Source organism: Anabrus simplex, chromosome 1 (assembly GCF_040414725.1).
Source record: "Anabrus simplex isolate iqAnaSimp1 chromosome 1, ASM4041472v1, whole genome shotgun sequence".
NCBI lineage: Eukaryota > Metazoa > Arthropoda > Insecta > Orthoptera > Tettigoniidae > Anabrus > Anabrus simplex.
Window position 1 is genome coordinate 1,787,634,170 of NC_090265.1, and position 72,089 is coordinate 1,787,706,258.

Consider the following 72,089-nt stretch of genomic DNA (forward strand, 5'->3'; position numbering starts at 1 on the left):
GAGTGGGAAGGAAGCAGCCGTGCCATAATTAACGTACTGCCGCCTGGTGTAGAAACTGGAAATCATGGAAAACCATCTCCAGGGCTGCCGACAGTGGGTATCGAACCCATTATCTGGCGGATGCAAGCTCACATCTGCGCTCCCCTAACCACACGGCCAAATCACCCAGTGGTATTTAAAAGTATACCTTTTTGTACTGTTTGAGTCATCAGTCCGTAGACTGGTTTGATACGGCTCTCCATGCCACCCTATCCTGTGCTAAACTTCTCATTTCTACATGCTGCTGCATCCTACATTTGCTCTAATCTGCTAGTAATATTCAAACCTTAGTCTACCCCTACCGTTCTTACCACATATACTTCCCTCAAAAACAAACTGAACAAGTCCTGGGTGTATTAAGATGTGTTCTATCATTCTATTTCTTCTTCTCGTGGGATGTAGCCAAATCGATTTTTTCTCAACTAAACGATTCAGTATCTCTTCATTTGTGATTCGATCTATCCATCATACCTTCAGCATTCTTCTCTAACACATTTCAAAAGCTTCTATTCTCTTTCTTTGTGAGCTAGTTATCGTCTATGTTACCCTCCCATGCAATGCCACGCTCCAGACGAACGTCTTAAAAATCATCTTTCTAATTCCTACATCAAAGTTCGATGTGAGCAAATTTCTATTCTTGTGCTAGTCTGTATTTTATGTCCTCCTTACTTCTGCTATCGTTAGTTATTTCACTACCCAAGTAACAAGATGTATCTACTCCTTTTAAGACTTCATTTCCCAATCTAAAATTTCCTGTAATTTCTAACTTCGTTGGACTGCGTTCAGTCACTTTTGTTTTGGACTTATTTATTTTCATCTTTGACTCCTTACCCAAGACTCTGTCCATACCATTCAGCAATATCTCCAGATCTCAGATAAAATAACAATATCATCGGCAAATCATAGGGTTGTGTTTTCCTCTCCTTGTATTGTCATTTCTTTTTGAAGTTCCTTATATCTTGTATACATAAATTCCTTGGATATGTACGCACATCACGAGAAAACAGCTGAACAAAATTAAATGAAAACCGGTATTTCAGATCAGGGACGAGAGTAATGCAGTCTAGGCTATAACTAATTTTATTCAAGCTGAGTTACATAGTAACTTTGGGGAAGTTGTCTAATAAAAATTGCTAATATCTCCTTTAGTGATGGTCCCGTCGATAAATAGTACATAACAAAAGTTATAGAAAATGAAAGGTCTGAATTTATCCGTTATATAAATTGACTTTACGACGAATAATAACGGAAGTATTGAGATTCGCTACTTTTTAACTGCGTCGTACCGTTGTTTATCTTAACACTAGCAAATGTACCCGTGCTTCGCAACGATATTCTACAATGTATACGGATATCGAAGTAAATTTCTGTACATGAAGTGAATAAAAAAATTTAATTGCATGTCTCTTGGCGTTATTCAAAAAAAGCATAGGGAGGTCCGCAGACGTTGTTTCCAATGTAAAGTGCGAGTTGCAGAGTTGTGATGATAACGACAGGTCCACTTGTCCCCCGCAATTCACTATGCGTAACGTCAGTCACATTTTTGTGGGTAAATTTGTTTATAATCGGGGGCACCTATACCTAATGATAAAGAGAATCAGGTAAAAGAGTTTTAAAAATGCACGCTTCCTTGCCTTCTGCTAGTCAAATCAAGAAGGGTATTATACATTACAATGGTACACAGGCGTTGGAGAGCTACCCCATTCCTATTGCTAGTTAAGGTCGATGTGGGGAGTACTGATTACAACAGCAGACGCCCTCCTGCTGAGAGTCACTATTGATTTTTAAAGTATTAATTACAATGTAAGACACACCTATTTCTAGATCGCTACAAATCGACTTAAATTATTAAATGTAGATCGACATACGGAAGTATATGCATGTTCACCTTCGTTTACAGAATAACTGCTGCTGAACGGTGCATTCATATTGAAAAACGGATTGTATAAAAAGACGACTCTGGCCTCATTTAGCTATCTAAATGGCTAGCCCTATGGTATTTCCTCGTATCTCATCTACTTAAGGCAAGATTATTTTAGAATCGTTGAATAGGGTGAAATTAGTGTAAGATTTTCACACAGTGAATTAATTTTCAGATACTTATGCGACAGTTTCAAACATAGAATTTGGTTGGGTGGGCCAATATTCGTGTAGAATTTGATGATCCCATCTTTCCTATAAGTGAATCAAACCATCAGTTTACGTGTACAAAGTGCAAAATTTAGGTAAATCCAGAAATAGAGCCAAATTCAACATAAGGGACAGAGATACAACAAAAAGTCATAGGATCAAAGTTGTAGATCACTCTAAATTGAACGGAGATTGTGACATCCGTTTTGTGATACGACTTACCGTCTAGCCACCAAATACCTCGAAAGGAAAGTCTGCACCGTCATTAAAATTGCCTCCATATTTCGATATTTTTTGGGGGTAAAAAATTATTTTTTAAACATCTCGTAAATCTGCCATCGATTACAGGCAAAAAGCTATAATTTTGCCAAATTTCTATTTTCTAACTCGTCTGGGAGATTGTGCTGCCATCTTGATATGGGGGAGGGGGTTCAAAATTAGGACTTTCAGGAAACTTTTAAGCCCGTGAAACGTATAGGTCATTCTTCAGGATAAATATCACCGACTGTGTTCTTATGCAGATTTGAAACTCCCAACGTGTCCCTCTTAGAGAATTTTGAGAATTTTAGATTTTTCTGGGGATCCTGAAGTCATCAGGTTGTCTGGTACCACGTTTTAAGTTTCTAGGATGCCTAGAATGGTCTCATTAATTCACGTCTGTTTTCATTTTTATGCCTTAATTTATATAAGTATAGTACAGTATATATAGATCGCGCCAAACTGACTTCTATTTATTAATATGGATTATATATTTCACCCGCTTCCGAAGTGGTTCTAGGGGCGTCTAACTCCCACATTGTGTTTTCCAGGTAGTAAGTCATACTTGAAAGTCATACTGGAACATACATACGTCTATTACCTTGGGCATATTTGACAATTTATTTTTTCACCCTTTTTCACCCTCTATGCCAAAGAGGGGCATTTTTGACAATTTATTTTTTCACCCTTTCTCACCCTCTATACCAAAGGGGGGTGAAGATGGATTTTAAAAGTCCGGAATGTTACTATTCATCTCAGCGACTCCGAAAACTATGGCTTCGACGCTATTTTCGATTATTTTTAAATCTGAATCCCCCTCAACCCCACCAGAAAGGGGGATGAACTTGGACTTGTAAAATATCCGGGGTCTCGCCATTCATTTCAGCGACCCCGACAACTATGGATTCAACATAATTTTTATATATCACTCTCAAATTGCCACCCACCCGGAAGGGGGCTGAACTTTAAAAAATTCCGGAATGCCATTATTCATCTCAGCGACCCCGAAAAGTATGGATTCGACACTACTTTCGATTATTTTTGTATCTCAGCCCCTCGCTCCCCGGCGCCTAAGGGTTCCTGTGGTGTTCTACCCCCACGTGGTTTGTCTCCTGATACTAAAATTTCGAAGTCTACAATTCACCTCGGCGAAATCGAAAACTATGTATCCGACACTATTTTCGATTATATATCAATCCCCCCTCGCCCCCGATCCCAAAGGGGGATAAACTTGGACTTATAAAATAACCGGAGTTTCACTATTAATCTCAGCGACCCCGACAAATATGGATTCGCTACTATTTTCGATTAATTTTATATATCATTCTCCCATCTCCACCACCACGATGGGGGCTGAAATTGGACTTTAAAAAATTCCGGAGTGTCACTATTCATCTCAGCGACCCCAAAAAATATGGAATCGACACTACATTCGATGATTTGTATATCTCAGCCACTCGCCCCCCACCCCTATTGTTTCCCGGTGTGTATTACCCCCACGTGGTTTGTCTCCTGATATTAAAATTCCGGAGTGTCACTATTCATTTCAGCGACCCCGAAGACTACGTATTCGACAGTATTTTCTATTATTTCTATATATAAATCCCCCATCCCCCTCCCCAACGAAGAGGGCGGAACTTGGACATTAAAATATTATGGAGTTTTGCTATTCATTTCAGGGAGCCCGAAAAGTATTGATTCAACACTACTTTCGATGATATATATGTCTCATCCCCTCGCCCCCCCCCCGCCACTAAGCGTTCCTGGGGTGTCCTACCCAAACGTGTTTTTGTCTCCTGATACCAAAAATGCGAAACGTACCATTCACCTCGGCGACCCCGAAAACTATATATTCGACACTATTTCCGATTAATTTTATATATCACTCCCCCCTCGCACACCACCCCAAAGGGGTATAAATTTAGACTTATAAAATATCCGGAGTCTCACTATTCATCTCAGCGACCCCGACAACTATGGATTCGACACTCGTTTCGATTATTTTTATATATCACTCTCCCATCGCCCGCTACCACGAAGGAGGCTGAACTTGGACTTAAAAAAAAATCCGGAGTGTGACTATTCATCTCAGCGACCACGAATATGGATTCAACACTACTTTTGATGATTTTTGTATCTGAGCCCCTTTGCCCTCTGCCCCTAGGGTTTCTTGGGGTGTATTACCCCCACGTGGTTTGTATCCTGATACTAAAAATCCGGACTGTACAATTCACCTCGGAGACCCCAAAAACTATATATTCGACACTATTTTCGTTTACTTTTATATATTACTCCCCCTTTGCCCCCACCCGAAAGTGGACTGAACTTGGACTTTAAAAAAATCCAGAGTGTCACTATTCATCCCCGCGACCCCGAAAAGTATGGATTCGACACTATTTTCGTTAATTTTTATATCTGGCCCCCTTGCTCCCATCGCTCCTAAGGTTTCAATGGCTGTCTTATCCCCAAGTGGTTTGTCTCCTGATACTAAAAATCCGGAGTGTACAATTCACCTCGAGTAACCCGAAAACTATGTATTCGACACCATTTTCGTTTATTTATATATATTACTCCCCCCTCACCACCACCCCAAAGGGGGCCCAACTTGGACTTTTAAAACCCCGACTGTCATTATTCATCTCAGTGACCCTGAAAAGTATGGATACGGCACTATTTTCGTTAATTTTTATATCAGGCACCCTTGCCCCCCTCGCCCCTAAGGTTTCAATGGCTGTCTTATCCCCACGTGGTTTGTCTCCTGATACTAAAAATTAGGAGTGTACAATTCACCTCGACAACCCCGAAAACTATGTATTCGACACTATTTTCGTTTAATTTTATATATCAGTCCCCCCTCGCCCCCCAGCCAAATGGGAGCAGAAATTTTACTTTTAAAAAATCGGGAGTGTCACTATTCACCTCAGCGACCCCAAATCTATGGATTCGACACTATTTTCGATTATGTTTTTACCTGACCTCCCTAACCCCCCACCCCTAACGGGGGTAGTGGTGGCCTACCCCCACAGTGCTCGTCTCCAGATAGCAAATAATATATGTTCAAAATTTGATTGAAATTGCTCCAGTTGTTTCGGAGGAGATGTGTCATTTACACATATACATTCATCATCAGTCCCCCCTCGCCCCCACCCAAATGGGAGCAGAATTACTGACTTTTAAAAAATCGGGAGTGTCACTATTCACCTCAGCGACCCCCAAAACTATGGATTCGACACTATTTTCGATAATTTTTTTACCTGACCCCCTAACCCCCCACTCGTAAGGGGGCTAGAGGTAGCATACACCCACAGTGCTCGTCTCCGGATAGCAAATAAGTAGTGTTCAAAATTTGATTGAAATTGCTCCAGTGGTTTAGGAGGAGATGTGTCATTTACACACATACATCCATTTTTATATATAGTAAGTTTACCTAAGAATACTTCGTGATAAAGAGAGGGGAAAGAGTAGATTCTGATGTTCCATACAGCAGAGAGGTTACCGATTCCGATACTTAAATGTGTTGTCTAGCTGAATGCGGGCCTTAGTCGGACGCGCGCAATATCTTGCCATCTAGAGGAGCACGAGGGCGATTGGAACAGCCTCTACCTGGTGGTGGGGGTGGTGGTGGTGGTGGTGGTTATTGTTTTAAGAGGAAGTACTACTAGGCAACCATCCTCTATATAACACTAATCAGAGAGGAAAAAATGGAAGGGGTCCGACACTTCGAAAAATGAAAGTATCGGCCAAAGGAAGACAAGGGCCACGAAGGGCGTGAAAATGAAAGACTCCCTAGCCCTCGCAAACCTAATAGCGTCGGGTTCGGAAAAGAACAAGAGTTGACCAAGGGAGGTCGCATAGGATAGATCAAAGTGAGGAGCCTGGGACAAGTAAGTGGAAGCCGTGCCAGGACTCAGTTGAGGGCCCCGTGGTCGCTAACCCACACTCCAAAGTTCAGAGTCCCTGGGGCCCCTTTTAGTCGCCTCGTATGACAGGCAGGGGACACCGTGGGTGTTATTCTACCGCCCCCACCCACAGGGGGATACCTGGTGGTGAAGAATTGGGAGTGCGGGAGACATTCGTCAAAACTTGCCGGTGCCAGCTATATTAGGTGGGACGTGAGCGGACGAAGTTGAAGCGTGATGGAGGAAATCCTATTTCTGTCTATTGAGAGGCCTTCAATCAATCAATCAATCAATCAATCAATCAATCAATCAATCAATCAATCAATCAATCAATCAATCAATCAATCAATCAATCAATCAATCAATCAATCAATCAATCAATCAATCAATCAATCAATCAATCAATCAATCAATCAATCAATCAATCAATCAATCAATCAATCAATCAATCAATCAATCAATCAATCAATCAATCAATCAATCAATTAATCAATCAATCAATCAATCAATCACCATTGATCTGCATTTAGGGCAGTCATTCCCTATCACTTGTTTACGTTCCGTTTTCTTAAATTATTTTAAAGTAGCTGGAAAATGATCAAATGCATCCCTTGATAAAACATTCCGGAATAATACTTCCTTTTCGAATAAAGTATATGTAGCCAATTGGTCCTCTTGATTTCCAGCTTTATCTTCATATTATGATCTTTCCTACTATTAAAACTCCACTCAATCTTATTCATCTACTGCTGTTTTTCCAACAACCAACGCGCGTATGCACCGTGGCCTTCAGGCCACTACCATTCCTGTGTCATCGATCAGATTGTCTGTCTCTTTGGCGGAATGTTCAACGTGGTGGTCTTGGGTTCAGATGTCTTCGGATTCCATTCCTGAGCGGGCCGAAAATTTCAACCTTAACGGTTAATTCACTTGGCTCGGAGAGTGGGTGTTCGTACCGTCTCCCAACACACTGTTACACACACCACACTCAACACAATTCTGCACTACAATAACACGTACATTCCTACACATGTCAGATGCTACCCAAACTCGTCGCAGGGTCTATCTTCGAAGGGCTGCACCAGGGTAGAAAGATCCCTCAAACGTATTTCCTATATATATAAAGCTAACGTGTATATTTCACAAACATCTTAAAGCTGAGGGATTTAAAAGGTGCAATTTATACCTAAATTATCCAAATCGTCTCAATGGTACAGGAAAAATCTAGCATTTCTTAAGAAAGTCAACGGAAATCTATATACACTGACTGACAGAGCAAATGCAACACCAAGAAGGAGTGGTTCGAAAGGGATGAAAGTTGGGGAAAAAACAGAGACGGCACGGACGAATAATTGATGTTCATTTCAAACCGACATGCAGGTTACACAATGCGCACGGCATCGACTCAGTAGGATGTAGGACCACCGCGAGCGGCGATGCACGCAGAAACACGTCGAGGTACAGAGTCAATAAGAGTGCGGATGGTGTCCTGAGGGATGGTTCTGAATTCTCTGTCAACCATTTGCCACAGTTGGTCGTCCGTACAAGGCTGGGGCAGAGTTTGCAAACGGCGTCCAATGAGATCCCACACGTGTTCGATTGGTGAGAGATCCGGGGAGTACGCTGGCCACGGAAGCATCTGTACACCTCGTAGAGCCTGTTGGGAGATGCGAGCAGTGTGTGGGCGGGCATTATCCTGCTGAAACAGAGCATTGGGCAGCCCCTGAAGGTACGGGAGTGCCACCGGCCGCAGCACATGCTGCACGTAGCGGTGGGCATTTAACGTGCCTTGAATACGCACTAGAGGTGACGTGGAATCATACGCAATAGCGTCCCAAACCATGATGCCGCGTTGTCTAGCGGTAGGGCGCTCCACAATTACTGCCGGATTTGACCTTTCTCCACGCCGACGCCACACTCGTCTGCGGTGACTATCACTGACAGAACAGAAGCGTGACTCATCGGAGAACACGACGCACAGTGTGCCGAATCCCCGATCTAGGTGGAAAAAATTAATAACGTCGTTAATAGTCCTGGGATCCTATTAAAAGTTGGCACTATACCGTTTTCGAGGTCGCTGAATTCATATCTGGCATCGTCTAAAGTGTACGATGTTCGGGGGTAAATATATAAGGGGTGAGGGGCAAGGGGAGGTTTAAAAAATGACCGAAAGCAACAAAAGAATCGTCCATTTACGGGAGTAAAAACACGATTTGGATGTGTATATTATAGTTTATAACAGTGGTAAACATACAATTTAAAACTGGATAAAATATGAATAACAATGAGAATTTCAGTCCAGTATTCTTGTTACACCTTATTTGAGGGAATAGACGAAGGCATTGTATGTAAATTCTTCCAGATTGAAAACGTATTTTAAATACGTAGTTTTAGTAAAACACACCTTACACACGAAAACAATATTATATATATTATATTTCCATATAAAAAAGGTTAAGATTACACTCAGAAACATTTCATAAAAAACGTGAAAGGATCATATTACAGTATTTGCAAGTAATTGTCTCATCAATCTCACCCTGTTCATAATAACAACATGTCCAATGTTCAATCGTCCCCTGATTTGTCTGTAGAGTCCAGAGAATCGTAGTCGTTGCTATACTGGTCTTCTTCATTTGATGTGAAAGGATCTTGGGAGTCAGTAAGTAACTCAATTGCTTCCATAGGTAGATTACCATGAGTTTTACGTGGCATTGTTCGGTACTTGTTTATTAAGGGATTTGATGTAATCAACAACATCTTAAGCTGCTACATTTTCGAGTATGAAGTTCACGAAACCTCCGACAATCTTTATTTCTAGCTTCTTGAGCTTCTTCAGATAAAGTTCTTATTGGCACAAGAAAATGTTTAATTACTTGAGTAATGTGTACTAATATGGTATGCACAGTTACGGGCATATAATTCCATGGATATAGTTTGACATACAAAGCCGCAGTTTGCGCACGAAATTCTTTGAACTTATTCACATTTATTTCAGAGCCAGAAGAAAGAGCAGCTAGTAATACACGATATCGTTTTATTAAGCCTTCATTTTTTCCCGCTTGATCGAAAAGAATCTTCAGCAGCAAACGCGACTTCCTCCAAATTACGCGATTCGGTAATATCACAAACATTTTGCTTCTTCGTCTTTATGGAAGAGTCCTTAAATTCCTTAGGGTGACGGCCGGCTTTGTTAGGTACACAACTTGTTTTTGGATCATACGCTGGATCAATGTCGTCTTGTTCACTTAACACGATGAAATCCGTCACATTTCCCTAATCACCGAATTTTTCTCGGAATCGTTGTTCTCTTCTTCCTGCACTCTCCCATTTTTGTTGATATTACGGGATATCAATTTAATTTTGTTTCTTAGCTCCAGAAATTGTGTGTCAGTAAGATTTGTAGGCTCTAATTTATCCATAACATATTGAAATATGATTTCTAAATGCCCCTTTTTACGACAGGACCGCCACGCGTTGAAATATTCTTCTCGCGGTAACGCCCACATAGGCACTGAAAATAAGAAAATAAACCATCATGCACATTCGTGCGCAACCAAACCAGTACAGATCCTGAATCTACATTAAATTTCCCATCGAATGACGTTTAAAGTAAAGTGGCACTATGAGGCACTCATAAAGTTTTTTTCGAGCAAATCGTAAAAACAATCTAATTTTCTACAACTGCTTCCTTTTACAACGCACTGTAAATAACTTGTTTACTGCAGAACGCTTGTATTATGCTTAAAATGAGAACACATACCTCTTTTCACTATTCCATGAACCACAGAATACAACACCTCGTTGAACTTACTAGAAACACAACGTTCGGTTCTCTCCGACACCTCCTATCAACTGAGTTGATAACTGCAAGGAAGATGTTTCAGCACCTGTCCCCTCCATCCTACGTACCAGAAAGCGAAAAGAAAGACTGAACGTCAACATTTGGTTTGTTTACTATCGAATGAGCCAGGTTGCGCTTTGATTGGCGACAGTGAATTGTTTCCACCTAGATATGGGATTCGACACACTGTGCGACGTTCCGCCATTCCCTCATCCAAGTCGCTCTAGCCCGGCACCATGCCAGGCGTGCACGTCTATGCTGTGGAGTCAATGGTAGTCTTCTGAGCGGACGCCGGGAGTGCAGGCCTCCTTCAACCAATCGACGGGAAATTGTTCTGGTCGATATTGGAACAGCCAGGGTGTCTTGCACATGCTGAAGAATGGCGGTTGACGTGGCGTGCGGGGCTGCCACCGCTTGGCGGCGGATGCGCCGATCCTCGCGTGCTGACGTCACTCGGGCTGCGCCTGGACCCCTCGCACGTGCCACATGTCCCTGCGCCAACCATCTTCGCCACAGGCGCTGCACCGTGGACACATCCCTATGGGTATCGGCTGCGATTTGACGAAGCGACTAACCTGCCCTTCTCAGCCCGATCACGATACCCCTCGTAAAGTCGTCTGTCTGCTGGAAATGCCTCCGTTGACGGCGGCCTGGTATTCTTAGCTATACACATGTCCTGTGGCACACGGCAACACGTTCTACAATGACTGTCGGCTGAGAAATCACGGTACGAAGTGGGCCATTCGCCAACGCCGTGTCCCATTAATCGTTCGCTACGTGCGCAGCACAGCGGCGCATTTCACATCATGAGCATACTTCAGTGACGTCAGTCTACCCTGCAATTGGCATAAAGTTCTGACCACTCCTTCTTGGTGTTGCATTTGCTCTGTCAGTCAGTGTATATAAAATTGGGTGTTGGTATATTTGACGTTAATAGACTCAAAAACTACTGGACCGATTTCGCTGAAATTTTCACAATTTGTTCTTATTTCATCTGAAAGGGATTATGAAGTGGTTTGAAGGAAATCTGTAAGGTAGTTTTATTATTATGAGTAATTTTATGTAATTTTATTAAACTGCAAAGCCGCACCAAGATTGGATCGACTTGATGGACAGATTGTCGTTAGGCGACAACAGCTTACGTTATACCAAAATAGTCCGCTAAATGAAATGGCGTATGGTTTTTAGTGCCGGGAGTGCCCGAGTTCATGTTCGGCTCGCCACGTACAGGTCTTGTGATTTGACTCCTGTAGGGCGACCTGCACGTCCTGATGAGGATAATATTTGCTGTATATAGGAGGATGAAAACACGCCGCATTGATTTACAAAGTACCTTTCTTGATAGGAGGTGCATTCTTATGTCTATTATTTTGAAATAGCAATCCAACATGCCGTGATCGAGATGTACTTTCATGTCATAGTACCAACATTGATCGGTCTGCCCATTTTGAAGAATGTGCCTGTGTATTAGACGTGTAAAATATTTAAGAAACTTTTAAAAATATAGAATATCAACATTGGAATGACAAGAGTTATCACCCCCCCTCCTAACGAAGAGCAACTGGGGGTTCCCAATGAGCAAAGGCGAGTCTATGTAATCTATAGGTCTATAGGTGGGTATGTAGGTATGTATGTATTGCATCTCCTCCTATACCACTCGAGCGATTTCAACCAAACTTGGTACACTTATGACTTAGTATCAGGAAAAAATACGTCGTGGGGGAAAGACCCACAAGCACCCTTAAAGGGGGGACCTTGGGGAACGAGTTAAAAAAATAATCTAGAATAATGTTGAATTCATGGTTTTCGGGGTCGCTGAGATAAATAGTGACACTCTGGAATTTTTAAAAGTCCAAGTTCATCACCCTTTGGGGTAGGGGGCGATGGGTAATGAGATATTAAAATAATCGGTAACAGTGCCAAATCTACAATTTTCGGTGTCGCTGAAATGTATAGTGACGCTCCGGATTTTTAAAAGTCCATGTTCAGCATTAAGATATAAGAATTTCGTAGTGTTCCCTATTGAAGTGTGTTCAGCGACCTTGGGGTTGGGGGGTGGGGGGGTGAGTGAGACAAAAATTAATCGAAAATAGTGTCGAATCCATACTTTTCGGGATAGCTGAAATGAATAGTAACACTCCGGATGTCGTTTAAGTCCAAGTTGAGCCCCAGTAAGCAGGGTTGTGAGAAGGGGTGAAGAAAAGAAAATGTGCAAATGACCGAGATTTTGGGTGTTTGGATGCATGTTCCAGCATAGGTGTCAACTAAACTTGGTACAATACTAAATTTATTTAATAAATTCACACTATCTGTAAAAAATACTGCAGGGGCAAGACACACCTAGAAGCCCTAGGGAAGGGGGCGAAATATAATTATAACTAAAAACGACCGATATTAGTGTTGAATCCATAGTTTTCTGGACTACGGGAGAGATTTCAGCCAAACTTGGTACATTTATGACTTACTATCATGATGATATATATGTTGATTCCCACAGGGAATCTGAAACATTTGTCCCGAATGAGTAAATTTATAATACCAATATAAATGGTCCGTTATTGGACATTATCAATTTTCCAGCTAACTCATTCTTGGTTGCCAGCGTTTCGCCCTCGTGTGCTAGGGTGGGTTCATCAGTTGGTACCTAGCACACCTACCAATACGCTGGCTAGTGCATACTGTGGAGGCCACTGCGTAGGCTACTTGCATCCACCGGCAGTGCCAATGCACTAAGAGACGTTGTCTCATTATCAAAAATTTATGCCTGCTTGGCCATCAGATGATATATATGTTGATTGCTATAGGGAATCTGAAACAGTTGTCCCGAATGAGTAAATTTATAATACCAATATAAATGGTCCGTTATTGGACATTATAAATTTTCCAGCTAACTCATTCTTGGTTGCCAGCGCTTCGCCCTCGTGTGCTAGGGTGGGCTCATCAGTTGGTACCTAGCACACCTGGTATTATAAATTTACTCATTCGGGACAAATGTTTCAGATTCCCTATGGGAATCAACATATATATCATCTGATGGCCAAGCAGGCATCAATTTTCAATTTTTGGTAATGAGACAAAGTCTCTTAGTGCATTGGCACTGCCGGTGGCTGCAAGTAGCCTACCCAGTGGCCTCCACAGTATGCACTAGCCAGCGTATTGGTAGGTGTGCTAGGTACCAACTGATGAGCCTAACTTAGCGAAACGCTGGCAACCAAGAATGAGTTAGCTGGAAAATTTATAATGTCCAATAACGGACCATTTATATTGGTATTACTATCATGAGACAAACTGCGAGAAGATATGGTAGACCTGGAACGCTAGGGGTGGGGTGGGAAGGCCTGAGATGTAAAAATAATCGAAAATAGTGTGGAGTAGTGAGACGAATATTGATACTCCGGGCGTCGTTCTGTGTATGTTTCTTTCAGCATAGCCCTCATAAAAAAATTGGTACACATATGACTTACTACCTGAAAAGAAAATACTATTGGGTAAAACAACAGTAGCACTCCTCGCGGAGGTGGTGAAATATAAAAATAAACGAAAATGACTGATATTAATGTTTACGAGTTCACTGAGTTGAACTGTAACACTCTGGATGGATAAGTCATACTTCACCGCAATTGGTATGGAGGTTGAGAAGGGGTGAAAATGAATGTAAAAATAACAGTCAAAAATTTAAAAATAATAGAAAATAACCGATATTAACGTCGAATTCATTGTTGTGACTCCCTGAATATCGTTTATGTCGACGTTCAACCTCCATTGGGACGGTGCACTGAAAGGGGTTTTGTAGTGTATAGTATAAAATGACCGAGATTAGTGTTGAATCCACTGCGTTTGGGGTCTCAAGGCTGATTGGTGCGAGTCTCAATGACAGTTGAAATCGTGTAGATCATATCTATACCGTGACTGATAAATACATGAAGTTATCACTTATTATCTTTTTGAAAGGATCAAATACCTCCCAGTCAATTCGAGCTTCCACAAGGATAAAATTTTACCCAAAAAAGAAATCATTTAAAACTTGAAATCAAACACATCTGAATAACTGTAAAACTGTATAATAGATGGTAAAAATCCATATCCCAGAAAGGAATTCTATAAAAATTCACTTTAACATAACTAACTGGTGATACTAATCTTAAAAGTAAACATCCTAAACCAACCGGGATACGCCGGGTAGTCAGCTAGTATAGTATAGAGTTCAATTCGGAGTTTTTTCGAGAGGAGAGGTGAAAAGAAAAGATAGGATAAGGAAATAAAGGAGGAGGATTAGTAGATAAGAGAAGATTAAAAGAACTTGACGTTAAAAGAAAATGGGAAAGGATAGGATAGGGAAATAAAGGAGGGGTAGTTTAGAGTGGGTTAGGAGGATGGATTCTTGGAGGTGGGAAACGTGGGTAGGAACTGTGTAAGGCATGGGAAATTGAATTCGTGTTTAGAAATTTATCATTTTTGAGAAGAAGGATTAGGAAGTCGAAAAGAATATTGGGTTTTTCAGATATGTCGTTTAAATTGAAATTAGGGTTGAAGTATTGGTCAAGGTGAATAAAACGATTTTCAGAAGTGTTTAGAAGGGGGCGTTTGTTAATGATTTTAAGTATTTTTCTGTCTTTTTCAATATTGGTGAAATTATGTTTGAAGTCTCGTATGTGTTGTCCTATAACAGAGAATCTGTTTTATTTAATGGCATTGATGTGTTCGGAGTATCTGATATTAAAGTTGCGTCCAGTTTGACTGGTGTACGAGGAACTGCAGTTGTTACATATACTCCAGATTTAGAAAAAGCACTAGATTTATTTTGTGATTTAGAGTTGTGTAATATATCAAAAGGCCCTCTAGTCGCCAACCCACGCTTCCAAGTTAAGAGCCCTGGGGCTTTCATGTTCTTGTATAAGCTTCACAGAAATTGTGAAAGTATGTGATGGAGACTTAGAAAAGGTTAACTGTTATATTAATGTGAGATGTAGCTCGTGGGGGAAGATTTTATATAGCAATGTAAGGTAGTATTTAGAATTTATGGGACATGCATATGGACTCTCGAATGGATGAAAGCCTCGATACGGCCTGTATATCACGAAGGAAGTTCTCTGGATAACTGGGAATGATATTACGGTTCAGTTTTTGGAAGCTTGACATGCCGGATTTGTTTCTAAGGAAACGTATAATCTCATTATTGTCACAAAAACGTATTAATATATGAGAAAGTGGCAGCTTCTCATACATGCGACACATAGTAATCACTGATCATTGAGCGTGATGCACCATCTCCAGGACTGAGGTAGAAACATTACTACAGTATTTGATAGCCTTAAACGAAAAAGTGTCCAGAACAGAATGCGAGGGCAGAAGTTTCACAGCCCAATTCAACAATCCTCTGGAAGGAAACAATATAATACACGAGAGAAACTGAGTTCTATTTTCTTACGACCTTATTCTTTAGTGTAATATACCTATAATTTTAAGTTCTGGTAGGAAATAATGGAATTGGGAGAAGCCTTCATTCTGCACCATAATCGCAACACATTCGGTGCACAGTCAACAATAAGACACGACAGAAACATACTATTGTTGAACAGATCGCTTACTGTGCAGTCCGATTTCAGTTAATATAAGAAGGCTAAGAAAGGTTTTCGCTATTCCCCGTTCACCCAGCACGCGTCCGTAAGGATTCCGGGGGCAATCAAGCGTGCTGATTCTCTGGATGGTTGCCACGGGTGATGGCGGGGAGGGGCCATCACTACGGGGAAGCCTGCTGCGATCGCAGTTGGTACTACCCCACTGTACTTGTTAATATCGTCGGGGTGACAGTCGAACTCGACACGAGGTACTGTTCCTCAGAACAGGGGTTTTCTCTGTTTGGGGATTCAGTCCCGAGTGTCGGAAACGACTGAAACTTCGGAGATATTAACAAATACGTGGGATGAGGTGCGCGTCCGAAAGGATTCCGGGGGCGACAAAGCGCATCGACTTACTGGATGGTCGCCACGGGTGATGGCGGGGAGGAGCCATCACCTCTACGAAAGCTTTATGCATTAGGTCAAGGAGGCATGGTGGAGAAGTTCTACCCACTATCTGACAAGAAAGAAGAAACCTGCGGTGAATCGACAAAATGACTCATGTTCAGTTGATGTGAAGAGTTTCAATTGTAAAATGTTGGTATCAATGGATGGTAATAAAATCTATGTATGGATAATTTTGTATATCCCTATGATATTCGCGAAATAAAATTCATCATCACTGTTCTTAACTGCAGTATTGTTTAATATTCAATCAAATAAAGAAGGTTAAATGTATTTACACTGATGGGTTATTGAAAAGTTCACAACCATAGTGTTAACAGGAGATTTAAGATAAAATAATACACACCTTCCATAATTTCGGAAATCATAGAGCCGGGAGATGGTATTGATTATTTTAATCTTAATTTTCGATACATGCAGTTTACAAATATGATTATAGTATAATTGAAAACCGTGCACTAAAAGCACAAATAAAGAATAACCTGTCCGGAAATATGACGAATGAAAATTTAATACAAGTATTTGTGAGTAATTTAGAAGTTGAACAGAAAAAGGAATGGCCTGAAAAGTGTGTTAGAAGTATTATTGTAAGAAATGGAACTTCTCGGACATGCTATCGAGGAAACATGGCACCCGCCCCAAAGAGGTCAGCACAGTAGTTATTCTCAGTCCCTCCATATGTCCGACTCCTGAAATGAATATTAATATTGACTCTCGAAAGAAAAACAAAAACGTGCAGAGTAATAGAACTATTACGATAAAATTATTATATGCTATATCTATAATCTACGTACCTAACTGCTCTACTCTTCAACGGAGTTCTATTTTCTAGTATATACATATAAATGAATGTTTGTTTGTATGTCACAAATGGACTCAAAACCTACTAGACCGAAATGTCACCATGTTTTCTTATTACTCTTGGGAGGGTTTAGGAATTCATTTGAACGAAATCCGATGGGTAGTATTTTTGTAATGAGTAATTTTATGTAACTAATTTAATTGCAAACCCGCACCAAGATCGGATCGACTTGATCGACAGACTGTCGCCAGGCGACAGCAGTTTACACTAAATGAAATGAAATGGTGTATGGCTTATAGTGCCGGGAGTGTCCGAAGACATATTTGGCTCGCCAGGTGCAGGTCTTATGATTTGGCTCCCGTAGGCGACCTGCGCGTCGTGATGAGGATGAAATGATGATGAGGACAACACATACACCCAGCTCCAGTGCCAGCGAAATTAACCAATGATGGTTAAAATTCCCGACCCTGCCGGGTATCGAACCCGGGACCCCTGTGATAAAATGGCTAATCATTTAAGCCATGGAGCCGGACAGTTTACGCTATATCATGATAGTTTGGTGAGAAATGTTGTACATAGGAGGATGGTAACACGCCACCAAGCTTTATAAAGTACATTTCTTGCTAGGAGGATCATAACCGTGCCTGTTATTTGGAAATAGCAACCCAATATGCGGCGATGGAGATGTACTGTACTTTCATGTCATAAGACCAACTTTTTATAGGTCTGCCCAGTTTGAAGAATATAGCTGCGTATTAGATGTGAAAAAGTTAGGGTAACTGTAGTTTATCTCAAAACTGAAGGTCACAGGCGTGAAAATTGGTACTTGGAATCTCCGTTAGAAAACGAAAGATGTATTCTTTTGTTTCAGGAAAATATTCTTTTTTTTTGGAAGATCCACTTAAGGAATTGGGGAGGGGTGTGAAGAAAATGAAGACTGGGTTGAATTATTTTTATGGGGAAACTTATAAAACTGATGTTACAGATATGGAAATTGTTATTTGGAATTTCCTAAAATAATGTACAATTTTTCGACTTGAGAGTGGGCTGTTTCTCACATGGACAGTTCCATGTCACAAGATCCAATGCCACACGCGGTTTTCTAAACGTTACTGGGGTAAAAGAACCTCACTTTTCCGGTAAGTTTTTGTGCCTTAGGAAGTTTCAGAAAATCTCTTTGTGCAGTAGCGAGGAATGATTACTTTTATCAAAGTACGAAATCCACGCTAGCAAAGCCGCGGGTAACAGCTAGTATATTTATATTCAAGATCAAATCATTAAATGATCACTCCAATAATTTCAGGCGAAGGCTTACACTAACCCGCAATACATTCTGCACTGAGCAGGTTGCTAAGCGACTAACACTTTCATAGATTCTGATACATCAAGTCGACCAGCCTCCTGTATGACCATATGCAGGGATAAACTCTTGAAAACTTGCGTGTCGACTTACCCGAATCAGTATTCAATCACGGCAAAATTGTATGTTGCAGTATATCGGGCAAGATCGTTTGAAAATGTTAAGATCCACATAGGCGGAATTGTCGAAGCACAGAGAATGTTGTATGGAGGGTACTGTCATAAACTAAATTACGAATGAATCAGTTTATATGTTCTGGTATTACATGTTCATAAACCTATTGAAAAGGGTAGGCAAAGCAATATGACGGCGACAGACATAACAGGACGGGTTTTCTGACCCGTTTATAAGTAATTCAGCGGAGCAGCCACTAGTTATTATTATTCGACTTCTATTTATTAGCGTAATAAATCGCTAAACTTCAGTTATTTAGTTATTGACCATTAAGTGGTATGATTACGGCCAAACGTTCAAACGTTCAAAAACTAAAGAGACCTACTTTACCAATAGTCTTGAAACCTCAGTTCCAGACAGATATCTCTCTTTTGATTTTATAAACACGTCAGCCAACATTTAGTACGTAATAAAAATAATAAAAATTGTAAACCAAAGCAAAGCAAAGTCATCTCCGTACAGGCCATGCAGGCCCTTGGAGTGGTGGAACGTAAAGGCTTCCACTATCCCTAACCTCATCACTTCATGGGGTTGAGTGGTTAGCTTTACGCCCGGCCGCCTTTGTCCCCAGGAATTAACCTGGTACTCATTTTTGGTGCAGTCTGAGTGAACGTCAAGACCATGTGCTCCTCCGGAAGTGGAAATCTCGTTTCTTAAATTTTACGACTCGCTGACGGGGATTCGAACCCACGTCCTCCCGGGCGAACCGAGCACGCCTTTACAGCCTCGGTCAGGCAGCCCCTAATAAAAATATATGGCCTAAAATACTGTGTGCAGGTATGTTGATCTGACGTCATCATACTGCCTGGTCGTAAATTTCGACGTTTCGTTTTACTCTAGACCTACTACATGGCAGACCGAGTAAACAATGACTCACTTGGGCATCTGTGCTGAGTTCCTAATGAATTTTGTCGGTTAAACACCAAATGTGTCAGCAGAGATCTTTTACATGCCAACATCGTACGACATGAGGTGTCGAATGGACTTTCTTTAAAAATCCGACTACCTCTGCCGGGTTTGAACCAACTATCCTGGGATCCTGAGGCCGACACTCTACCAGTGATCCACAGAAGCAGCTCTTTAGTACATTAATACTAGATTTACCCCCTATGGGTGGGGGCCGCACATGTAGAATACACCCGCGGTATCCCCTGTCTGTTGTAAGAGGCGACTAACAGGGGCCCAAGGGGCCCTCAACTTGGGAGTGTGGTTTAGCGACCACGAGGCCCTTAGCTGAGTTTTTGCATTGCTTCCACTTACTTGTGCTAGGCTCCTCACTTTCGTCTATCCTATCCGACTCTTGTTCTTTTCCGATCCCGACGGTATTAGAGCATTCGAGGCCCAGGGAGTCTTTCATTTGTCACGCCCTTCGTGGCCCTAGCCTTTCTTCGTCCGTTACTTCATTTTTCGAAGTGACGGATCCCTTCTTTCTTCTTCTTTTTTTCTCTCTTTACCACCTGTGGGTGCGGGACGCAGACGAAAAATTCACCCACGGTATCCCCTGCCTGTCGTGAGAGGCGACTAAAAGGGGCGACCAAGGGAAGATTGAGTTAGAACCATGAAACTACTTTTGATTCGTACCAACACGTGGGGAACACCATGGGTTGCCTATACTTGCGAGTAGTACCACTATATTAGGTATGAAATAGGTTTGTGATTAGTAGCAGCAAGAGGGGGTTCTCCTGTGGGTTTCCAGTACCCATGTGAGCAACACCGCGGGTCTGGGCGTTGCCTGTGAGTTGTACCGCTATATGAGCGACACCGTGGGTCTGCGTTGCCTGTCATTAGTACCCACTATGTGAGGAAAACTACGGTATGTGTGGTTAGTACACCTAGGTGAGGAACCTTATCGGTTTGCGTTGACTATGAGTGGCGCCATTGTGTGAGAAACACCATAGGCCTGCGTTACCTGTACGAAGTGCAATACTTGAGTAGTACCATCTTGCGTGGAACACCGTGAGTCTTCGCTACTTTTGATTAGTACCCTGACGTGACAAATGTCATGGTTCTACTTTACTCGCGACATGTACCATTCTGTGGGGCCTTAGATGTGGATTTTGCACCCCTTTAGACATCAAGCATCATTGTGCTTTATAAGTAGTCCCTTGGTCAGTAATACTATTATTTACGATCTTTTTTTGAGTCAGATCCTCTGTTACTTGTTCGTTTGTTTGGTTGTTTTTTGTTTTTTTGTTGGGTTCATCTCCATCCTATCATTCTTCATGACATTTTTTATTTTATTTTGATCAATGGATGCATTTGACCTTTTTGTTATTTCATTTCGTACCATTAGGGGCCGATGACCTCGATGTTAGGCCCCTTTAAACAACAAGCATCAACTTCATCTTCAATACTAGCTTTTGACCGCATTTACTCCAGTTAATTGAAATTCATATTCTTAAATTTACTGTATTACATGTTATCAATGTCGGCCTCTGCGTGTAATGGGTTAATGTCATTAGCTGCCACACCGGGAGGCGCGGGTTCGATTCCCGAAGCTGCCAGGAAATTTTAAACGTTGTACAAGGGCTTGAACGGGTCCACTCAGCCTCTGGATGTCATCTGAGTGGAGGGGGTTTGATTTCCACCTCCACAATCCTCGAAGTGGTTTCCCGTGGTTTCATACTTCTCCGCCAGGCAAATGCCAGGATAGTATCTAACTTAAGGCCACAGCCATTTCCTTCACTCTTCTTTTTCCATCTCTTCTAAACTTCCCCTTCCGCCACAAAGCCCCTGTTCAGCATAGGAGGTGATGCAACCTGGGCGAGGTACTGGTCCTCCTTCCCAATTGTATCCCCGACTCAAATTCTCACGATTCAGAACATTTCCCTTGAGGCGGTAGAGGTGGGATTCCTCGCTGATTCCGAGGGAAAGCCAACCCGTGAGGGAAAACACATTAAGTAAGAAAGACATGTTTTCAATATTGGAACAGTAGTGAACATTTTGGTTGTGGAATCCTGCAACGTTCACATATCTACACCTTATTCCCGTCTCTTGATACCGGTCGAAAATTTTAAAAAAATAACAGCAGAAAATTAAATAAAATAAGTAATAACTGTCTGCCTCTGTGGTGTAGTGGTTAGCGTGATTAGTTGCCACCCCCGGAGGTGCGGGTTCGATTCCCGCCTCTGCTACGAAATTTGAAAAGTGATACGAGGGTTGGAACGGGGTCCACTCAACCTCGGGAGGTCAACTAAGTAGAGGTGGGTTCGATTCTCACCTCAGCCATCCTGGAAGTGGTTATCCTTGGTTTCCCACTTCTCCTCCAGGCAAATGCCGGGATGGTACCTAACTTAAGACCACGGCCAATTCTTTCCCTCTTCCTTGCCTGTCCCATCCAATCTTGCATTCTCTCCACAAGGCCCCTGTACAGCATAGCAGGTGAGGCCGCCTGGGCGAGGTACTGGTCTTTCTCCCCAGTTGTATCCCCCCGACCCAAACTCTGAAAGTTCCAGGACACTGCCATTGAGGCGGTAGAGGTGGGATCCCTCGCTGAGTCCGGGGGAAAAACCGACCCTGGAGGGTAAACAGATTAAGAAGAAGAAGTAATAACTCCGAACTGTATAGGATAACTTAACGTAAGGCGATGCAATGTAACGTCACGTATGGATTAAAACGGTGAACTTGTATGAGAAGAAATAATTGGAAACACTGGTGAGCAGGAGTGAGCTGACGCTATGAATCTCAGTTCAGCGAGAAGGAAGCAATAGCTCCCCTTTCAGCCTAAGAAGTCTCAGCAACTTTCAGAGGAATTAATTAGGTGCAAGAGAGAGCTGCAAGGGTTTCATTCAACTTTACTCTCGAGCTATTACCAGTACAATAGCTGGCGCTGATGCCCTCATTACTCGGATCATTTAACACTTACACGAATGTAACCGGATGGTCTGTTCGCCAGCTAACCATTTACTGTATTTAATTCATACTGGGACACATTATTTTAGCCACTCAGATCGAAATCCGAGTGGCGTGAGTTTAATACCCGCTGACATCGTATAAGATTTTCGAGAGAGATGGCATCCTGAACGTGGTATCGAAATTCGAATACTTCAAAAAATACTTTCGGAGAGCGAAACCGTAATTTAATTTCATCGATTTTAAATGTTAAAACTATTAAAGCCCTTTGAGTCTTTCCAATCGTTATAAAGCCAGCGTTTCGCCTCAGTGTGGCAGCGATCTCGTTCAGTAATATTATATCTTGACAAGGAGAGAAGTATGCCTGGTCATTAGTTCGCTGTTGCTCGCTTAGCACCACGTGTAGGTTACCTTAAGATTAAACCTACGGATGTAAGCAACTTGTATTCCCGACTACCGAGTGCTGTGCTCCTCACAACAACCTCATGGATACGCAGCTCAACACCACGATGCGTCTCATCACTGGCACAATCCTCAACAGTATCTCCCCACCAGATCATCGACATTAAAACGCTCTCCTTGGGGAGTTCAAGAAAGTAATAATAATCACCAGTTACCAATACATGGCAATATATCTGATGTCCATATGAATCATCTAAAATCTCGAAATCCACCAATAAGAACTGTAATGGAATTGAAGAATACTACCTTCAGTATAACTAAAGAATGGCAGGGAAGACAATATACTAGGCCTGAGTCAACTCTGCCACAAATTGGTTCGTCGTTGCCACCTGGATTTGAGCTTCTTTGAGAACCATGGTCTGCTCTTAACAGGATACAATCGGGCCATGGTAAATGAGCAGATTTCCACTACAAATGGAAAATAATTCCTAAACCTAACTGCAATTCTGATGCCTCTAAGCAGACCTTCAAACATATTATCACCTGGTGTCCAAAAAAAAGTACAGTGGTGACATCAGTGACTTTACTAATGCGTTCCGAGATACAATTAGTTGCATAAACAATATGGATATAAATCTATAGTTTGCTTTCCAAAATCATGTGCGCATGTATTGAACCGATAAAGCGGTACGCTAAATAAGTGGGCTCTTTAGTTGGACTGTCACACCTTTCCAAGACGCTGGTGGGTAGTGCACCGTTAAAACACCAATGAAGGAACACATACATTGCTTTCATTCCAAACCTTCAACGGACACAGTGGGGTTCTTCTCTAAGCCCAGGAAGAATTGAATAATTGTTGAAGGAGGTGTTTGGAGAAGGTGAAGGGTGTGCGGCCGTGACCCTGTCCCGGTATTCGGCATAGTTCAATGGAGAATAGAGTCCGCCGGCGTTTCGTAAATGTTAGGGTTATTAGTTGCCGTCCTTTGAGGCCCGAGTTCAATTCCCAGTACTGCCTGAGGTTTATGAATGATAGGACGGTTGGGTGGTTAAAATGGTACATGCAGCTACCTCCATTAGATGCGTGGCTCAGGACGAGGATACGAGTTTATCCGATTCCTTGTCTGAATTGTCAGCGTAATCGTATTCGGTTCAGAGGTTCCCCTCTTCAATTCCCGGCCGGGTTTCAAATTTTATTCTTAAACTGTTAATTCTTCTGGCTCGGGTGGCAGGGTGTTTGTACCGCCCTCAACATCTCTGCAACCCACACACACCCCTATAACACGCGGTTTCCCATACATGGCAGATGCCAACCACACTGGCACGAGGGTCTGGCCTGCAGGGGCCGCACCAGGCTGGAAATAGGACTGTGAATATTCTAATACATACGTATATATTCATAACATACTGTCATGCTTTTTAACATTCATCTGTGCATTTACTAACCTATATTCGCAACTAGTTTTGTGGACTTGTTTAGTTCTTCAAATCGTTAGAAACCGAGCCTGACCATCGTCGTCTTTGCGTCCCTCTACTTCTCTTACCCTGCAACACAGAATCCACTAGTCTCCTACATAACCTATCCTCCTCCATTCATCTCGCATGACCCCGCCACCGAAACCGGATTGTTATTAATATTATATGAGAGTGGAAAACTTTGGAAACCCATTATCGGGTCTTCCGATGGTGCGGACCATCCTCTCTTCGTCTCCGGAGTGCAGAGGTATCACTGTCAATCTCCTACGTACGACAATGCGCTGACTGTGCACTGGTGGTTGAATATAAGTCCACTTGTCTATATCTTCTTCTTATTCTTCCTCTTCTACTTCTGCCACTTTTTCTCACATGTATGGGGTCGCAGGTGCGACCTATCGCATGAGAATTTAACCCTGTTTTACGACCGGATACTCTTCCTGTCGCCAAATCTATGTGGAGGGATGTAATCACTATTGCCTGTTTTTATGGTGGTTGCCTGAATATGAAGAGGAGAGTGTTTGGAGAAATACAAACAACCAGTCTCCGAGCCAGAAGGATTGATAAGACGCGATTAAAGGCCCGATCCGACCGGAATCGAACCAGCGACCCTCTGAACTGAAGGTCTCAACGCTGACCATTCAGCCCACGCTTTTTTAAATTTGCTTTACGTCGCATCGACACAGATAGGTCTTATGGTGACGATGGGATAGGGAGGAGGTAGGAGTGGGAAGGAAGTGGCCGTGGCCTTAATTAAGGTACAACCCCAGCATTTGCCTGGTGTGAAAATGGGAAACCACGGAAAACCATCTTAAGGGTGCCGACAGTGGGGTTCGAACCCACTATCTCCCGAATACTGAATACTGGCCGCAATTAAGCGACTGCAGCTATCGAGCTCGGTAGCCCATGAATTCGCCACCTCCAATTGTCTAAATGCCCGCTGTTATACGAGTAATGCGGCATCAGTCAGAGCAACTAATTTTCCTCGCATTTTCACGCCTGTACCATACAATGATCATATCTCCTGAAAAACCTGACATTCACAGCACATGGATACAGCACGAAAATGGTGGTGTATTGGACAAGTACACGCAGAGGGCGATGGAACTGCAGTAGAGATTCAGGCTCCGTGCAGAATGGATATGACGGGACAAGAACAGCGTGGGAAGTACCGAAAAACCCCACATGCTTACCGGAATTATCTGTATGCGAATTTGATCTCATACCCGAAGTGAAAGAATCATTGCGTGGGAGACGATGTGTGACCCGATAGGACATTGCCAACTCTATGAAGTATGAGACTGCAAATTTCAGATATGCCGAGGCGAATTTTATTCGACCTATCTCGCAACGAGTTGTGGACAATGTACATGAGTACCTTGAGGGTAAACCTACTCGGTATGTCTCATACATACCCCTGCACCGTTCACTCCGCACTCTCATCTGTATATTTCCATTTGTCTGGTAGGTCCCTCATGGCTTATGCCTCGGCACTCGAATCAAAAATTAAGCTCCCGGAAGAAAACTGTAACTTAATTTCTTCGATTGCAAAGGTTAAAATCTTTCTAGCTCTTTAGGACTTATCAATATGAAATAATATTTTCATCACTATACGCATTACGAAAAATATTATCATTAAGGGAGTATTATCAGTTTTAAAAATACTAATGTTAGGTAAGACCTTCGCGGTCAGAAATCACGGCAATTTAGTGATGATGATGATGATGATGATGATGATGATGATGATGATTGCCATTAACCCCTAATAGTAGGAGGTGGAATGAAATGAAATGATAATGTTGGGTGTTCAGCCCGAAGGTTGGTTTTATCCTGCCCAGCTCCGCCAACAGCTGTGATACATAGCCTATCTTTTACTCAAGGGACATACTAGGGAAATGAGGAGTGAGGTGGTTTTCCGTTGCTTTCCTCACTGAGCCAGAAGTTCTATTACATATCATTCCTGTATGCACCAACAGTCCCTATGAGCGATATTTTCACACCATTCATATCAGAGACTGGCTTCATAAGGAATGATATTACCAGCATCACTCATACCTCAGTCACTTTTATATTGTTAAAGCCAAGCATGAGACTGAGACAGGCAATGACAGTAACACATAACAGAAGACTTAGACATTAGGTCTCGCGAGCAAAGGCATAACATTTTAAAATGTATCCACTGAACATAATTTAAAACAAATGATGTTGAGATGGAATTTGAATTTCAATTAATTACTAGATCTCATTCGCAATTATTTTTTCTGATAAAGTCATAGGAAAAATAAATTAAGGTAGAATAAGGTGTCGCCTTGAATTGAAGTAATATATATATATATATATCATTCAACTTAAAAATTTAAAAAGAAATATTACAATACACACAAACAAACTAAAACAGAGTCAAAAGAAAAAAATAGAATTAACATATAATAGTTCGCCTCTGCGGTGCAGTGGTTAGTGTGATTATCTGCAAACCCCACAGGCTCGGGTTCGATTCCCGGCTCTGCCACAAAATTTGAAAAGTGGTACGAGGGCTTGGGAGATCGCCTGAGTGGAGGGGGGTTCGATTCCCTCCTCAGCCATCTTGGATGTGGTTTTCCGTGGTTTCCCACTTCCCCTCCGGGCAAATGCCCGGATGGTACCTAACTTAAGGCCATGGCCGCTCCCTTCCCTCTTCCTTGTCTATCCCTTCCAAACTTCCCATCCCCCTACAAGGCCCCTGTTCAGCATAGCAGGTGAGGCCGCCTGAGCGAGGTACTGGTCATCCTCCCCAGTTTTTCCCCGAACCCAGAGTCTGAAGCTCCAGGACACTGCCCTTGAGGCGGTAGAGGTGGAATCCCTCCCTGAGTCCGAGGGAAAAACCAACCCTGGAGGGTTAGCAGATTACAAACGAACGAACGAAAGTATAATATAGAACAAAAACAGATAGAAATGGCGCTATTATACACGATAAAATAGGCCAATATCCCTCATAAAGCGGATGAAGAAGTTTTCTGACAGCTCGTCATATCGTAGGATGAGGGAGATTGTAGGCTACTCGGAAGTTTTCAGTCTTCGGCGCAGATCGGCCAGGTCCACGCAAAGATGTGTACCACTGCAAGATGACCGCCCGAAGTACACGACGGGGATTTCACCCGTCGATCCTAAGACGACATAATACCCCTGCTTCCCTCCGAGACACACCTTCGTAGTTCCTATAATAGTTCTAGGCTTATTTGGGAGAGAGATGGTCTGCCACTCCATCCCCCAACGCACAGCAATTTAATTATGGATGTGAAAGGAGTAAAATATTTTGATAATGGACAATATTTCCTCCCCATGCAGTGTAGCAAGATTTATTACTAACCAACTCTCAGATATTGTGTCACTACTAGATGGAATCTTGGAAGGGCCTGCAACTCCAACTGATGAGCCCAATGGCACGCTGTGGTTGAAACGTTGCGCGCGCGCACTCACGCAAAACATTATCCGCCGAACTGATGTCACTTTTAATATAATAACGTTATTAGTTTTACTTCCCACTCAGTATATTTATGGCGTTGTTACAACTAAGATGGGGCAATCTATATATTAGAAGATTTTAATAAAACAGCTTCGGTAATTCAGTCCGCCCGTTCTATTGGACCGATTTGCATCATTTCTGTCTTATTCTCTCCGGAATTACTGCCAGTAAATCGCGAGACATTGATAAGTGTCTGAATTCAGCCAACTTCGAGTAATCATAAAATCAAATCATTAAATGACCACTGCAATAATTGCAGGTGAAGGCTTACCCTAATCCGCAATACATTCTGTACTTAGGTTGCCAGGCGACTAATATTTTCATTAATATACTGACAAGGACTATATGTGTTCTTAGTAATGTCATTGCAAGCAGCCATATTGAAACAGGAGCGCCCGTACTTCAGACAAGGCGTGTACGGTTAGAGAGTACGAGGGAAGGGTAGTGAAATGAGTTCATATTTAAAGTGGAAATTGCAGTTTATTAAAAAAATGCATAGAAATTACATCACCTTTTACAGACGAATAGTTTGAATGTCCTTGAAGATGTGGAGAAGGCGTCGTTCTGAGGCGTCGGCGTCGTCTCCCGTCGTCGGCGCCGGCGTCGTCCCACGTCGTCGAAGTCGTCCCGCGTTGTCGGTGTCGACCCACGGCTGTTGTCAACCCTTGATGTTGAAGGAGACTCGAACCTGGGGTGGTCGTCTGATGATAGTGCAGCGTGGAATACTTGTTGAGTTTTGTATTCCACTAAGTCCCATGAAAGGAGCAGAGAAATGTAAAACATTCGCACAGAATGTCAATAGAATCTGATACGACACTTCTCTACCGCACTGCACTGCAAATTAATGCGAGACACTGTTTACTGGTCGAATAGCTTCCACTATAAATGGTGTTGGACGCACATTTGAAAAAAGAGATGAATTCAAAATTACAGTTCTGTGAGAATAATGCAATAGTCACTATCGAACTTGAAGTGAAAAATAATCTGGAAGTTGCTGAGATGCGATGTTTTACCGCTTCACTCAATCTCAGTGCAAAAGAAAACAAATTAAGTCCTTCGGACACAGTCTCTGCACTGTTTGTAATGAGTACATGCAATGTCCTAGCACGCACACATGTAGAAATAAATTAAAGTTTCTGCGAAGGCAGGAGGAAACAGTTTATGACACAGTCTTGTGAAAGAGAACCAAATTCTGTTACGACTCAGTCTTAACAAAAATCACGTGATTTCTCAGAGGTTAAATTTTCACTGAGGCACAATATTACACGCAAATTTAGACACAGTCTTGATGAGGGGAATTAACATCGTCCCTTGAAAAGAAATAAAGGTACCGTATTGCACGAATCAGCACTGTCCTTGAAAGGAAATATCGGCACAGTTTTATGGAAGTAAATGTTAGCACAGTTCTGTGAAATGGATTGACACAGTCTTTTAAAAATGAAGGTTGGCACAGTTTTATGAAAAGAAAATGACGACACTGTCTTTCTCACGGAGTGATTGACCCAGCCTTTAAAAGAAAAGTACGCACTGTCCTTTACGAAACAAAGTGACACTGTCCATAAAAGAATTGTTCTTTCACTAGGGCACAATTTTACGAAATAGCCGAACACAGTCTCTTGTAGAGGAAACAACTAAAGCACAGTCTTTATGCCCTAAGACCTTTAAGCACAGCTTCAGAATATCAAGTGATTACTGTACAGTCCCTTCAATTACACAATTCAAAAAATGAAATGATGTTACTCGGCTCGACAGAGCGATGTTATCCTTGAATAAGCTTTCACTCACACGCGAAGTTAGAGTCCACAGAGAAGGCTTTCAACACCAATATTACGTACTTTCGAACCCCGGTCCTTAGCCGGACAGAGTTACGAACTGTATCACATAGCGAGGCGACTGGTTCACGACGATGTGCTCGCTCGCAAACACACTGACACACTCTAGGCTGGCGACCTCCTTTTTTTGCCCAAGGTCGGACGGCGAGACTGAAAATGTGAGCATCTTAAAAAATTCATATCTCGGCCATCCTTCCGCCGATTTTAATGAAATTTTGGGTAGTAGCATTTGTTGTCCAGGCCTACAAGGCGACGTTCTCGGAATTACAATTTAACCTTCTGTTCGTGATGAAATACCATAGAATCGAACAGAACTTTCGATGTGACGTCACTTGACCTTGGCTGGCACTCTGTAGCAGCGCCTGCTTGCATGCTGTCCCCCACAATACCTGCGCGCTCGGCGCTCGTTTTGAATCCATACAGCCGGGTGTTAGCGAGTTCTCCTCAAGAAATACATGAACGCTAATGCTCGCAGGGCATTCCCGTTTCTATATCAAGCCAGAGAGTATACACTTCCTCTAATCACGGAAGAATAATATTCCCTGCTAGATACTCTTTGAGTCTCTAAACTTTCCCAGCTTCCAAATATATTCAACGGATGGCAGAGCATTGCTAATACCTTAAACGCTGCTAAGAGAAAAAAGTCTACGTACAAACGGATCCCATGATGAAATACGACTCAGACATTATCTGGGAACACCTATCGAAGGATAACCTAGCCATATATCTTAAAACCGTTCTGAGCTCACAGGACAGAAGAACTACGATGAAAAGTACCATTGCCTTCTATGACACAATACCAAGCTTTACACCGAGAACTTCAGAATAAGAAACAAATATATGGATAAATTTTTTACAAAAAGACGGTATGATGACGTCAGAATGGATGAATTCTGGCTATGAACATACGGCATATCATAACGTGCTTCTTATTAAATGTTCGTAAAACCATTTTAAAATGTACGTAAAACAATGTGACTACGGCAGGCGTATCAAGACGAGTCATGTGACCAGTATACACTGACTTAGTAAATGTCATGTGGAAGTGTGTCGACAAGTCCCTGGTAGTCCTCTGGACGCATTTGACACCAAATCGTTTGCAGAGCGGCCACCAATGCTGGTCTGTTCGCGGGTGCAGGATCAATGGCACGGAGCCTCCGTTTCGGGACATCCCAGATATGCCCGATAAGGTTCATATCGGGGCTCCTGCGTGGCCATGGCAGTCGTTGGACACCCGCTGCATGTTCCTCGAACCATTCCCGGGCGACGAGGGAGCGATGTGGCGGCGCGTTATCATCTTGAAACACCGCAGAGCCGTCTGGGCGCTGGAAGGCCAAAAATCGGTGGAGATGGTCTCTTTCAGCTCAACATACCGCGTACCATTCAAAGTCTCTTCCAGAATAACCTTTTTTTTCTAGGGGCTTTACGTCGCCCCGACACAGATAGGTCTTATGGCGACGATGGGATAGGAAAGGCCTAGGAGTTGGAAGGAAGCGACCGTGGCCTTAATTAAGGCATTTGCCTGGTGTGAAAATGGAAAACCACGGAAAACCATCTTCAGGGATGCCGATAGTGGGATACGAACCTACTATCTCCCGGATGCAAGCTCACAGCCGCGCGCCTCTACGCCCACGGCGAACTCGCCCGGTTCCAGAACAACTAGGGGGCCCATTCCATACCAGGAAAATGCACTCCACACTACAACGGAGACACTAACGCCCTGGACCACACCTTCGAGGCGGGCGGGATCCATCGCTTTATGTGGTCTGCGCCATACACGGTGCCTCCCATAGGCACGGTGCAGTTGAAGTCGTAATTCGTACGACCATATCACGTTACGCCATTGTTCCAGTGTCCATCCGTGGTGACTGACGACAAATGCGCGTCGTTGTGCTCGATGACGTTGGGTTAACAGTGGCACCCGTGTGGGGCGCCGGCTCCCATACCCCATAGAACCCATGTTCCTACGGATTGTCCACTGGGAGACGTGCCTAGCACGGCCTGTGTTGAATTGTGCCGTGATTTGTTGCACGGTTGCCTGTCTGGCACTATTGACAATCCGTCTCAGATGTTGCCGGTCACGGTCATCGAGGGTGGCTGGACGGCCGGTCGTTCGTCTGTTGTGGACGGTGACACTCGTATTCAACCATTGACGATACACCCTGGACACGGTTGATCGTGTGAAGCGGAATTCCCACACCACTTCCGAAATCGCACTTCCCATCCGTCGGGCACCGACCAACATACCCCGTTCGAAACGTGTTACCTCATGACGACGTTCCATGTTACACCTGTCACATGCACAGCCACTGCTCACAAGGTCTCGTATACAACTGCCGCTGGCACAGGATGCGTCTGGTGAAGACAACACATCTGCGCATCACTGCTCCGCTACCCCATGACATTTGCTCAGTTAGTGTATAAGGAATGCTGCCGGTCCTCTATTGTAATTTGAAGACGTCATGCTATTTACACCGGTTTGATAAAGGTGACGTAATGTGAACCTGTTACATCACTTCGGATTTTCATTAAATTAGAGACGCGTGAAACAGAATATAACTTGCTACATCCAACATCTGAAGACAAACACGACGTGTTCTAAAGTACGCCGGGAGTGATTAAAAGGATGAATACGCAATATAATCCCCCATCAATCATGCACGCGAATAAGGATTAGTAGACGCTATAAACTGCCGTGAGTTTAAGCTGTGTCAATGGATTTAAAATCCTCATCCCCGCACGTAATTGCTAGTGAAGGTGATTAAAGTTAGTACGTGCACAACCATTTCACCTCAATGTTCAACTGAATGCGTGGAGATACAAGGAACAAATGTTCTATTTGTCAGAAAGCTAGTGTTTTACTTTCTAATACTGAACAGCTTATCTTCGCAGAAGAAATCAAACCTCGTATTTCACAACGCTCTTCCTATACATTATGTCCCTTAAGACTGGTCGCGCCTCCCAGCCACATATCGATATGCAGTCTATCAGAACAAATTCCGTGAGATCATTTTCCTATGCCACAGTGCAAATAGTTTATATATAAACTAAAGTTTAAATAGTTCATCATCATCATCATCATCTGTTTACCCTCCAGGTTCGGTTTTTCCCTCGGACGTAGCGAGGGATCCCACCTCTACCGCCTCAAGGGCAGTGTCCTGGAGCTTCAGACTCTTGGTCGGGGGATACAACTGGGGAGTATGACCAGTACCTCGCCCAGGCGGCCTCACCTGCTATGCTGAACAGGGGCCTTGTGGAGGGATGGGAAGATTGGAAGGGATAGGCAAGGAAGAGGGAAGGAAGCGGCCGTGGCCTTAAGTTAGGTACCATCCCGGCATTCGCCTGGAGGAGAAGTGGGAAACCACGGAAAACCACTTCCAGGATGGCTGAGGTGGGAATCGAACCCACCTCTACTCAGTTGACCTCCCGAGGCTGAGTGGACCCCGTTCCAGCCCTCGTACCACTTTTTCAAATTTCGTGGCAGAGCCGGGAATCGAACCCAGGCCTCCGGGGGTGGCAGCTAATCACGCTAACCACTACACCACAGAGGCGGACAGTTTAAATAGTTACCAAATAATATTGTTTCTTAATTTATACTTCCATCATCATCTTCCACAGACTGCCTGACCTAGAATTTCTTCTTCCGCCACTTTCCCCACATGCTAGTGAGGTAGTGGTTCCAATCAGTTTCGCACATGTTTTACGACAGAATGCCCTTCTTGACGATCTGTTCAATACTATAATTTTCTGTGGTGTATTTGATCAAATTGAAGAGGATGCGAACATATACAAAAACCATTTCTCGGGTAAGAAGAATTATCTAGATCCAGTTAAAATTCCAACCAGCGATCGAACCCATGTCCTCCAGAATCGAAGGCCTGGACGCTTATTATTCAGCCAACAAGCCGTGATTTCCCACTATATGTCGATTAAGCCTACTTTTACGGCTAGATGTCCTTACTGACAACTACACTATATGTATTCAGTTTTATGTTTCTATAATGGTTGTTGTGCATTGTGTGTACATGATCATATGTATTATTAATACTAACACAAGAAGCTAGCCAAGGGAATTAAACTGGATTGGTTGAAATCCTTGTCCCAGGCCGTTTCACTGAAAATTTTCCCAAGGATATGTATTACTTTACGAACTTCTCTCTTCGAATTGTGTTTATTGTGCAAAGGAAATGGACAGGCTTCGGCTGCAGGCACAGTTCCTATCCTCGCCCCTAGATGGGGCTTCATTCATTCCAACAGTGACTCGGTCGAACGACTGGAAACAGACTCAGTAATTTTCATTAATGAAGTAAGTTACGTTACTGTTTCTAACATGCAACCAAACTAATAGATGCATGCTTTTGAATGGGAAATGTATATTCTTACACCGCATTTGAAGAGGGGTGAGTATTTTACTAGTGCAATGCTAAATTGTAATCAACATTTAAAATGAGAGGTGCAAAGTTGTGATCAATGCCTGTCCTTAAATTTCTTAACAACCAACTTTAGGAGCAATCTTCGCATTCGTAAGATGTGCTCAACAGTTACTGACTGTTCTAATTGTACGCTAACTACCACGAATTCAATCACTGTTCACGATTTAGAATGTGACTCGCACTGACAATGGTTTCGGTTACTCTAATTTATTCTACCCTCTCTCCACAACCTCTGGGCTTTTGACGTCCCACAGAAGTTCAGGAGGGATGCTGAGTGTAGAATCTAATTTCAACGCTCTCCTTAGTTTACCATGCTGCTAACTGAGATGATTTTGGACGGGTACAGTTAATACTCATAGACATGCAAGGTGAACGATGTAAGGTAAGATGTCCTATGGCTGCTAATGCTAAATTGACGCATTTGATGACCTATCTCGGGAAGTACACAAGCTATATCCCTACTTTCTTTTCTCGTCAACACATGTACCTGTCTGAACACACCGTCTTAAGAGCGGTCAGTATCCAGTATTCGGGAGATCATGGGTTCGAACCCCACCGTCGCAGCCCTGAAGATGGTTTTTCGTGGTTTCCCATTTTCACTCCAGGCAAATGCTGGGGATGTACCTTAATTAAGGCCACGGCCGCTTCCTTCACACTCCTAGCCCCTTCCTGCCTCATCGTCGCCATAAGACCTATCTGTGTCGGTGCGACGTAAAGCAAATAACAAACAAAAAGAAGAAAAACAACACACCGTAGTCAAATTATGCGACATGTTTACTAACGAATGAGATAATATGAGACGAGTGGAGGATAATGGAGAGTAATGGAATAAAGCACGTAGAGGAAGACTGTCACACAAAGTTAGATTCAGTTTTATTGACTTCATATTAAGTGGTTTGAAACTAACCGAGATCGCTCAGCTACTAAGAATCGTGAGGACAGAGATAAATATTCGATCACCAAATCACTATGATCTACACCACAACTCCGCGCTGTATTGTTTACCTGTAAGGCAAATTAATCAGCAAAATACCAACCTCAAAATAAAATAAACCATAGCTTTCTTGATTGCGTGATTCCAAAGACATGCTCGGCCAAATGTTCCCTTACAGCCATGCTTGCGAAACTTGCCAGGGGCGAGAGTTATTTAAAACTGTATTGAATACGCTAACTATTTTCACATTTCTGTGATTAATGTGCCGAAAAGATAAAAAAATGCTAAATACTTATATTATAACTTACAAAGCGTAAAAAAGTCAAAATTCTATAAATTCGATGTATGGAATTACTCTAAGTCATAAAAGGCTACAATGTTAATAGCGTGTTTTTGATATACAGTAGTTAAATTCTTGGGTTTGAATTTCTAAATTTGCTATGTAAAAATAATTATATTTTACAAATAAGAAACGACTTTAATTTCAAATCATAGTGGAGATTGAGTACGTAGACTATCCTTGAATCAACTGTGTCTGAATTTAATCTAAATTCAATGAAGCTTGGCTTGTGTATCTGCTTCCAATATTCACTCTATTGGAAATCGCTCCAACGAATCAGGGATTTATATGTTCTTCCGATAGCGTGCAGAATATACAAAAATACCTCTCGTGTAAAGATTAAGAACCGGTATATAGGAATTGATTAAAAACAGAAACTATATGAAAAATTTAAAACTGGATTTTATTTACAGCTTAGTGAAACTTCTTTCATTTCCTTTAAGCACAAATGGGAAATTAACAGTGAACATGTTTGTGTATTAAATATTTTAAACACTTTCTCTTTAGTTGCACAGTTTGCTATAGTTTCTTCCTAAGCAGCTCTCAATTTCCGACTTCAGCAGAATCCAGTGTCACTTAGTTGTTCCTTTTCCTTTGTAAGGAGAAAACTGTCAATACGGATTGATTTTAATATCTTGTAACGTAGTTGTCCTTTGACCCGCAAGAGTTCACACACGGAGTTTTCGTCCGGGCTTTAAATAATTACGAATGTGTAATGTCATAGGATTGTGCTAGTCGTGGGTGAAGATTTAGCCCGGCAACAATCACGTTTTCAGTGTGAGCGTGCGTTTCGTGAACGCCTGGAGTATTCCTACGCGTGCAACCCCGCGCCTTTCTCAACGAGCCAGTGTTTTCATCCGTGTGCGACCTCTTGTGTTACCGAAGGTACGCAAACATTCATGCTCAGTGTGCACATATTTCGGCAGTGATGTACTTTGTGACATTCCGCGTGGACATGGAAGGAGAAAACAAAAGAATTCGGAGGCCGTTGGACAGTGGAGAACGTGAGGGGAGGCAAGAACTGCTAAATGCAAATAGGGAAGTTCAATTTCGAGGACAGTTATTCGCTAAAGAGACAAAAGAGACGATGATGCGATGCGTTGGAAGACAACTTTCATTCTGAAATATTTATTGCTGAATAACAGGAAGTAGGTAAGCAAGATGAGGAAGAAAATACAACATACTGGAACATTGACACACCGCCTCGCAATGAAATTCGAATCCATTTATCTCGAGTGCAGAGACAAGCCGTTGAAGCGCGCTCTCCGCTAGATGTGTGGGAAATGTTTTCCTCTGACGATATGGCGAGTGATATAATCAAATTTACAAACATATGGATTGAGAAAAAATCGAAGTAATAACTATTGGGAAAGATACGCTGTGAACACTGAAGAAATTCAAGCTGTCTTTGGTCTTTCGTATATGTCAGGAATTCTGAAATCTTCCCATCGGAATTTGGAAGATTTTTGGGCATCAGTTAGCATTCGTGTGGAATTATTTAGAAATTGTATGGCTCTCAAGCATTTCAAGTTCTTACTGCGAGCTCTTTGGTTTGATGATATAAATAGCGCAGAGGGACGAAAATCACTTGATATACTAGCGCCAATCCGAGAAGTATTCAAGAAATCTGTGGAAAACTGCCAGTGTAATTACGTAAGTAAGTTCGTTACATCAGTCATTGTTAAAGTAGGCAATTATTGTGTTTTTCTTGGCGTTTAAATAACGTTTTACTATTTCGGCAAACTCTAACATAGCTTTATGAAAAATATGTTACCGTTAGAATACATTTTAGTAATTCTAGGTTTTTGTTTGAACAAAAGATACGAAAAATTTATTTTACGCAGATGTATAACGCCTGTGAGTATTTATTTATGTTAATGTAATATTCCAGCTACGAAGAAATATCAATTATGACACAAATATATCGTGAGTGAAGCTCTATTTGTCTTTACCATGATCACGGAGGGAACCTCTGCGAGCGACGTCTGGTGTTCGAACATTCCACGCGCCCTCTCATGGGTTAAAAGTTGTTTTGCAATAGGTTTACTGTCAAGGGCAATAAAGAAGGAAAATGGAATCCTCTGTATACCTAATTCGCAATCTGAAAGTAACAGATATGAAAATAGGGAGAATGTTTCTAGCATTAAGAAGTAGGAACAATCACAGGACGGATCCCGAAATAAGGATAACTGCTAAGTTAAAAACTAACCGAAGACCATTTAGCCGAGGAGCTGCATTCCTTCACATATATTATTCTTATTATTATAATTCTTATATATTCGAATAAGCGTATTAGGACTACGCAAAGTACTTAGGGGCGTGCATTTGCCTTCCTTTGTGCACATATTTCTTTCATTTTTTTACTGTGGGATTCTTTCTGTCTTCAGACCAGGTTGTTCCAATCTTCTCCTTTGGTCTTTCCTCTTGGTCAACTTGCCGCTTGTAAATTTTGGATCTGATGTGTAACGGTTTAAATTCCGTTACAAGATGATATCTGTATTATTATTATTATTATTATTATTATTATTATTATTATTATTATTATTATTATTTCCGTATTATCATTATTTTATCTGTGATATTACTATTATTGTATTATCATTCTTATTCAATTCAATTCTGCAATGCTTGTCACTTGCGTGATTGTAGTTAAATGTATGCATATATACGTGTGTGTAGATTAACACAAAATACTTGTACAGTAAAGAGTTGCTATATATCAGATGTGGATATGACATTGCTACATTGTGCAATACTGCTGGAGTAAATGCAGAGTCATCGCTGCGTCATGGCTACGTCATCGTGCTTATTTAGCGATGCGCTCACGGTCTTGGAGTTTCATAAGGAGCCCCGGGGTATTTCACCATTGTATGTAACATTTGTCGCGAGGTGGGAGTAGATAATAGTTATTTCTGGAGATTACGTTGGTGCGTAAACCTTACGTCTATATAAGGTGGCTGCATATTGCAGAGTCAGTCATTATTCTACTGGAAGGAAAGGCCACAGTTGGCCATTAAGTGAACGAGATGGAGTGGCCTCAGTCAGTCAACAGGAGTCATTAGTTAAACGGAAGGTGAAGAGAGAAGACGTGGATGGTGGATGGTGAACAGGGATGGAGTCACAGAAGGATACACTTGTTATGAAGTCACACCGTGCAGACTTACCAATAAGTCAGATGATATGGAGAAGAAGCAGTCACATGGATACATCACCAAATTAGGCGTGACACATCTACAGTAAACACCAGATAAAGGAAATACGTCGTAATTACACTCAAAGTGTTGAAGGTACAGTCAAGTGAATCAGTGAGGGAAATATTTCGTGTATAATTGTTTAATGTCCGGTCAAGAAGAATTCAAATTCATGCCTAGTTTCTTTCAATTGCAATGTCATAATTTCATATTCTCATCTACCTTATCGCAGCAAGACTTACTATTTTTTCTATACTATTTAAAGAATATATTCTGTTCTATCAATTAATTTAGCGTTTCATTTCCAGAGTAGAATAACATGACCTCAAATTTAATGGGGAAACCGAACGCCAATCTCCTTTTCCCAGAACTTATATGGTATGTTGTCAAAAGTAAGTTTATTACCCCACACCCTAGAGATAGTCAAGATTCTCATTCTATTATTGCTGCACTGAGTTGTAGCTGGCGCCCTTCAAATAACGTATGTGTAAGTAAGCCGGTAAGAACCAAGTATGAGTACGAGGTCCAACGATTGTGTACTTTATTTAATGAATATTAATTTTTATATTTTTCAATTTAAATGCAGTTTGATATATTTTTAAAGTTAGTAAAGGAGTTAGGAACACTTACATATGATTAACCTCTTTTGGACATCTTCTGGTGTAATTACTGCCTGATTGAAGTGTATTTGTTTAGTAGGCCTTTCTGAATACATTTTTAATATGTCCAGAGAATCTTAGCCTGTTTTTTCTAATGACACTCTGAATATTCGTCTGTCGTTTGATTTACGTCGCGTCGATGAGTTTTGGAGCTAGACATTTGTTATGATTTTGCGTTCCTTTTTTCAATGTTACCAATATCTGATTGCTGTCCAAAATTAGCGTCTCTGATCCAAGAAAAGGTTTCTAGTTTATTTACTGTATTGTATTGTCTTAGTTTTATAATGCTTCGAGATACATTTTTGTTATAGATATATTGGGTTAGGCGATATGCAGATTCCATTTTTTGGCATCTAATTTCATTGTCGTTTGTTTCTAGTCCATTTCCAGATTTGTTTCACCAAGATACTTAAATTGTGGTTCTAGTTCAATTTTGCTATATTTTGTCTCCACAACGTTTGGTGTTAGTGTTTTCAAAAATATCTGAAGACCGACTTTTTCCGCAGTTTCTTTCTGGAGTTGAATCTGATTCTAGGCTGTTGAAATGTCTCGGATTAATATTGGCAGTTTGTCCGAAAATGGTAGGCAATGTATCGCTAGTTTTCCTCTGTCTAATGGTAATGGTTAGTTACTTTTGATGACCAATTTCTGTTTGCACCATTCTTGTATCGTTTCTTTCAAGGACGCATTTGAAGGGTAAATCTGAGAGTTCATCTCCTAATCTCACACCATTTTTGATTTCAAATGGATGTGAGGTCTCTTCCATGTTTCTTCCATGTTCCTTCCTATTCTTCTTCTTCTTATTCAAGTTAAGTTAATAACCTGTTTACACTTGCTTCAAATATAAACCTTCTTGAAAGCAACACGCATTAGCTTAATGTAAACTATGTTTACAACACCCTTGCTGAGCTTAATTACAAAATTACCTTCAGAGCTCTCATTTATTACACCATATAAATTGAATGTGCTAAGTCTCCTGAGAGTGATTCTCTTTAGCTACTGTGCACTGAAGTGATTACAGTGCCACCACCATGTTAACAAAGGAGTTTAATTATGAACGTCTATGTACTCACCCACACCGCCAACTATTCATTAATATAAGTCAGTGGTTTAGAAACATGTGTTTCTAGCAGAGTATGTCACCGTTCTAGGAGACAAACTTTGGACAAATATTGATCAAATAAACGGTCACGTCTAGTTCAATTCTTTTAGAACCGAGTTTCGAAGTGTTGAAATCAAGATACTTTGTTAATTTATGGCTTTAATTTCTTTTGCATTTTTCATTCCCTTTAATTTAATCATAGGGGCCGATGACCTTAAATATTAGGGCCGTTTAAAAAACAAGCATCATTATCAAGCATCAATTTAATCATTAATTTCAATGTTACCGATCGTAAGACACCAGTACACTTCTAGCCTCATGTAAGGTGACTGATAAATACAACTGTTTAAAATCCTACGTCAAAATTAATAACACTGGTGGCGGACTCGGAAATGAAATTCCAGTACAGAAAACTGCAGCAGCTTCACCATAACAGTACCTAAGTCATATGTCGTACTCGGCAGGCCATCATCATAGTTTCCCCATAGGAGGGGCTGCAGAATAACATCCACGCTATACCCTGCCTGTCGCAAGAGGTGACTTAAATAGCCGCAATGGCTATTACCTTTGTATTATGGGTTGGCCACCGCGGAGTTCGTAGCTGAGTCCTAATATTGCATTAACATACCTGTGCTAGGCACCTCACTTTCATCTAACCTACAGTATAACCTTCCTTGATGTAGTCTTATTCTTTTCCCACCGTGACGGTATTTGCTTTGTGATCCCTAAAGGGCCTTTCATTTTCACACACTTTGTCAGCCGTGAAAAATAATTCAGTGAGAGCTCCCGGAAGAAACTACCTTTATATCGGTCTGTTTTCAACCAACTTTCCTTTACGGGAGTGAAAGCTGGGTGGACTGAGTATATTCATACGTTAGAAGTAATGGACAATTATTGCTGATACAAACATGTGGAAACAATGGCGGGAGGGTACTCGTAAGGAGGCGTTTATGGATAAGTTAGAAATAAAATGGACGGATGAAGCTGTAGGCATAAACCGGCTTCGGTGGTCATGTGAGGAGAACGGAGGAGGACAGGTAACCTAGCAGAATAACGCATTATGTTAGGGAGGGTAAGAGAAGTAGAGGTAGACCAAGACTCAGTCTCTAATGATTTATAAATACAAGGTTTCGAACTAAACGTGCAGCAGAAATATTTACAAATAGAGGATTGTGGTGGCAATCAATCAATCAATCAATCAATCAATCAATCAATCAATCAATCAATCAATCAATCAATCAATCAATCAATCAATCAATCAATCAATCAATCAATCAATTAATCAATCAATCAATCAATCAAGAGGGCAGAAAAGAATACAGGCGATTAAAGAATGAAGCGGATAGAAAGTGCAAGGTAGCTAAGGAAGACTGGCTGAAGGAGAAATGCAAGGATGTCGAAGGTTGTATAGTTCTAGGAAAGGTAGATGCTGAATACAGCAAAATCAACGAAACCTTTGGAGAAAGGAAATCTAGGTGTATGAATATTAAGAGCTCAGATGGAAAGCCACTTCTAGGGAAAGAAGACCGAGCAGAAAGATGGCAGGAACATATCCAACAGTTGTATCAAGGTGAAGATGTAGATAATTTGGTTCTGGAACAAAAAGAGGTTGTTGATGCTGATGAAATGGGAGACCCAATTTTGAGGTCAGAGTTTGACAGAGCTGTGAGTGACCTCAATAGGAACAAGGCACCTGGAATTGATGACATTCCCTCTGAATTACTGACTGCCTTAGGAGAAACCAGCATGGCAAGGTTATTCCATTTAGTGTGTAAGATGTATGAGACAGGAGAAGTCCCATCCGATTTTCGGCAGAATGTTGTTATACCTATTCCCAAGAAAGCCGATGCTGACAGGTGTGAAAACTATCGCACCATTAGTTTAGTATCTCATGCCTGCAAAATGTTAACACGTATTGTTTACAGAAGAACGTAAAAACAAGTTGAAGCAGAGTTGGGAGAATATCAATTTGGCTTCAGAAGAAATGTAGGAACACGTGAAGCAATCCTGACTTTTTGTCTGATCTTAGAGGATCGAATCATGAAGGACAAGCCCACGTACATGGCATTCGTAGATCTAGAAAAGGCATTCGATAATGTTGATTGAACCAGGCTATTTACGATTCTGAAGGTGATTGCGATCAGATACCGAGAACGAAGAATTATCTACTATCTGTATAAAAATCAGTCTGCAGTGATAAGAATCGAGGGCTTTGAAAAAGAAGAAGCAATCCATAAAGGAGTGAGGCAAGGCTGCAGTTTGTCCCCTCTCCTTTTCAATGTTTACATAGAACAGGCAGTAAAAGAAATCAAAGAGAAATTTGGAAAGGGAATCACAATCCAAGGAGAGGAAATCAATACCCTGAGATTTCCCGACGATATTGCTATTTTATCTGAGACTGCACAAGAACTCGAGATGCTGCTGAATGGTTTGGACGAAGTCTTGGGTAAGGGGTACAAGATGAAAATAACTAAGTCCAAAGCAAAAGTAATGTAGTGCAGTCGAACGAAAGCAGGTGATGCAGGAAATATTAGATTAGGAAATGAAGTATTAAAGGAAGTAGATGAATATTGTTACTTGGGTAGTAAAATAACTAACGATGGCAGAAATAAGGAGGACATAAAATGCAGATTAGCACAAGCAAGGAAGAGCTTTCTTAAGAAAAGTAATTGGCTCACTTCAAACATTGATATAGGAATTAAAAAGATGTTTTTGAAGACTTTCGTGTGGAGCGTGGCACTTTATAGAAGTATTACATGGACGATGACTAGCTCAGGAAGAAAGAGAATAGAAGCTTGTGAAATGTGGTGTTACAGAAGAATGCTGAAGGTGAAACGGATGGATCGAATCACAAATGAAGAGATACTGAATCGAATTGGCCATAGGATATCGATTTGGCTAAATTTGACGAGAAGAAGTGATAGAATGATAGGACACATCTTAAGACACCCAGAACTTGTTCAGTTAGTTTTTGAAGGAAATGTTGGCGTAAAGAAGGGTAGCGGTAGACCAAGGTATGAATATGACAAGCAGATGTAGGACGCAGTAGTTACGTAGAAATGAAAAGTTTAGCGCAGGATAGGGTGGCATGGAGAAACCAGTCTATGGACTGATGACTCAAACACACAATGCAATACATACGGAATAAAGTATGTACGCAACGCTACGCATTTTTTAAAAGTATCAGATCTTTCTTTAAATGGAACTTGCACTTGTGAAAGGAAAATGTTATCCAATATTGTAATGAAAGTTAGATTTGTAACACACGTACTGTTTCAAAGTACCCCACATGGGTAGGTCAGAGCCATTGTCTGGGATTCTTTCACTATCGAGAAGCAGAAGTTAAAAGCCGTAGCACGACTTGGAGCTTCCTCAAAAATATGAAAGGTTATTGGAATGCGGTATGCTAATGAGCAACCAGACAGATTTACAGGTGCAAAAATATTTCCTAGCCTCATAAATGTAACGATTTGGCAGACTTCCAGATTCCAGAAGTTGAATTACCTGAGGGCTTGGAGTTTTAAAGGGTCTGCTGAAGCATCAGTTGGTAATGAAAACTAACCCGCAAAACAAAATACATATTGCGATTAATAAATTTACTATAACCTTACATCTGATCACTCATCCTTTATTCACGCCTTGTAATTATTTGCTTTCTGGTGGATATCAGTATTGAATGTTGGGGTGAGTTTTGAAATAACAAACCACATCCATTTGGTATGAACTCTTCGTAATGCTTTTTTTTTTTTTTTACGTCGCACCGACACAGAGAAGTCTCATGGCGACGAATGGATAGGAAAGGCCTAGGAGTGGGAAGGAAGCGGCCGTGGCTTTAATTGAGGTACACCGGGCGAGTTGGCCGTGCGCGTAGAGGTGCGCGGCTCTGAGCTTGCATCCGGGAGATAGTAGGTTCGAATCCCACTATCGGCAGCCCTGAATATGGTTTTCCGTGGTTTCCCATTTTCACACCAGGGAAATGGTGGAGATGTACCTTAATTAAGGCCACGGCCGCTTCCTTCCAACTCCTAGGCCTTTCCTATCCCATCGTCACCATAAAACCTATCTGTGTCGGTGCGACGTAAAGCCCCTAGCAAATAATTAAGGTACAGCCCCGGCATTTACCTGATGTGAAAATGGGAAAGAAGGGAAAACCATTTTCAGGGCTGCCGACAGTGGGGTTCGAAGCCACTATCTCCCGGATGCAAGCTCACAGCCGCGCGCCCCTAACCATACGACCAACTCGCCCGGTGCACGTAAAGCTGGGGATATGTTAAAGGTTATGTTTTGGGATATAGTGCCATATCTGAAATAACTTGATTGCTGTTAGCATGAAGGAGCTATACAAAACGAATTGAGAGTTGCAATAATAGCCCCAGTGTACAAGGGAAAGTGTGACCTACATAAAGCGGATAATTACAGGCAAGTCACAGTGTTGTTTGTAGGCTCTGAAAAAGCTTTATTTCTGATTATATACTAACTGGTTTGATAGAAGGTAGTTCGAGTTTAGGAAAGGTTACTCCACTGAAGCTCAACTTGTAGGATTCCAGCAAGATATAGCAGATATCTTGGATTCTGGAGGTCAGATGGACTGTATCGATATTGACCTATCCAAGACTTTTCATAAGGTAAATCATGGGGATTACTGACAAAAACGAGGACTTCTGGACTATACAAAAGAGTGGTTAAGTGTGTGGCTACATCTCTAGAAAATAGAACTCAGAGAATTAAAATAGGTGAAGCGTTATCTGATTCTGCAATGATTAAGGTAGGGCCCCGCAAGGCAGTATTATTGAATATTTACATCTTCTTTCATATTTACATGATGTGAGTAAAAAACTGCAATAATAAATAAAGCTATTTCCGGATAATGTTACACTGTATAGAGTAGTAAATGAGTTGCAGGATTGTGAGCGACTGCAGAGGGATACAATCAACGTTGTGAGATGGATAGCAGATAATGGTATGAATGTAAATGGGATAAAAAGTCAAGTTATGAGTTTCACCAAGAGGAAAAGTCCTGTCAGTTATGTTATTGTGTTGATAGGGTGGTAGTACCTCATGGGGAACACTGTAAGTAACTAGGTATTAATATAAGCAATGATCTTCATTGGAATAATCATTTTTACGAGGTAGTTACAAAGGGCACTAGCAAAGTTTTGCAACGCTTTAGACATTTTCAAAATAATTTCCACCACACTCAATACACTTCTCCATACGTCGAAACCAGTCACTGAACCAACTCTGCCACTTTTCTTCGGTTACATTTTCACACTCTTGATTCCAAGCTGCCAGATAGAGGTCTGCATTATCTCTTATTTTTACCGGCAAGTCTCACTCGCCTCTCTGGCTCTCGGGAATATGTGGTCGAGCGTCCTGTGCAGCCGGTCGCGGGCGACTGGCCGAGTGCGCCGAACGCTCGGTCGGTCTCCAGTAACCGGCGTCCGCAGTGCCAGCCAAACAGCGAGCTGCGCTACGCCGGACTCCTTGAGATCATAGGCCACTACTTTACATTACCCTCACCTATTTCTTTTACAAATTTCCTTAATTATTTACTATCAGTTCTATAACCTAAATATTACAATTGTGTATGTCACATTTGAAGTGTTTTAATATGTTGCAGACTATTGGATTTTCGTCTTTGAGTTGATCATGTATTCCAGTAATTGTAACGTTATGAACTATAATGTCTCATATAGTACATTGTTCCGTTCGCTAGAAAAACGGCGGCACAGTAATAGTGGGCTATGTGTAGCCTATCTCCAAACTTGGCCACATATACGTTGTACTGTTATCAAATGCAGCATCAAGAAGGAATGCAGGATTGTTTTTAAACGTAATACTCACCAATTTTCTTTTTACAAACGTTAATTTATAAACAAATTATGACCTGTAAATAAAGTTACATGTGAATCATAACTGTACAATTCGTTTTTCGTCACTGGTGCTCGCTGATGTACAGGAGTCATTTGTGTTCCTGGAGCTACTACTAAAGCTGGCGGTTTGTACTTCCTCCTGTGAAGTAAATGAAAGTGGAATCATACATTTATAGAGTTTGAGGAATGTTTCCTTTCTTGTGATTACGTGGTATGTTCGGAATACTTACGAAATTGTGATGGATCAATAAGAGATCATCCACTTTGTCTGATTCCAAGCACGATCTTTTGCTAGAAAGCAGGTGACCGCCCTGTCTAAAATTTCTCTTGCTGGCAACACTAGTGGCAGGAACGCAGAGAACTTTTCAGGCTCCTACCGACAGCCTTGGAAATAACTCCGCGTGCATGTTTCATCACTTCAAACGTTGCCCTTCGGCACAGCTACAGCCGGATTTTGAGAGTGAAAGGTACTTGTCGAATTCATTATTAGTAAGTGTGTGTCCATCTTCTTCGTCCTCATCCGAACTCCAGTCCACCTTGGACATTTTTATGGGAAGAACTTGGTCACTGTTCACTTGAATGGGCCCTAAAATGAATGAAAATATCCGTAGTGTATTTCTGTCACCTTTAAATATGTATACAACTTATTTAGCATTACTGGTTACTAAAAACCGTATTTCCAGTGAATTCCCACATATATAGCAAACATTACATCAAAACGCATTGTGGAATGTTCAGGCTACATTGTACATTTTAGACGACATAATTGTTGATCTAACGAAAGGTGGAAGATCAGACAAACAAACATTCGTTTACTAATTTGTTTCAGTGAATCAACCTTACCATTTACAGGCAGTTTGGAGCACAATCGTCGCACTTCAGTATACGCGACTTTCTTTTCTTCTGCTGCGAGTTTCTTCAAATGACGCCGCGATGGCCATAGAATCTTCGCATCGTACTGGATAGCCTCCAATTTGCACTTCTCTCTGATGAAGTATGCTGCTCTTTTTTATTTTCGTCATGGACTGAAAAGAATAAACAATATATACATAATTGCATTCCGATAATTCAACAGTTTTATAAAAAGATTCTTACTTCGTTGTCACTGTCTTCTGGTTCACAATGATGTAACAAACGCGTGTACCAAGGCAACACACGTACCAGCGCTGTTACTTTTTCACTTTCCAAATCCAAACTCGCTTCTTTAAAGAGGGTTATGAAAACGACAACTTCTCGTACGCACTCTTCATGGAAAGTCTTAAGAGTTTCGATTGCCTCCGGGAATCTAGTAGATCTCAAATGTCGTCGATTTGACTTATGATGGAATTGAGCTTTAACAGTGTACAGTTCCACCGGGATACAGCTTCTTGCAGACGCTCCGAGTGACCCGATCTCTTCAAATAGCTGATAGCAGACACGGCAGAATTTCAGGAGCTTCGTCTTCTAAACATTTCTCTTGAAATGTGTCATCAGGCAGTAATTAAAGCAAGGCAGACGGTCGTAAGATTCAAGTGCCTCCTATATCAGCTCCTTGGTCGGTGACAAAGTAACATTTTGTAACATCACTCCTGTTAATTGCTAACTCAAGCGAAAACGATCTTCGATTTCGTGCCGAATGTTCTCTCCTGTCTTAGATATGTCCGGAAACTCAGTTGTTAGCAAAACAAGTGTTTCTTGCTGCCACTCGTCGTTAACATAATGCGATGTCACAGTCAAAACATTTCTCTTCTTGTAGTTATCAGACCACAGATCTGCGTCTACAGCGCACATTTTGTTCTTTATGACACATATTAGCTTGGGCACCATTGTCGCCCGTATTTTTTTCGGCCTTTTCTTTAACATGCCGTGATACAGTGGTAGGGTGCGGAAGAACATCTTCTATATTTATTTATTTATTTATTGACTTTAGCAGTGGCGAAGTTAGCGCTCGTGGCCCTCTCTTACACTTAACCACATAATTAATCTACAGATAATACATATATAAAAGATATGTACTATTCTATCATAAAATCAAATATAAGCTAAAAATTACAGATTTGGACAACATATAATGAAGAAAGAAAGCAGAGTTCAACAAAAAAAATAGAATAAAATTTGGAGCGTATAGATAATGACAGACAAAGTCATAATGAAAAAGTAAGATACAAACTGAGAAAAGCAATGCAAAAGAGAACACAATAAGTAATAAAGTAAATGGAAATATAAGTATGGCCATAAAATTGATCTATGTACATGAGTAAGAAGCTAAAATTATGTACATTACACTATAATAATACTAATAATAATAATAATAATAATAATAATAATAATAATAATAATAATAATCACACACCCTATCATACGTCATCATACACACGAGACAATCAGTGGTATTCAACAGGTAATCTCTACATGCAGTCTTAAATTTCGATATTGAGTTTGAGTTCCTGACAGCAGCTGGGATTGAATTCCAAAGTCGTGACCCAACCACAACGAAGGATCTGTTATATATTGAGGAGTGGTTGACGGGAATAGCGAGGGAAGTGCCAGATCTAGTGTTACAATTATGGAATTTTGAAGAGATGTATTTGGGTAGATTTTCCTTCTGAGTTCGATATATCAACGTAAGTACATGGAATTTCCGTCGCCTCTCGGGTTTCAGCCAGGAAAGAAATGTGTAGCTAGGGGTTATGTGAGCATCGTAACTCAAGTTAAAAACAAATCGAAGACCAGAGTTCAATGCTAGTTGAAGTTTCATAGTTTGCTCACGGGTTGCATCAATGAGGACAATGTCGCAGTAGCCAAGTATTGGTAGTATCAAAGTTTGGAGTAGTTTTATCTTTACGTCTTGTGGCAAAATGTCCTTATGCCGTTTTAGAGGGTGTAACGTCGCGTACATCTTTCTACATGTATTTCTTACATGTGCAGACCAGTCAAGAGATTCAGTCAGGGTCATACCTAGGTTCTTCACTTCCTTACTGAACGGGATTACGGTGGCATTTAATGTCACCGGAGGAATAGAATAATTTTTATACATGATGTTTAATAATTTCTGAGAACCGATAATAATTGTTTGAGTTTTTTGGGGGTTGAGGAGGAGAGAGTTTTCACTGGCGTACACACTGAGTTGTTGAAGGTCAGAGTTAATATCTCTTATTGCATTCAATATATCATTTATATTAACGTGGCAGTAAATCTGGAGGTCGTCGGCAAAGAGGTGATATCTACTGTACTTTATTTTAGATGAGATATCATTTATATAGAGGACAAACAAGAGGGGGCCAAGAACAGAACCTTGGGGCGTTCCTGCCTTCCGGAGTCCGTACTGAGAAGCGATATCTTGTACTGTAACACGTTGCATACGATCTGTGAGATATACGGTGAAAAATTTTAAAGCAATATTACCGAAGAACGATTTGAGCTTCATCAGAAATGTCTGGATGTTTATCGTGTCAAAAGCACTGCTGAAGTCAAGGAGTGTGAGTATTGTCACTTGTCTTTCGTCCATTGCTTTTCTGATGTCCTTAGTCACTTTTAGTAAGGCAGTGGCTGTGCTATGACCCTTCTTGAAGCCAGATTGCAGGGGGTCAAGAACAGAGTGAGCCTGAAGGTATTCCAATATTTGCGCATGTAACAACCGTTCTAACGCTTTGGAGAGAGCAGGGAGAATCGAAATGGGACGGTAATCGGATAGGAGTTTCGAACCTGGGTTTTTAGGAAGTGGAATTACATTGGCGTACTTCCAAATTGTCGGTAATGTGTCGTTTTTGAGACAGTAATTAAAAATATGGGTGAGAATGGGTAGGTAGAATAGCGCCAATAATAGTATGTATGAAAGTAATAGGAATTTCGTCAACACCGCTTGCTTTGGATTTAATAGAATACAAGACTTTCTTAACTTCATTAGTACTGACGATACGAAAGGCAAAGCAGGGGCGATTTTGTGGGACTGGTGTTGGGACGTTATTTACGTGTGGTCTGTTAAGCGGATTAGACTGAGCTCTCTCTTCCGTGAAATACTCATTTAAATCGTCGAGTGGAATGTCAGGTACCTGAAGCTGTTCATGTGTTTCTCCTATGCCCATGGCTCGGAGATGCCTCCAGGCACTAGCCATATTTAGGTTACTTACTGATTCGCGAACATATTTAAATTTAAGATTACGGATGATTTGTTTAGTTTTATTCCTAATTATTCTATACTGTTCATAGTCATTTGGGTCCTGAGTACGTTTGAAATGTCGGTAAAGAGCATCACGTTGAGACATCATATTTTTAACTGCGGGGGTTAGCCATGATTAGGTTTGCGGGATGTTCTGGTCTGTCTTTTCGGTGCATGTTTTGTTGTATAGATTGTGTATTAACGAATTAAATGTATTTATTTTTTCATCAATGTCTGTCAGATTTAAAATGCTATTCCATGGAAGATTGTAGGCATCGTGTCTTAGTTCATTGATGTCGATATCTTTCATATTCCTGCACGTTATATACCTAGGTTTATATTTTGGAACGCGAAGTGAGTACGCAAGAAATATGAGATCGTGTGTGGACACTCCAGGTACTGAAATTTGTCCGTGAGATACGACTTTCTGAGAGTTGTTTGTTACTTTGAGATCTATTAAGGTGTGGGAAATGTTGTTGGCAGTACGTACATGGTTGGTAGGGTCAGAGGGAAGGAAAGTCAAGTCACATGAGGAAAATAAGTCTTCTAGTTTCTTAGTATCGTATTTCTTCGTAAGTAGATTTGTATTGAAGTCGCCTAATATAATGATATGTTGATAGGCTGGTAGCAAGTTAAGTAGGTGCGTTTCAAACTCGGTCAAGTGAGATACTTTAGGTGATCGGTAAACCACTCCCACAAGTATTTTCTGTCCACTAGCAACTACTTCAACGAACATAAACTCCGTTCTCGGCAATTCACCGGTCGATGAGGTACAAATGACACGGCTCTTCAGGTCATTTGTACAGTAGAGAACAATACCTCCACCCCTCTTATTTGTACGATCATGGCGGTAGAGGTTATAGCCATCATGACGAACCATGTTGTTTGGAATTTACGGCGATAACCAGCTTTAACTAATACCTATCAAATGGACGCTATTTTTGTTAAATATAGCCTGAATTTCGTCAATGTGTGCGGGCAAGCTTAGGCTGTTCAAGTGACAACACTGGAGAGTATGAGGATATAGTGAAAGTTCTTGTTTCAAAAGGTTACCGGCATCTATGTTCTGTGAGGGAGTGAGGGGTGTGCTATTCTTAGAGAGGTTATTGTCATGAGGAAATACCGAAGCTACCTGACTAATGGGCATACTTTAACTGAGACAAAAAGAAATCTTACCTGGATTTCCTGAAGAAATGGACTACTGACTGGTTAAGGCACCACACACGTATATCTAATAATAATAATAATAATAATAATAATAATAATAATAATAATACTGGGCACATCATGATTGTCATATCACTCCGATAATCCACCTAACCGCCTCATATGCAAGTTCAGTTCATTAGGTGAACTAATGTGGAGCTTTTTCCCGTCTTCTAAATGAACGATAATTCGACCGTCCTGCGTCGAAACCCGCCACACACCCCAGAAGTCCCGAGCTTTACGCAGTACTTCTTTCGTTGTGGATGTCAGAGATTCGGTCATTAATAATTTGGTACCTTTAAGAGCTCGCTTGGCGCGCCAGAAGCGGTCTCTTTCATGGTACCTAAGGAATTTGATGATGATCGGCCTATTACCTGCGGACACCACCTCAGCTGCTGACCTCTTCATACGGCCGAGTCTATGACATCGATCTATGCTGTCTATAGACAATTCGATGTTCAGTCTGTTTTTTAACGTACCCAGCGCCACAGCGTACGTGTCCTCGTTGGGGTCTCACAGACACCATGAAGGAGTAGGCAGTTCCTTCTACTATATTGCTCTGCCTCGTCAATCAGGATGTCCTGCTGGTCGAGACGTTCCTGTAGATGGCTTACCTCCTTCTTCATTTCACTTAATTCCTCTGAAATTATTTCCCGAAAGTCCTGGAACTGTGAAGCGAAGCGAGGCCGGATAGTGTGTCGCCTGGGTTGGTAGCACTGGTCGCGCCTTCAGCGTGATAGTACTTCACGGCTACTGAAGTTCACACTTAAATAAAGCACTAGCACACCCACGAATATTAAAATAATTATTATCTGGCTGATATGGCAGGTGAATTGCGGAGCACGTTTACTCGCGTTGTATAGCGCGCGCCATCTTTCTACTATGGATTCGACACTAATATCGGCTGTTTTCGATTATTTTACATGTAACCCCTGCCCCAGGGGTGTCTTATACCTTCAGTATCTTTTCGATTTAGTAACTCATATCCGTACCAACTGTAATCGGGTATGACCTTCAATTTAAAGGCATCCGGAGTGTCAGTATTCATCTAATAGACCCCAAAAACTATGGATTAGACAGTAATATTTTTCTTTTTCGATTACTTGTCAGTATCATCCCGCCGCCAGATTCGTGCACCGGTCTCAGTTGAGAGCTATGCTGGAATACAACATAAGTAGTATAATTGGACAGTTCTGCGGCCACCGCCACCTCCGGCTCCCAGTGGCCACCTCCACCTCCACCTCAGCCAGAGGCCTCCCAGTGGCCACCTCCACCTCCACCTCAGCCAGAGGCCTCCCAGTGGCCACCTCCACCTCCACCTCAGCCAGAGGCCTCCCAGATACCTCCTCCACCTCCCGTGGGAAATTTGAATTTGTAAACTAAGCCACGTGCTTTTTGACAGACAACAACGCACCGCTAACCTCAGTACTGCCATCTTGACGGGCCTAAACCTCAGTAGTACCAACTTAACCTAACTAGCGCGAGGTAAACAAAGCCACGTGCTTTTTGACAGCCACGTGCTTTTTTGACAGCTGTCATCCGCCATCATTAAACCACAGAGCACTGTGCTGCCCTCTTTATCGTAGTAGATGTAAAATTCATCACCTGTCATCGGCAGTGCTGCCATCTTGACGAGCCTAAACCTTAGTGCTACCAACTTAACCTCACTAGCGCTTGGTAAACAAAGCCACGTGCTTTTTGACAGCCACATGCTTTTTTGACAGCTGTCATCCGCCATCTTTAAACTACAGAGCACTGTGCTGCCCTCTTGCGTCACCTGTCATCGGCAGTGCTGTCATCTTGGCGGGCCTAAACCTTAGTGCTACCAACTTAACCTAACTAGCGCGTGTTAAACAAAGCCACGTGCTGTTTTGACAGCTGTCATCCGCCATCTTTAAACCACAAAGCACTGTGCTGCCCTCTTTCGTCACCTGTCATCGGCAGTGCTGCCATCTTGACGGGTCTAAACCTTAGTGCTACCAACTTAACCTAACTAGCGTGAGGTAAACAAAGCCACGTGTTTTTTTTGACAGCTGTCATCCACCATCTTTAATCTATAGAGCACAGTGCTGCCCTCTTTAGCTACTTACCTTTGAAATGTGGTGGCGGATAATTTGAAAAATGCTTTTCGACAAGCAGCCATCTTTAATCCAGAGAGAACAGTGCTGCCCTCTATGTGGTGGCGGCAAATTGAAAAATTCCACGTGCTCTTGTTTGAAAACAAACTCACGTGCTTTTTTGACAGCTGTCATCTGCCATCTTTAATCTATAGAGCACAGTGCTGCCCTCTTTAGTTTGAAACGTGGTGGCGGTAAATTCTACGTGCTCTTGTTTGCAAACAAAGCCATGTGCTTTTTGACTGCTGTCATCCGCCATCTTTAATCAACAGAGCACCGTGCTGCTATCATGCGGGCAATTTCATCACCTATCACCCGCCATCTTTAATCTACAGAACACCGTGCTGCCCTCTTTATGGCTACTACCTTAAGCATGTAGTAGCGGGCAATTTGAAAAGTTCTGTTAGCTATCATCCACTATCTTTAATCAAGAGAGCACCGTGCTGCTATCTTTAGTTGAAATGTGGTGGCGGCAAATTCCACGTGCTCTTGTTTGGAAACAAAGCCATGTGCTTTTTTGACAGCTGTCATCCGCCATCTTTAATCAACAGAGCACCGTGCTGCTATCATGCGGGCAATTTCATCACCTATCACCCGCCATCTTTAATCTACAGAACACCGTGCTGCCCTCTTTATGGCTACTACCTTAAGCATGTAGTAGCGGGCAATTTGAAAAGTTCTGTTAGCTATCATCTACCATCTTTAATCAAGAGAGCACCGTGCTGCCATCTTTAGCTAGATACCTTTGAAATGTGGTGGCGGCAAATTGAAAAATTCCACGTGCTCTTGTTTGGAAACAAACTCACGTGCTTTTTTGTCAGCTACCATCCGCCATCTTTAATCAACAGAGCATAGTGCTGCCCTCTTTAGTTTGAAATGTGGTGGCGGCAAATTCCACATGCTCTTGTTTGGTAAACATAGCTACGTGCTTTTTTGACAGCTATCATCCGCCATCTTTGAGCACCGTGCTGCCCTCTTTATCGCAGTAGATGTAAATTCGTCACCTGTCATACGCAGTGCTGCTACCTTTAGCTAGATACCTTTGAAATGTGGTGGTGGATAATTTAAAAAGAAAAATTCTACAGCAGTCCTCTCTCAACGCTAATTGCATAAGATGGCGGCTATACATGACTCCTTAAGGGTGCTTACGCAAGATGGCTGCTATACACAGGTTCTTATGAGACGTCCTTGGGATGCTTGCGCAAGATGGTGGTTATACAAGGCTCCTTATGAGACGCCCTAGTGATGCTTGTGCAAGATGGCGGTTGCTCTTATGAGGCGGCTTAAGGGTCCTTGCACAAGATGGCTAGAGACGCCCTAAGGATACTTGCGCAAGATGGCGGACACAAGATGGCGGCTATACACGTCTCCTTATGAGACGCCTTAAGGGTGCTTGAGCAAGATGGCTGCTGCTCTTAGCTTAGAGACTAACGTGTCGTGCTAGTTCGATTCATTAAATTTAGGGCTTAAATGCAAAATGTTAAATATCTCGAAAGCAGTGCATCGTAGAGCAAAACGGACAAAAAGTTTTCCGCCCAATACCTCGGTTCGCAGTACGAGGATCAAGTAAAACATAGTCTAATGATGAGATCAACGGTTCGGTTCCTACTTAGGCCCTTTGGCATTCACTCTGTTTTAGCTTGTATTGAAGTAAGTCTTCATAACATGATCAGGTCTAGCTATGGTAGAGAGTATAACGTGCCGTGCAGGTTCGATTCATAAAATTTGGGGCTTAAATGCAAAATGTTATATATCTCGAAAACGGATAAAATTTTTCTACCTGATACCTAGGTTTGCAGTATCAGGAACATGAAAAAAACATAGTCTAATGATGAGATCGACGGTTCGATCCTTACTTAGGCCCTTTGGCATTGGCAGCTATCTATTTCTACAAGATGGTGACTATACATAGCTTCTTATGAGACAGCTTAAGAGCGCTTGCACAAGATGGCTGCTGCTCTTATGAGACGCCCTAGGGGTGCTTGCGGGAGGTAGCAGCGACAAGACGGTGACTATACACAGCTGCTTATGATACGGCCTAGAGGTGCTCACACAAGATGGTGGCTGCTCTGATGAAGAAAGTTAGCTTTGCATCGTGCAGGTATCTTTACAGCACTAAACCTCATACCTTTGAAATGTGGTGGCAGGTAATTTGAAAAATTCGACGTGCTTTTTCTTCACAGCAGCTATCTTTAAACAATAGCGGCTATACATAAGCTGTTAAGGCCTCCTCTTATGTCAAGGTATAGCTCTATCGAACAAGTTTAAACCTGCATCGGGATAGCTAGAGTAAGCATGTGCTGCAGTGATGACGTCATTATGCATGTTTAGACTTGCAAATCACTAAAGAAACATAACAAGACTAGAATCGAACACCGCACTCTATGCCGTTAACTTTATCATGTGATCGGAACATTGATTGAAGTGTTTAGAACACTAAATAAGTGATCAAGACTATAATAGAACACTGTACTCGATACAACATGTGTTTAGAACATGTCAGGGGATACCTTTGTTCTAAGAAGATTAGATTACCGCACATTCCTTGGCTAAAGGGCTAATGGGCTAAAGGGCTAATGGGCTAAAGGGCTAAAGGGCTAAAGGGCTAATGGGCTAATGGGCTAAAGGGCTAGGGCGCCTCTCCTCTCTTTATCCGGGCTTGAGACCGGCTCTACAACTAGAGGCGGAGTTAACACCCTAAGGAAGGGAGAATGTTGGGAAATAATCTATACGAATATAGCTACTCGATCGACTATATACTACAGATGGATGACTTAGGTGAGGGTAAGCGCTTACTTAATAATACCAACACGACGTAATTCATGCTCTATTTCAAAAATATCTTCTTTGTACTGTGTGTAACCAGCATCATGATAGGCTCTTAGCAGTTGTAAACGTTTTACCAGTACGTTGGGGTCTTTACAGTAGCTTATATCTACATAGGGTAACAGAGGCTTGTTGTGAACTTTGAGTCTATATGCAGACAGTTGATGTGCAGGGACTTGTTTTGATATAATACGTGCTTCAGCAGTAGCGTTTCTAGGTACAAACATAACTTGTTTCGATAGCGATGAAGCGTTGAAATTTCCTTCTTCTTTACCTTGCATCTCTTCTTGAGATGTTTGCACTTCGACAGAACGTGTAGTAGGCTTAGGAAATGAAGTAAAATCATCAAGCTGTAATGGCAATGAATTTTCTTCTTCTTCTACTTTCCCTTTACTACTGTTTTGATCAACATCATTATCCTTATTATCATAATCATGATCTTGCCTCTCTTTATCTTGAAGTTTGTGCTCAGTAACAGAACTTGCAGCAGGCCTGGACAGCAAGGGAGAATTAAAAATCTCTCGCAGAGGTGTACTTTTTAAACATAAATCAGTGTTCGCTGGAATATGGTTGAGCTCTTTGTATTTTGTTCCCGATGAAGCTACATTACACGCGGCTTCATGACGTTGAGCGTTGTATGCGTTCTTGAACTCTCTTCTACAATGTTTGCATTGAAAAATCGTCCTACATGATATCTCATGACGTCTCCTGTGATAGCTTCGGGAAAATGCTTTTCCACACTCTTCGCAAATATACCTAGAAATAGGTTTTTCCATGACGGACTTTTATCTTCTGCTAACAGATTCTTCTTTAAATCTACTCGACATTTGTTACTCTCTACTTCGATGATGCGAACAGCTTAGCGATTAATAGTAAACTAACACAAAAGCGTATAACCAAGGTAGCAACAGTAAGGTTTAAGCCCATCAAGATGGCAAGAGTGAGGTTAGCGACGTTCTGCTGTTGGATTTTAAATTCCGCGCTGTAACATGCATAAGGTGGCAGCCTTGAGGTTTACTGCCGTAAAGATGGCAGCAGTGAGGTTAGCGACGCTCTATTGTCCTTCAATGTGAGGTTAGGGTTCGTCAAGAAGACAGCTGTCAAAAAAGCACGTGCCTATGTTTACCAAACAAGAGCAGGTGGTCGTGACGTCACGGTCACGTAGTATGCTGCTTCAGCATGCAATGTTCAATGTCTACACCTACGTAGTAAACACTCTGCTATGTTCACAAAATGTTTACTCACAACTATTTTTTATGCTTTAAGTTCGTGCACATAGGTTATGTTAAGATAGCAGCACACGTACAAGCGATGGTCACGTGCTCTAGTAGAAGATGCATGCATTATCAAAAGGTGATACGTACACGCTTTTGAACCTTGCTATTCTTACTGCTACTATGTTCGCAAGATTTTCAAAGATCGCTATTCTTTGTGCTTTAAGTTCGTTCGCATAGGTCATGCTAAAGTAGCAGAGCAAACACACGCGAACGTTGTACATTCTAGCGGAATGTGTTTAGTACGATAGTTGATGCATGCAAAATCGATAGGTGTTGTGTACACGCTTTGAAACTTAACTATTCTTCGTGCTTTAAATCCGTGCACATAGGTTATGCTAAGATAGCAGCACACTCTAGCGGGAGAAGTTTAGTACTCTAGTTGATGCATGTATAATCGATAGGCAATGCGTACACGCTTTTAAAACATTGCTATTCTTACTGCTGCTGCTATGTTCACAAGATTTTTATACATCGCTATTCTTTATGCTTTAAGTTCATGCGTATAAGTTATACTAAGTTAGCAGCATACTTATAAGGTTGTTGCACGCTCTAGTGGAAAAGTTTAGTAAGAAAGACGATGCATGCAAAATCGATAGGTGATGTGTACACGCTTTGAACTTGGGTATTTTTTGTGCTTTAACTTCATGCACATAGGTTATGTTAAGATTGCAGCACACACAAGCGATGATCGCACGCTGTTGTGGCAGAAGTTTAGTACAAGAGTTAATGCGTGCAAAATTGACTGGTGTTGTGTACACGCTATTCTTTGTGCTTTAAGTCCACGCACATAGGTAGCAGCACACAATTGCGAACGTTGTACACTCTAGCGGTAGAAGTTTAGTACGATAGTCGATGCATGCAAAATTGATAGGTGATGTGTACACGCTTTAAAGCATAGCTATTCTTTGTGCTTTAACTTTATACACATACGTTAGCAATACACATATGCGATCGTTGTACACTCTGGCGGTAAAAAATAGTCGATGCATGCAAAATCAATAGGTGATGTGTACACGCTGTTAAACATCGTTATTTTGTCCTTTATGTTCGTGCGTATAGGCTATGCTAAGATAGGAGTACAATCTAGCGGAAGAAGTTCAGGGTGATCTGTACACGCTTTGAAACATGATTATTCTTTGTACTTTAAGTTCATGCACATAGGTTATGCTAAGATAGCAGCACAATCTAGAGGAAGAAGTTTAGTACGAGAGTCGATGCTTGCAAAATCGATAAGTAATATGTACACGCTTTGAAACATGGCTATTCTTTGTACTTTAAGTTCATGGGTATAGGTTATGCTAAGATAGCAGCGCAATCTAGCACAAGAAGTTTAGTACGAGACTCGATGAATGCGAAATCGATAGGTGTTATGTACACGCTTTGAAACATAGCTATTCTTTGTACTTTAAGTTCATGCGAAGATACCAGCACAATCTACCTGAAGAAGTTCAGTACGAGAGTCGATACATGCAAAATCGATAGTTGTTGCGTACACGCTTTGAAACATGACTATTCATTGTACTTTAAGGTCATGCGTATAGGTTATGCTAAGGTAGCAGCACGATCTAGCGGAAGAAGTTTAGTACGAGAGTCGATGCATGTAATATCGATAGGTGATGTCTACACGCTTTAAAACATGGCTATTCATACTGCTGCTCTGTTCCTAAGATTTTTAAACATAGCTAATCCTAATGCTGCTCTTAACGACGTAGAGCTAAGGATTGATGAAGTGACCGTGACGTCACGACCACGTGCTCTTCTTTGGTAAACATAGCCACGTGCTTTTTTGACAGCTGTCTTCTTGACGAACCCTAACCTCACTTTGAAGGACAATAGAGCGCCGCTAACCTCACTGCTGCCATCTGTACGGCAGTAAACCTCAAGGCTGCCACCTTATGCATGTTACAGCGCGGAATTTAAAATCCAACAGCAGAACGTCGCTAACCTCACTCTTGCCATCTTGATGGGCTTAAACCTTACTGTTGCTACCTTGGTTATACGCTTTTGTGTTAGTTTACTATTAATCGCTAAGCTGTTCGCATCATCGAAGTAGAGAGTAACAAATGTCGAGTAGATTTAAAGAAGAATCTGTTAGCAGAAGATAAAAGTCCGTCATGGAAAAACCTATTTCTAGGTATATTTGCGAAGAGTGTGGAAAAGCATTTTCCCGAAGCTATCACAGGAGACGTCATGAGATATCATGTAGGACGATTTTTCAATGCAAACATTGTAGAAGAGAGTTCAAGAACGCATACAACGCTCAACGTCATGAAGCCGCGTGTAATGTAGCTTCATCGGGAACAAAATACAAAGAGCTCAACCATATTCCAGCGAACACTGATTTATGTTTAAAAAGTACACCTCTTCGAGAGATTTTTAATTCTCCCTTGCTGTCTAGGCCTGCTGCAAGTTCTGTTACTGAGCACAAACTTCAAGATAAAGAGAGGCAAGATCATGATTATGATAATAAGGATAATGATGTTGATCAAAACAGTAGTAAAGGGAAAGTAGAAGAAGAAGAAAATTCATTGCCATTACAGCTTGATGATTTTACTTCATTTCCTAAGCCTACTACACGTTCTGTCGAAGTGCAAACATCTCAAGAAGAGATGCAAGGTAAAGAAGAAGGAAATTTCAACGCTTCATCGCTATCGAAACAAGTTATGTTTGTACCTAGAAACGCTACTGCTGAAGCACGTATTATATCAAAACAAGTCCCTGCACATCAACTGTCTGCATATAGACTCAAAGTTCACAACAAGCCTCTGTTACCCTATGTAGATATAAGCTACTGTAAAGACCCCAACGTACTGGTAAAACGTTTACAACTGCTAAGAGCCTATCATGATGCTGGTTACACACAGTACAAAGAAGATATTTTTGAAATAGAGCATGAATTACGTCGTGTTGGTATTATTAAGTAAGCGCTTACCCTCACCTAAGTCATCCATCTGTAGTATATAGTCGATCGAGTAGCTATATTCGTATAGATTATTTCCCAACATTCTCCCTTCCTTAGGGTGTTAACTCCGCCTCTAGTTGTAGAGCCGGTCTCAAGCCCGGATAAAGAGAGGAGAGGCGCCCTAGCCCTTTAGCCCATTAGCCCATTAGCCCTTTAGCCCTTTAGCCCTTTAGCCCTTTAGCCCTTTAGCCCTTTAGCCCTTTAGCCCTTTAGCCCATTAGCCCTTTAGCCAAGGAATGTGCGGTAATCTAATCTTCTTAGAACAAAGGTATCCCCTGACATGTTCTAAACACATGTTGTATCGAGTACAGTGTTCTATTATAGTCTTGATCACTTATTTAGTGTTCTAAACACTTCAATCAATGTTCCGATCACATGATAAAGTTAACGGCATAGAGTGCGGTGTTCGATTCTAGTCTTGTTATGTTTCTTTAGTGATTTGCAAGTCTAAACATGCATAATGACGTCATCACTGCAGCACATGCTTACTCTAGCTATCCCGATGCAGGTTTAAACTTGTTCGATAGAGCTATACCTTGACATAAGAGGAGGCCTTAACAGCTTATGTATAGCCGCTATTGTTTAAAGATAGCTGCTGTGAAGAAAAAGCACGTCGAATTTTTCAAATTACCTGCCACCACATTTCAAAGGTATGAGGTTTAGTGCTGTAAAGATACCTGCACGATGCAAAGCTAACTTTCTTCATCAGAGCAGCCACCATCTTGTGTGAGCACCTCTAGGCCGTATCATAAGCAGCTGTGTATAGTCACCGTCTTGTCGCTGCTACCTCCCGCAAGCACCCCTAGGGCGTCTCATAAGAGCAGCAGCCATCTTGTGCAAGCGCTCTTAAGCTGTCTCATAAGAAGCTATGTATAGTCACCATCTTGTAGAAATAGATAGCTGCCAATGCCAAAGGGCCTAAGTAAGGATCGAACCGTCGATCTCATCATTAGACTATGTTTTTTTCATGTTCCTGATACTGCAAACCTAGGTATCAGGTAGAAAAATTTTATCCGTTTTCGAGATATTTAACATTTTGCATTTAAGCCCCAAATTTAATGAATCGAACCTGCACGGCACGTTATACTCTCTACCATAGCTAGACCTGATCATGTTACGAAGACTTACTTCAATACAAGCTAAAACAGAGTGAATGCCAAAGGGCCTAAGTAGGAACCGAACCGTTGATCTCATCATTAAACTATGTTTTACTTGATCCTCGTACTGCGAACCGAGGTATTGGGCGGAACATTTTTTGTCCGTTTTGCTCTACGATGCACTGCTTTCGAGATATTTAACATTTTGCATTTAAGCCCTAAATTTAAAGAATCGAACTAGCACGACACGTTAGTCTCTAAGCTAAGAGCAGCAGCCATCTTGCTCAAGCACCCTTAAGGCGTCTCATAAGGAGACGTGTATAGCCGCCATCTTGTGTCCGCCATCTTGCGCAAGTATCCTTAGGGCGTCTCTAGCCATCTTGTGCAAGGACCCTTAAGCCGCCTCATAAGATCAGCCGCTATCTTGCGCAAGCATCCCTAGGGTATCTCATAAGGAGCTATGTATAACTGCCATCTTGCGCAAGCATCCCAAGGGCGTCTCATAAGAACCTGTGTATAGCAGCCATCTTGCGTAAGCACCCTTAAAGAGTCATGTATAGCCGCCATCTTATGCAATTAGCGTTGAGAGAGGACTGCTGTAGAATTTTTCTTTTTAAATTATCCACCACCACATTTCAAAGGTATCTAGCTAAAGATAGCAGCACTGCGTATGACAGGTGACGAATTTACATCTACTGCGATAAAGAGGGCAGCACGGTGCTCAAAGATGGCGGATGATAGCTGTCAAAAAAGCACGTAGCTATGTTTACCAAACAAGAGCATGTGGAATTTGCCGCCACCACATTTCAAACTAAAGAGGGCAGCACTATGCTCTGTTGATTAAAGATGGCGGATGGTAGCTGACAAAAAAGCACGTGAGTTTGTTTCCAAACAAGAGCACGTGGAATTTTTCAATTTGCCGCCACCACATTTCAAAGGTATCTAGCTAAAGATGGCAGCACGGTGCTCTCTTGATTAAAGATGGTAGATGATAGCTAACAGAACTTTTCAAATTGCCCGCTACTACATGCTTAAGGTAGTAGCCATAAAGAGGGCAGCACGGTGTTCTGTAGATTAAAGATGGCGGGTGATAGGTGATGAAATTGCCCGCATGATAGCAGCACGGTGCTCTGTTGATTAAAGATGGCGGATGACAGCTGTCAAAAAAGCACATGGCTTTGTTTCCAAACAAGAGCACGTGGAATTTGCCGCCACCACATTTCAACTAAAGATGGCAGCACGGTGCTCTCTTGATTAAAGATGGTGGATGATAGCTAACAGAACTTTTCAAATTGCCCGCTACTACATGCTTAAGGTAGTAGCCATAAAGAGGGCAGCACGGTGTTCTGTAGATTAAAGATGGCGGGTGATAGGTGATGAAATTGCCCGCATGATAGCAGCACGGTGCTCTGTTGATTAAAGATGGCGGATGACAGCTGTCAAAAAGCACATGGCTTTGTTTGCAAACAAGAGCACGTAGAATTTACCGCCACCACGTGTCAAACTAAAGAGGGCAGCACTGTGCTCTATAGATTAAAGATGGCAGATGACAGCTGTCAAAAAAGCACGTGAGTTTGTTTTCAAACAAGAGAACGTGGAATTTTTCAATTTGCCGCCACCACATAGAGGGCAGCACTGTTCTCTCTGGATTAAAGATGGCTGCTTGTCGAAAAGCATTTTTCAAATTATCCGCCACCACATTTCAACGGTAAGTAGCTAAAGAGGGCAGCACTGTGCTCTATAGATTAAAGATGGTGGATGACAGCTGTAAAAAAAAAAAACACGTGGCTTTGTTTACCTCACGCTAGTTAGGTTAAGTTGGTAGCACTAAGGTTTAGACCCGTCAAGATGGCAGCACTGCCGATGACAGGTGACGAAAGAGGGCAGCACAGTGCTTTGTGGTTTAAAGATGGCGGATGACAGCTGTCAAAACAGCACGTGGCTTTGTTTAACACGCGCTAGTTAGGTTAAGTTGGTAGCACTAAGGTTTAGGCCCGCCAAGATGACAGCACTGCCGATGACAGGTGACGCAAGAGGGCAGCACAGTGCTCTGTAGTTTAAAGATGGCGGATGACAGCTGTCAAAAAAGCATGTGGCTGTCAAAAAGCACGTGGCTTTGTTTACCAAGCGCTAGTGAGGTTAAGTTGGTAGCACTAAGGTTTAGGCTCGTCAAGATGGCAGCACTGCCGATGACAGGTGATGAATTTTACATCTACTACGATAAAGAGGGCAGCACAGTGCTCTGTGGTTTAAAGATGGCGGATGACAGCTGTCAAAAAAGCACGTGGCTGTCAAAAAGCACGTGGCTTTGTTTACCTCGCGCTAGTTAGGTTAAGTTGGTACTACTGAGGTTTAGGCCCGTCAAGATGGCAGTACTGAGGTTAGCGGTGCGTTGTTGTCTGTCAAAAAGCACGTGGCTTTGTTTACAAATTCAAATTTCCCACGGGAGGTGGAGGAGGTATCTGGGAGGCCTCTGGCTGAGGTGGAGGTGGAGGTGGCCACTGGGAGGCCTCTGGCTGAGGTGGAGGTGGAGGTGGCCACTGGGAGGCCTCTGGCTGAGGTGGAGGTGGAGGTGGCCACTGGGAGCCGGAGGTGGCGGTGGCCGCAGAACTGTCCAATTATACTACTAACATATGCATCGGTCATTTTGGACATTCTTCTTTCATCCCTTCTCAACGTCCATTCCGACTGGGCCTGAAGTATGAAACGGCATCCAAAGAGTCACGGAGTTAGGGAAGTCCGGCCGCAACAGTCATTTCCTCTTTGTTTCTTTATTTGTTTGCTTGTTTGTTTGAAGGCTGTTCTGGAGCATACATTCATACATAATCTCGGTTATTTTGTATATTTTCTTTTTCACTCCTTCTCATTCCCGTGCCGATGCGGGTAAACTTAGTATTAAACGACATCTGGAGTGTCAATATTTATCTCAGCGATGCCAAAAACTGTGGATTCCACTTTAACATTAGTCATTGTCCATTATTTTCATACTTCATCCTCTTTCCACGTCACTCCACACATGTCAGTCCATAAACTTGGACATTTTGGACATTTTTCAGCCCTTCTCACCCCCATACCGATGGAAACTGAACTTAAACGAAATGCGAAGTGTCACTGTTCATCTCAGTGACCCCGAAACCTATGGTTTGGACACAATTTTCGATTATTTTTATACATGCCACCCGCTACCGACCACAACCTGTAGGGTGCCTATTTCCAGACAGTTGTATGCGTAGCAGAATCTCTCCTTGGCATAGCCTACATTTACACACGTGCCTACTTCGAACACCAGGCCTGTATTCTACTGAAGAATCCTTGAGTTGACGTTGCCATGCTTACTACTGGTCATTTCTTCACCCAATTCCTAGGGCGGTGTAGTGTGATCCCTATATCTCCAAAACGGCTGGTTTTAGGCCCTTAAAACATGATTTTCGGTGCCCGCCGGGCCTCACCGAGTTTTGTTCTATGCGTCGTGAGATTTGTCTTGTCCTTGTACGACAAACTGAATATTTCACCTATATTAGCTTATGTTAATGTGCCAAAGGGCCTAAATCATTTTTTTTGCTAGGGGCTTTACGTCGCACCGACACAGATAGGTCTTATGGCGACGATGGGATAGGAAAGGACAAAGAGTTGGAAGGAAGCGGCCGTGGCCTTAATTAAGGTACAGCCCCAGCATTTGCCTGGTGTGAAAATGGGAAACCACGGAAAACCATTTTCAGGGCTGCCGATAGTGGGATTCGAACCTACTATCTCCCGGATGCAAGCTCACAGCCGCGCGCCTCTACGCGCACGGCCAACTCAGGGCCTAAATCTAGGGAACGGAGAGGGATGTTAAAATATATTGTATATGGGGTTACCCGTAGTGTCCTGAAAGGTAAGTGTGCAAAATTTGTTTCAGATTGGTAGAACATTGTAGATTTGTATAAGGAAAAGACATACAGACAGACATTCTGCTTTAAATATATAGATTATTGTATGTATCATTGACGTAATGTTCTGAAACTAGGGTGTGGCGGAGTACGTTCTATTGAAATTCCGTCGGTAATGACGAACACACCTACTGCAGATGAACGCTATCCTACACGTGCTACACAAGTAGAAGATCCGCCGTCAATATTTCAGAAGAATTGGAATAATAGTAGCTTTAGAAACGCTCATTGTCGTTTATCTTACCCCTAAACAAGATTTAAAGCTGATAAATTCTGTCTGGGTATATCAGTTCAGGGCAGTGACATCACTTGAAACTGCTACATTCGATGTTTAACTCTATAGTTAGTTGTACTTTACAGCAATGCACTTGGCCTGTTCTCCTTTTATTTATCAGGCCCAATTTTCGTGTTCTGTTGCTAATATCTTTGTGCAGTTTCTGAAGTGATGCTAATGATTCTTCCATTAGAAGTATATCATTGTCATAATTTCCATCTTCGAACGATATTCCATTATATCTCTCATACCTTTCCCTGTACTCCAATCTATCAAAATACTGAACATCATGGGACTAAGAACACAGCCTGTTAGCTTTGGCTCTGTGAACATTTCCATCATAGAATGCACAGATTGTATTTACCGCGTTTTTCTGTATGTAAATTGCAAGCATGTCCTTCCACATCGAGTTCTTTTGAAAACCATCAAAAGCGCTTTTGAGGTCGATAAATACTGTGGCAATGCTCTCGCCGCTTCTGCTAGGACCTGTTGAACCGCTCAGTGCAACCTATCCGGAACGACAAAACATAATCTCACAAGCCAACAATTCGACCCCTTTCAATCTCACAAAGTTAACTGTATTTCCTAGCGCTGACGGCTTCAATAGAGCATTGGTAAATATGCGCTGGGTGCTTGACCTAATACCATCAACACTCATGTTAGTTATGAGATATTTTGAAGTCTGGAGCCACAGAATCTGAACGAAATACAGTGCGTGGCAATACCCAGTTACATTCGGTTGCCTTGGAAACGCACCTTGCTAAAACAGACATATTAAAAACTAGCTGTACCGACGGCTTCGCTCGCGAGGATTGGTACGTTGATAAAAATTAATTATTGTTCCTCATTACTGCACTAAGACATTATCTGAAAATTCGTAAAATATAAGAACCCACCGAAAATTTGCATTACATTTACCCCTGAACCTCTTTGTAAATCACGTTTTTGGCATTGCCTTTCGGGGCTAAGATGACCAGGCTACTGGCAGAGCTAAATCGGGGACATGCGACATGGAACGCTACTTGTGAGAAAGAGCCCTCTTTTTTAAGTCGAAAAAAAAAGGGTTTCTATATTTCTAAAGGATATTCCAAATACCGATTTTCACGTCTGTTACATGTTACGTTTATGAGATATACTGTAGAAATACACATTTTAAAAATTTCCCCATTCCTTGACCGAGTGGACAGCATTGAGACCATTGGTTCACAGGGTTCGGGGTTCGATTCCGGGCTGGGTCGGAGATCAATTCATCTGGCTCTGGGGCAGGTTGTTTGTGTTTGTCCCAACGTTCTCCTCTTGATATTCACTCAACACACCACATTACCAACCACAACAGGAACACGCAAGAGTAATTACATCCCTGCACACACGGGGTTGGCGTCAGAAGGAGCATCCGGCAGTGAAACAGGTTCAAATCCACATGTGCGACACAGTTCGCACCCGCGACCCCACAGGCGAGGGAAAAGCAGTAGAAGAAGATACTCATTTTAAAAATTAACCCACTTTTTTGTATTAATTTACCCCCTTCAAAAGATTTTCCAAAAAACGGTGTTCATTTACTTTTAAAAAAGATTCCAAGTACCAGTTATAACGTCTGTAAAATGTTCCGTTTCTAAAATGTATGTACCCTCGTATAATGAATTCAACTCCTTCTTGACTTTTTTCACCCCTTAAGGGGATTCTTTGAAAACAAAAATGTTTGTTCTTTTATTTTTAAAGGAGATTACAAATGCCAATTTTCATGTGTGTAACATGTTAGGTTTTTGTGATATATCTATATTGTAACCTTTTGATGTCAACTAATAAATAAAATCATGAATAAAAATATATAAATAAATAACATTACTCAAAAACTTCATAAAATACTTGACATCAGTTAATAAAATAAAAATATTTAATCGAAATGTCCGTAGTATGGGCGCCAGAGTTCACCAGAATGGATCCCTCGAATTTTGATAGAGCATGATAAACTTTATATCCCAAGGCGTGTACATAATGCTGCGTACTGGTACATCTGATGCAGGCTTTACCTAATCTCCTGAAAACGACTAAATAGGTAGGAACTGCACCTAGGTTCATCAATAATTCCACTGATTCTAAAATAGCTAACTATATTCTTAACAAATTCCGTGCATGAGCACCTCATCAACATACAACGTTATACATATAATACACACATAAAATATTGCTGGAAGACTCCATATTTACAACAACAACAACAACAATGAAAACCGTGGGAAAACGAAAGCGATAACTAAGCTACCATTTGTAGATAGTCCGATGAACAATGTACATGTATGAAGATAAATACCCTTCACTGTCTCTATATCAATTCGACTTACCGATTCTCATAATCGGCAGTTATCACATCACACACATACTGTACCTTGTAATACTGTGTTCACATACTGTGTTTTACTTGGATTTAACTGATCTCCTGTCTTAACTTCACATGACATGCTTTAATTCCTTCTTCAACTACCATTCTGGCATTTCCTTCTACTGACTTGAGGTCATCTTTTACCGACTTAAGGTCTTCCTCCAATTTTTCATTCTTCTCATCTATACGCTTCGCTAAAACGTTCTGATTGAATTTAATTCTATCTATTTCTTCGACTTTATCTTCCACTATTTTTATTCTCTTATCACATTCCCTGCTGTTTTCCACAAATTCCTTCCTAACTACATTAACTCGGCATTCAATTTTCTCGGTTAGTTCCAAACATTGAGCTTCTACCTTATTACTGACTTCCTGAATTTCCCTGCTTTGATGGTCAAATTTCTGGTTCAATTCATCTATTCTACCATTCAAAGCACTGCTTAAACTATCAATTTTACTAGACAATTCAACACTCACTGAATTTAACTTCTTACTCTGATTCCCAATCTTACTGGACAGTTCCGTACTAACTGAATTTAATTCACTATTAATACTGTATATTTCATTACTTAAAAAACTCAGTTCACTCTTCAACTCTTTACTTTGACTATCTATCTTACTGGACAATTCAATACTATTATCATCGATTTTACTGGACAGTTCAACATTATTATTATCGATTTTACTGGACAATTCAACATTATTATTATCAATTTTACTGGAGAGTTCAACATTATTATTATCTATTTTACTGGACAATACATCACTCTTACTGTTAAATTTACCCTTCAACTCTTTACTGAACTGATTAAACAGTGATTGAAGCATACTAAGAGTTAAGGCCCCCTTGATCCCCTACATTCTGAGTTTGACACGGGTTACTCGGTTCCTCACCTATCTTTGCCGATTGATCTTTCCTACTATCAGCCATTTCGCTACTCTCACTTAAATTAGATAGACTCAATGTGATGGAATTCTTTTGACTTCTCTTTTCCTGATTCATAGTACCAACAACTTTAACAACCTCTCTACTTCTCAATTTTATAATACTCGACCCGCTACAACATTTCTTCATACTCCAACATACATATCACGTACATATAAAACACTTCACTGACATAGTTTTCAGAATTCTAGCCACACCTGACAAGTGCACCTACGCTTATAAGCCTAACAGATGTACCAATCATTCAGCCACACGTTGGGAAGCCAATTGTAACTTTTTGATAACTACCATAATAAATAAAATCATGAATAAAAATATATAAATAAATAACATTACTCAAAAACTTCATAAAATACTTGACATCAATTAATAAAATAAAAATAGTTAATCGAAATGTCCGTAGTATGGGCGCCAGAGTTCACCAGAATGGATCCCTCGAATTTTGATAGAGCATGATAAACTTTATATCCCAGGGCGAGTACATAATGCTGCGTACTAGTACACCTGCTGCAGGCCTTACCTAACCTCCTGAAAACGAATAAATAGGTAGGAACTGCACCTAGGTCATCAATAACTCCACTGATTCTAAAATAGCTAACTATATTCTTAACAAATTCTGTGCATGAGCACTCATCAACATACAACATTATACATATAATACACACATAAAATATTGCTGGAAGACTCCATATTTACAACAACAACAATAATGAAAAACGTGGGAAAACGAAAGCGAAAATACACACATAAAATATTGCTGGAAGACTCCATATTTACAACAACAACAACAATAATGAAAACCGTGGGAAAACGAAAGCGAGAACTAAGCTACCATTTGTAGATAGTCCGATGAACAATGTACATGTATGAAGATAAACACCCTTCACTGTCTCTATATCAATTCGACTTACCGATTCTCATAACCGGCAGTTATCACATCACACAGATACTGTACGTTGTAATACTGTGTTCACATATTTTAACACTTGTTGTATAGATATATACACACGTCTGTCGATCCTCAACATAAATTATGGAAAGTCTGAGATAGCTTTCACCAACATATAATGCCCGACCTCCACAAGTACTACAATACTTAATGCATACGCCCTCCACAATTTGTTGATCAGCCTCTTTCCACGAACATAACAAGACTACGTTCCATGAACGTTTGAAGTCCAGTCCATTGCAGCCGTGTCCCACGAATACCGTATATTCAGCACTACTTCCTGCTCGTACAGTGCGTCAGTTGTCCTTCCTTCATACCGAGTGGTTCTCTTATACAGTGTCACTGGTTGTAGTTGTCTTCCTTCTCGTTCCTTTACAATGTCCCTGGTTACCGCCGTATGATCAACCTTTATAGACATCAACATCCCCCTCCTCTCAGATGATACGTCTGGATTGGTGCTTGCCAGCTAATCATGAGTGAACCTCTTGTCAGTACCATGCCCTGAACTTCTCCTTGCTCCCAAGAGATAAACACACTCTGGGGTTTATTACATGAGTCAACGAACTTCCCTAATACAACAACAAGCTCATCTCATCAGGCTGGGATATATACATGACTCATGAAATTTCCCGACACAAGTACATCACAACAAACACTGGGGTAGCCACATGACTCATCCAAATTACCAGAGTTATTAAAGCAATGTTTTCCCACTCGTGCAAAACAAATTACTCATACCTACATATGTGGATATCTTCCAGCTTACAAATATGAATGGCAAAATATACAAATGAAATACTGATAATAATAATAATAATAATAATAATAATAAATCGAATACTGACAATAATATCTCTAACTTCTACATATAATTCGGGGGTGTGATATATGTACTATCACAATATAAATAAAGTTGTAGGGGGTCTTCTGTCTGTAATTTCTTTTGTTTTGCCTATTTTTCAGATATTTATCCGTTTTAGGTCAACTCAAGACCGAATCGGTGGTGTTTACTTTTCGTGTCTGTTTTTCTGTTTGTGTGTTCCACCATTACTTCGAAACGGCTGAATAGATGCCAACCAAACTTGATATATAGAGTATACTCATCCCCAAGAAGGTTTTGATATGCACATCATTTTAAAATCTTTGATTAGACGGGGGTTTATAGGAATCCATTTTCTCTTATACTATTGATTTCCTGTAAACTCTGTCGACAGTACGTGAAATGTCTCTTCATTATAAACAACTTTCGTTAGGTTCATAATTTACCTTACTCTTCACATGACAGAGAAATTTACTATTTACTGCGGGTATCATGCTCTGCATTGAGTGACCGACAGTCCGACAACGAACCTACAGGTTACCATGTCAACGTCTCTGACTGCTTGCCAGCAGGGAACTAACGTATTGCCATTTTCCTCATCATGCTTTTAAATTCGTGGTTGTTCCTTGGGTAGAAGGCATGAGAGGCGTCAATCGGCCTATCTGCGGGATATTGGCGGAGTATCGTTGGATTTTATTACCGCCCTCAAATAAATTAAGTAATAACACCATTAGTCATCTTCTTATTTGTTTACCTAAGAAGCACTGCGCCTAAATTTCCTCTCTGTTACCACTTTATTATATCCATAACTCACACCAGCATAATTTATTGAGGGGATTTGATTTTCCAATACATTCACTTGGCATTTACATATTTGTCGTTATCCAGCTGTACTCAGTTATAATCCATTTTCTATTAATTTCAACTTTCTTAACTGTATTATTTTCTTCCTTAATTACTCCGTATGTAACCAAGTGCTAGAATATACTAGATATATTTCCATCAAACCTTATATTTAGAATCCACCTATCCTTGGGTACGTTTTAGGG